The sequence below is a fragment of the Coregonus lavaretus genome, assembly GCF_964263955.1.
Source record: "Coregonus lavaretus genome assembly, contig: HAP1_SCAFFOLD_55, whole genome shotgun sequence".
NCBI lineage: Eukaryota > Metazoa > Chordata > Actinopteri > Salmoniformes > Salmonidae > Coregonus > Coregonus lavaretus.
In genome coordinates this window covers 2,212,848-2,284,936 of record NW_028161934.1, presented here as the reverse complement: position 1 = coordinate 2,284,936, position 72,089 = coordinate 2,212,848, and the positions used below count along the sequence as shown (strand labels likewise).

At 43.5% G+C, this 72,089-nt stretch overlaps 1 protein-coding gene and 1 long non-coding RNA gene across 2 annotated transcripts; both read right to left on the bottom strand.

Moving 5' to 3' along the window:
* Positions 1-12,965: 12,965 nt before the first annotated feature.
* LOC311119882 (B-cell receptor CD22-like) lies at positions 12,966-39,130 on the bottom strand (the record flags this gene model as incomplete). Its single annotated transcript, XM_084194533.1, has 17 exons — positions 12,966-13,201; positions 14,266-14,501; positions 14,585-14,639; positions 14,744-14,834; positions 15,014-15,277; positions 15,411-15,671; positions 15,901-16,014; positions 17,302-17,318; positions 19,395-19,513; positions 22,124-22,226; positions 24,641-24,775; positions 36,049-36,070; positions 36,346-36,594; positions 37,562-37,885; positions 38,045-38,266; positions 38,451-38,795; positions 39,076-39,130. 17 exons carry the CDS (start codon positions 39,128-39,130, stop codon positions 13,120-13,122), a joined length of 2,694 nt encoding a protein of 897 aa, XP_084050659.1. The 3' UTR covers positions 12,966-13,119.
* LOC311119911 lies at positions 34,616-35,286 on the bottom strand. The gene is made up of 3 exons (XR_014612046.1): positions 35,235-35,286; positions 34,811-34,891; positions 34,616-34,745 (listed from the first exon to the last, which is right to left on the bottom strand). It is a non-coding gene; the product is annotated as an uncharacterized lncRNA (long non-coding RNA).
* Positions 39,131-72,089: the final 32,959 nt, after the last annotated feature.

Genomic DNA, 72,089 nt, shown 5'->3' with positions numbered 1-72,089 from the left:
CCTCTACGGATGCCACCCGGCGGCCGACAGGGTTTATCAGGATGTAATGTATGAAAATCACGGACCAGAGCAGGATCCACAATGAAGCTCCTGGGAACCCAGGAACGTTCCTCAGGACCATAACCCTCTCAATCCACCATGTACTGGAAACCACGACCCCGGCGGCGAACATCCAGAAGTCGCCGGACAGTGTAGACAGGACCCCCACCCACGATCCTGGGCGGAGGAGGGGGACGAGAGGGCGGGCACAGAGGGCTAACCGACACAGGCTTAATCTGGGAAACATGAAAAGTGGAATGAACCCGTAGGGAGGCAGGAAGCTGTAGTTTAACCGCGCAGGGGTTAACAATAGACAGTATCTTGAACGGTCCTATAAAACGCGGCGCCATCTTCTTAGACTCCACTTTCAATGGAAGATCACGTGACTTAAGCCATACCTCTTGACCAGGAGAGTAACCGGGAGCCTGGGACCGGTGACAGTTGGCTTGCCTCTGCATGTACGACGAAGCTCGGGACAGAGCTACCCTGGCCTTCCTCCAGACCTTGAAGCAGCGGCGCATGTGGGACTGCACCGAGGGTACCGCCAGTTCCCTCTCTTGAGAAGGGAACAGGGGAGGTTGATAACCCAGAGCACACAGAAAGGGAGACAAACCAGAGGAAGCGTTAGTCAAGGTGTTATGAGCATATTCCACCCAGGGGAGCATGGAGCTCCAAGACCCAGGGTTAGACCCTGTGACACAGCGGAGAGCGGTCTCCATCTCCTGGTTCGCTCTCTCGGCTTGCCCGTTGGTCTGGGGGTGATATCCAGAGGACAGGCTGGATGTGATGCCCAAAGCTTTACAGAAAGCTTTTCATACCTGGGAGACAAACTGGGGACCCCTGTCAGAGACAATATCAGTGGGTAGACCATGAGAGCGGAACACATGTTCAACCAAAATATCAGCCGTCTCTCTGGCAGTGGGCAGTTTAGGTAGGGCCAAAAAATGAGCAAACTTAGAAAAACGATCAATCACAGTAAGAATGACAGTCTTTCCAGACGAGGGGGGAAGTCCCGTGACAAAATCCAATGCAATGTGGGACCAGGGCCGGCTGGGTATTGGCAGAGGTCGTAGATGACCAGCGCTGGCCTGGGTGGAGTTCTTACTTCGTGCACATACCGTTCAAGCAGCAATGAAGGCTCGAGTGTCCGCCTCCATCCTGGGCCACCAGAACTTCCGTCGCACAAAGTCAAGGGTCCGAGTAACTCCAGGGTGACAGGTAAGGGGAGACGAGTGAGCCCACTGCAGTACCTGGGAGTGAACAGACTCAGGGACAAACAACCGGTTAGGAGGACCCCTCCCAGGGTCAGCTTGATGATGTTGAGCCTGTCTAACAATCCCTTCGATGTCACATGTGATGGCCGCAATACTGCAGGTAGGAGGCAAGATGGGTTCAGGGTTACTACCAGTATCAACAGCAGAATGAACACGAGACAGGGCATCAGGCTTGACTTTGCGTGACCCAGGACGGTAAGACAGAGAAAAATTGAATCTACCAAAAAATAGTGCCCACCTGGCTTGACGGGGATTGAGCTGCTTCGCTGACTGGATGTATGCCAGATTTTTATGATCCGTCCAAACGATGAAGGGTTGTTCCGCCCCCTCCAACCAATGCCGCCACTCCTCGAGAGCCAGCTTAACGGCGAGCAGTTCACGATTGCCAACATCATAATTCCTCTCTGCCTGAGAAAGTTTCCGTGAAAGAAAAGCACAGGGATGCAGTTTGTTATCTTCAGGAGAACGTTGTGACAACACCGCACCTACCCCCGTGTCGGATGCATCCACCTCAACGACAAACTGGCGGTCGGGGTCCGGCTGCATCAGAATGGGAGGCGAAGCGATGTTTCAGTTCTTCGAACGCTGATTCGGCCCCTTCATTCCAAGCGAACGGTAGTGAGATGGAGGTGAGAGCGGTGAGTGGCGCCGCAATGTGGCTGTAGTCCTTGATGAACCTCCTGTAGAAGTTCGCAAACCCCAGGAATCGTTGAAGTTGTTTGCGGGTGGAGGGGGCTGGCCAGTCCGTGACAGCAGAGATCTTAGCTGGGTCCATCTGCAGCTCCCCCTGAGCTATTATGTAACCCAAAAAAGAGGTCTCAGACACATGAAATTCACATTTCTCCATCTTCACAAATAGTTTGTTCTCCAACAACCTTTGCAACACCTGGCGCACATGCAGTTCATGTTCCTGGGAGGACTCTGAGAAAATCAGGATATCATCCAGATAGACAAAAACTAAATGATTCAACATGTCCCGAAGGACATCATTCACTAGTGCCTGAAAAACAGCAGGGGCATTGGACAACCCAAAAGACATAACCAGATACTCAAAATGTCCCAAGGGTGTGTTGAAGGCAGTCTTCCATTCATCACCTTTACGAATGCGCACCAGGTGATATGCATTTCGTATATCCAGTTTGGTAAAGATAGTTGCACCATGAAGGAGGGGAAAAGCAGAATTAATTAAAGGCAGAGAATATTTGTTCTTAATGGTGATGTTGTTAAGTCCACGGAAATCAATACAGGGTCTGAGGGTCTTATCCTTCTTTCCAACAAAAAAGAATCCCGCTCCTACAGGTGACGAGGAAGGACGAATAATACCTGCCGCCAAGGAGTCCCGAATGTAGTTCTCCATAGCCTCCGTCTCCGGGCGGGAGAGATTGTACAGGCGACTGTTAGGGAGAGGGGCTCCTGGCTGGAGGTCAATGGCGCAGTCGTAAGGCCGGTGAGGAGGAAGAGAAGTAGCTCTGTGTTTGCAGAAAATGGATGCCAGGTCATGATACACGTCAGGGACAGCAGAGAGATCCATGGACTCCAGTGGAGGTTGAGGCACAGTGCTGGCAGGGGTCTGAGCAGAACACAAACAATTCACATGACAAAATGTGCTCCATTAAACAATTCTACCTGTCACCCAATCAATGTGTGGATTGTGTCTTATGAGCCAGGGGATACCAAGGACCAGGGGGGTCTGTGGGCAGTCAATTATGTGAAACTGAATGTTCTCCTGATGATTACCCGACACTCTGAAACAAACAGGCACAGTCTGATGAGTAATACGGGTCAACAATTGTCCATTTAGACCCTTCGCCTGCAGCGGACGGTCCATAGGTACAGTCTCTAAATCCATTTGTTGAGCCAAATCGAGATCCAAAAAGCTTTCATCGGCACCAGAGTCAACCAGCGCACTAACAGGGAAATTATGGGACTGCCACTGGAGGGATGCCTGGAGCAGAATGCGGGGAGAAGAGGAAGAATCCGCTGCTCGGCTCACCAAAACTTCTCCCATTAATGATGAGCCGGCCCTTTTCCCGGACGAACTGGGCAGGAAGGAACGAAATGACCAGCTTCTCCACAATACAGGCAGACCCGAGCCTGAATACGACGTGCACGCTCCTCTGAGGACAACCGTGCACGACCCACCTCCATGGCTTCGGGTTCAGTGCTCCTAGTATCGACTCGGGAAGACTCTGCCTTCTCCGTAGGGAAGAGGCGGGGAGGAGTTGGTTGATGACAGACAGGTTGCTTGGAACTACCACTCCTCTCCCGGCTGTGCTCCCGAATCCGATTATCCAACCTGATGGTGAGTGAAATAAGATTATCCAGCGTAGGCGATTCATCATATGACACCAATTCATCTTTCAAGGTCTCAGCCAAAGCATTAATGAACACTCCTTGTAATGCCTCGTCATTCCAACCACTCACTGCCGCTAAAGTCCGAAACTCCACTGCCATCTCCGCCACACTGCGAGACCCCTGCCGAAGAGAAAACAAACGTTTAGCAGCCTCCTTGCCCCGTACGGGGTGGTCGAAAACCTTCCTCATCTCAGTGGTGAAGGCAACGTAAGCGTTGCAAATGTCCGACTGACTCTCCCAGACCGCGGATCCCCAGGAACGAGCGGAACCGCTAGTAGAGTTGATAAGGTAGGCAATACGGGCTCTTTCTGAGGCGTAGGTGAGGGGCTGTTGTTCAAACACCAACGAGCATTGCGTCAAAAAATCACCACAGGTTCCCATGTTCCCGTCATAGCGCTCTGGAGCAGGGACAAAAGGCTCTCTGATCTGGGCTGGAGGAGCCGGAAAAACAGGCGGAGCAGGAGAAGGAGCAGTTTGTATGCCATGAACGAGGGGTGCATTATTAACTTGGGTAGTAAGGGCAGACACTTGATTGGTGAGTAATTGAACCTGATTAAGCAGCACCTGACTGTTCTCAGAAATAGTCTTAAACAAAGTATCATGTTGGCCAAGTAAAATGCCCTGATTGGCTATGGCAGTCCGAATTTGAGTGCACTCTGGGGTGGTATCCGAGCTACTGTCTGCTGGGTTCATGTTGGTCAGATCATACTGTCACGATTTAACTGGATATGAACCCAAATGCAGACAACTACACCGAGCCAGAGAAGGTTTAACAGGTTTATTTACAAAGTTCAATTTGTCCAGGTTTCCAAAAATAGGGGAAGAGCAAGTCCAGGTTTACAGGGAGGGTAACAGATCCAGGTTCTGAGCAGGAGTGGTACCGTAACGTCCTAGTGTCCGTGGTGAGTCCAAAAGGGAGGTCCGGTAGTGGAAAGCAGGATGGTGGTGGCAGGAGTGAAGCGGAGGCAGGTTCCAATAATATGGTCTTGTACAGTTAGTCAACTTACTGGTGTAGCAGTGCATAGAAACAAGAAGTGTGAGTTCTGTGGTTGATTGGCACATTTTGAAAGTAACCTAGTCAAGGATTTAAGACAACAACATGAATCAACAACATGTCAAAAAAAGGATGTAGTGTATCTAAATATAAAATGTGACTACCTAGCCAGTTGCATTTCTTCATTTGGGCCCAAAAACATTTAAAGAGACAAAATGCAGCCCATTTTCAATGTAGTCTTTTCTTTAAATACAGATCCAAAACAACGTGTTGACTGGGCTGTACATGATTTCTTAACCGTCATTCTACCGACTGGGGTCATTCTGTCCCCAGAGGCATATTTTTGATCATAGCCCAAAGGTGGTTTATTCAATTTTTCCAATTTGTCATGTCTTTGTCAATAAACTTGTTCTTAATAAATCTAAATCATTGTTTTGTGTCTGTATCAATATGGATCATCTGCAGAGATATAGCTCCCCATGTAGTCACCTAAGACTTTAATTGCCTATATACCTCATATCATGTGTAAAAAAGGCCAGCCCTTTCAATCTGATTGGCATTCAGGCCTGTCAATCACCCGCCCATGCTAACCAATCACCTCAAGTTAGTGCATGTTTACATGCCGTGCATAGAGAAGGATAGAGGGTTCTTGTCACACCCTGATCTGTTTCACCTGTCTTGTGCTTGTCTCCACCCCCCTCCAGGTGTCGCCTATTTTCCCCATTATCCCCTGTGCATATATACTTGTGTTTTCTGTTTGTCTGTTGCCAGTTCGTCTTGTCTCGTCAAGCCTACCAGAGTTTTTCCCATACTCCAGTTTTCGCTCTAGTCCCGGTTTTCTAGTTTTCCCAGTTTTGACCATTCTGCCTGCCCTGACCCTGAGCCTGGCTGCCGTTCTGTACCTTGTGACACTGCCCTGGATTACGGACCTCTGCCTGACCCTGAGCCTGAGCCTGCTTGCCGTTCTGTACCTTTCGGACTCTGCTCTGGATTACTGACCTCTGCCTGCCCTTGACCTGTTGCTTGCCTGCCCCTGTTATTGTAATAAACGTTTGTTACTTTGAACTGTCTGCATCTGGGTCTTATCCTGAGGTCTGATACTTCTAGTGGCCAAAAGGCCCAATTAGCATGGGCAGCGCCATTTTAATGTAGTCAACTGGGTGGGACTTCCAGCTTTATTGGCCCATGTCCAACCGGGTCATCAGAAGGGATCAGCCAATCTTGAAAAATAAAATGGACTACTTCAAAATGGAGATTGCCTCATTGGCGCTGCCCATGCTGTCACAGATTATATAATGGCACAGATACAAAGATGAGTCCTCTATCTATCTCTATGATGCCATTGCATTAAGAAGAAAGTGTTGTTCTGACGGACTGTTCAGAAATGGAGAAAAAGTTGGCGAAGCAACAGCTGTGCTGGAATGCGAACAATATGGGTGCTACTTCGAGAACATAAACTCTTGGATCTTTCACAGCAACGAGCGAGGGAGTCCGGGGGGTGATTGGAGGAGCAATGGCAGAAGCGGAAGTATCGTGTGATTCTCTTGTCGCGAGTGCAGTTGGTGAGAATGAGTGGACGATGGTGAAGAAGAGTGAAGTGATAAGGGCTAAAGTTGGAAATGAACAGCAGGTTATGGTTGGAGTACGATTCACCAGCAAATATGTTTTTTTTGCTGTCTGGAAGATGATAAAGGACAAATTGGGTGAAGTGGAATCTGTCAGAGTGACCAGGAGCGGTATGATGCTGATTTCATGTGTCAAAAGCACAAAATGAGAAAGCTCTGTGGCTCAAACAAGATGTCGACGTATGATGTGGAAAGCTATGATGTTCAGAATAGGGCACCGGTTAAAGATGTCATCTCTGGTGTCTCGTTGGACATAGAGGCAGTGTGGTTTAGGGATATCATTCCAGGAGTGGTAGACGCACGTCGCTTGAATCGAATGATAGACAGAAAGATGGAGCAAAGCCTATCAGGACAGGAAAAAAAGTGGAAAAAAATAAATAAAAAATGAATGTCTTATGGAAAACTTGGGTATATGAGATATGGAGTGAGACCATATGTACAGAAGTGTTACAATTGTAAAAAGTTTGGACACGTGGCAAGTATTTGTCTAAGGAATAAATATGTAGTAGTTGGAAAGTCTGATGAAGAATGTTGTTATCATTGTGATGGGAATCACATTCCCGAGTTCCCGGAGTGCCCTATACGGATGAAGGAGGTCACAGTAGCCATCCAGCAGGTCTCCTATGTGGAGGCAGTGCAAATAGCTGAAGGAGTGAGTAGAGAGGAGATGGTAGTGGATGTCTCACAGTCTGCAGTGAATGCCATGCAGGATCCTGACACACTAGTAGTGAAGAAGGTGGACTTTCTTGTGTTTAAAATGCAAGTGATAAATTGCACTAGTCAAACTAATAAAAAATCAAAGAAGCTAGACATCATTGTGAAGGCAACAATTAGATTTCTGGATCTCCAGGACTTTACAGTCGAAATGTTACAGGGAGTACTGAATGAAGAGGTTCCCCTCTCCCAGGTTCCTGAGCCTGTGTAGGGATCTGAATAGTACAGTTTTTGTTTGAAATTCAGGATAGTAACGTGAATTTGGTTTGTGTTTTTTTTGTTTTTGGTAATTAGTATGAATTTGTTCATCCAAACATATTTTGTTTTTGGGGTATTTTATAATACCGTACAGTAGGTGGCGGCAATACACTTTATGAGTGTAGTCTGCCAATAAACCTCAAAGAAAAAGAAGTCAGACTGTTCACATGCTGTTTCCTAACCCAAGTGTTGTGTGGGTCAATTGGCATGTATGTTTGGGCATATTCTCTGGGGGATATTTGGTGTGATAACTAATGTTGTTTATACAGTACCTGCCCTGCGCTAGGTGTTTGTAGATAAGTAAGATCAGTTGTAGTGTTGTTTGCTATCACCAGCTAATGCTATCATTATTTGTGCATGTACCCTGTTCATGCTGATAAGTGTTACGGTCATTATTGTTGCTGAAAGTGTGTTTGAGTTATTTTTCTTTTTCTCTGGTGATTTACATATAAGTATATAATCCTGCTGTGTGAATATCCAAGTGTTTACATGTTATACTATATCAGCCATTGTTGGAGCAGTATGCATACAGCACATTTGGGAAAGTATTCAGACACGTTGACTTTTTCCACATTTTCTTTAATTACAGCCTTATTCTAAAATTGATTAAGTAAAAAAATTTTCACATCAATCTACACATGATACCGCATAATGACAAAGCGAAAACAGGTTTTTAGAAATTTTGCAAATGTCTATATTTTTTAAAACAGAAATACCTTATTTACATTAGTATTCAGACCCTCCATCATTCTTGAATGGAAGAAGTTTGGAACCACCAAGAGTAATCGTGGGGCCAAACTGAGCAATCGGGTGAGAAGAGCCAGCAATCGGGGGAGAAGAGCCTTGGTCAGGGAGGTGACCAAGAACCCGATGGTCACTCTGACAGAGCTCAAGAGTTCCTCTGGGGAGATGGGAGAACCTTCCAGAAGGACAACCATCTCTGCAGCACTCCACCAATAAGACTTTTATGGTAGAGTGGCCAGACGGAAGCCACTCCTCAGTAAAAGGCACATGATAGCCTTATTATATTTAATCCATTTTAGAATAAGGCTGTAACGTAACAAAATGTGGAAAAAGTCAAGGGGTCTGAATACTTTCCGAAAGCACTGTAAGCATACAAATACTGTACATTTCCTGTTGCTGTAGGATCATTTCCCTGCTATAGCAAACTGGCTCAAATTAAGATCCTACATCTGTACTTGTCTGTAGGAGTACAACATGCCACTGTCACATGCATTTACACTGAATGTGTCCCAAATAGCACCCTAATCCCTATAAAGTGCACTACTTTTGACCAGAGCCCTATGGGCCTGGTATGACTTTGTGTGTGTGTGTTTGTGTTTGTGTTTGTTCATGCGTGTGTGTAAGGGCATGTGTGTGTGCATGTGTTTGTCTGTGTGTTTTCCTCATCAATCTACATACAATACCCCATAATTGTGTTCCAGGAGATGACTGATATCATGAACTCCATCTACAATAAGTATGTGGACACCTGCTCATTGAAAATCTAATTCCAAAATCATTGGCATTAATATGGAATTGGTACCACCTTTGCTGCTATAACAGCCTCCAATCTTCTGTGAAGGCTTTCCACTAGATGTTGGAAAATTGCTGCTTGGACTTGCTTCCATTCAGCCACAAGAGCATTAGTGGGGTCGGGCACTGATGTTGGGCGATTATGCCTGGCTCGCATTCGGCGTTCCAATTCATCCCAAAGGTGTTCGATGGGGTTGAGGTCAGGGCTCTGTGCAGGCTAGTCAAATTCTTCCACACCGATCTCGACAAACCATTTCTGTATGGACCTCGCTTTGTGCATGGGGGCATTGTCATGCTGAAACAGGAAAGGGCCTTCCATAAACTATTGCTACGAAGTTGGAAGCACAATATAATCTAGAATGTAATTTCATGCTGTAATCCTAGCCCGAACCATAAAAAACAGCCCCAGATCATTATTCCTCCTCCACCAAACTTTACAATTGGCACAATGCATTCGGGCAGGTAGCGTTTTCCTGGCATCCGCCAAGCCCAGATTCGTCTGTCAGACTGCCGGATGGTGAAGCGTGATTCATCACTCCAGAGAAGTCGTTTCCACTGCTCCAGAGTCCAATGGCGGCGAGCTTTACACCGCTCCAGCCCAAAATTGCCATTGCGCATAGTGATTTTAGGCTTGTGTGAGGCTGCTCGGCCATGGAAACCCATTTAATGAAGCTCCCGACTAACAGTTCTTGTTCTGACGTTGCTTCCAGAGGCAGTTTGGAACTCAGTAGTGAGTGTTGCAACCGAGGACAGATTATTTTTATGTGCTACGCGCTTCTGCACACGGCGGTCCCGTTCTGTGAACTTGTGTGGCCTACCACTTCACAGCTGAGCCATTGCTGCTCCTAGACGTTTACACTTCACAATAACAGGACTTACAGTTGACCAGGGCAGCTCTAGCAGTGCAGAAATTTGATGAACTGACTTGTTGGAAAGGTGGCATGCTGTGACAGTGCAACGTTGAAAGTCACTGAGCTCTTCAATACTGTCCATTCCACTTCCAATGTTTGTCCATGGAGGTTGCATGGCTGTGTGCTCAAACATATACAACTGTCAGCAAGGATGTGGCTGAAATAGCAGAATCCACTCATTTGAAGGAGTGTCCACATACTTTTGGCTATGTAGTGTATAAATTCAACCCATCATAAATCTAGCCTCATGCTATAGTGTTTGGTTAGTTAGACCTCCTTCCAAATGGCACCCTATTCCCTATAAAGTGCTCTACTTTTGACCAGAGCCCAGATCTCATATTACTGTATTGATTCATTGTTTAATATATATTTATAAAAATATTGATGTCACAAATGTAACATGTGTACGGTTCTTTTTACTAACATCTAACATTTAATTATTTAATTGTCACATTTGACTGTTTAAACCTTGCAGTGCTACTTTTTTTCTCTGAGAGTGAGGGGGATATACAGTATCTCGTTTTGCAACATGTGATTGTCTCTCTGAAATGAAATAATCTAGTGATAAGTTTCAAACAAATACATGTCTGTCATTGAACACACCCATGCCATGATTAGATTTGGGATAAAACCCACCAATCTCATTCATGTCATTTAAATAAAAAAAGCTGATTTACCAACATTTAAACCTTTTCTCCAGCTTCTTCTAACCCGTTGTGCTTTTTGTCCCTTCCTGCCTCCCGTCCAGGATGAGAACATCATGCTGTCCATGCATCTGTTTGACAACGTCATTTAGTGACACTTCCTGTGGATGTGGGCTAAGGGACTGTGTGCTCATATTTACCCCCACAGCCTCCACCCCTAGCTCCACTCTATCTCCAAACACAGACTCATTGGGGCTGTCATGGGGGGATAAGGTACCTCTCCATGGGATCTCCACCCTCCCATCCACCCCTAGGCCTAGCTCCTCTCTGTCCCCCAAAAGAGACATCCTTACCTGGGAAGGTCAGACAACAGTTAGGGGGTAAAGAGCCATGCCATGTTGGAGACCATAGCACTCATTCTATATTACATCACATTCTCACTAAACAATTATGTATTCTATTCACTAACTGCTAGTTGGACAAAATGGTGGACTGTTATTTTTCAAAGGACAAAAGGCTCAAATCAAGCAATAATCTCACTACTTGGTCTGAACTCTTTAACTGTGAGTATAACTATTAATCGTTGAACATTCCGGAATGATCCATCTCTGTGTTCCGGAATGAAATCCCCTGGCTGACGGAATTACCCTCAACACTCCAAACATCCATATTGTGTCCTATAGATAATATAATGAGGTAAATGGAACTCGACCAAGACAATCGAAATGCCATGGAAACACGTGGGGTAAAGATGGCGTGGGGGAAAGATCCCGAATCTCCTCATTGGCCCCAGCAAAATTCACTTACATTTAGGCTATTATTTATATGTGTATTTCACTATATGTTGAGGTAGAAATGGGAGTATAATGCTATGGTGTGTGTTTTAAAAATGACAATATATAACATTTAATGTAACTGGTTGTGTGTCTAGGTACTGGACATTGCTCCTTCTGAAAGTGTCTGTGTCTATTTTGTACAGACATGATGATGATGATGAAGGTGAATAAACCACTATTGCTCTAAAAACCAATGGAAATGTATTATTTGTAGTTACTGTGTGTACTGTACAGTACAAGAGGTGTGATTTTGAAAGCTTTCCATTTTCTCTCCACTAAATATACTGTTATAACAAGGTAAAAACTGTGACAATTAAGTTTAATCTTAAAAGTTGCTGAATTTTTTTTTTCACACTAAACACTTCAGTTTATTTTATTTAAATGTTTATAAAAGGGATAAGAAATGTTGCATCAAGTAGTTGCATCAGGACATTGAGGCAATTTTACCATAACTGTCATAAAACAAATAAAAAATGTAAATGAAAATATTTTATTTTAAATATATATTGTGTGTATCATCTTACAGTACTTTATATCACAATAGAATAGAACAGAAACAGTATAGAAGAAATGTAATGTTCTTAGCCTTCAAATAAAATCTCAGAAGTTTGATTATTAAAAATATATATATATAACATAAAATATATATATACAGTGCATTCGGAAAGTATTCAGACCCCTTGACTTTTTCCACATTTTGTTACGTTACAGCCTTATTCTAAAATTGATTAAATAAAACAATTTCCTCAGTAATCTACACACAATACCCCATAATGACAAAGCGAAAAGAGGTTTTAAGCAAATTTATTACAAATAAAAAACTGAAATACCGTATTTTACAACTTGATTGGAGTCCACCTGTGGTAAATTCAATTGATTGGACATGATTTGGAAAGGCATACACCTGTCTATATAAGGTCCCACAGTTGGCAGTGCATGTCAGAGCAAACCCCAAGCCATGAGGTCGAAGGAATTGTCCGTAGAGCTCTGAGACAGGATTGTGTCGAGGCACAGATCTGCGGAAGGGTACCAAAACAAGTGCTCAGCATAAATGGGAACTTCTTCAAGACTGTTGGAAAAGCATTCCTCATGAAGCTGGTTGAGAGAATGCCAAGAGTGTGCAAACCTGTCATCAAGGCAAAGGGTGGCTACTTTGAAGAATCTAAAAGATAAAATATATTTTGATTTGTTTAACACTTTTTTGGTTACTGCATTATTCCAAATATGTTATTTCATAGTTTTGATGTCTTCACTATTTATGTAAAAATCTACATCTACAATGTAAAAATAAAGAAAAACCCTTGAATGAGTAGGTGTGTCCAAACTTTCGACTGGTACTGTATATAGTTAGTAAAATATAACTGGACATCAAAGCTACTTAAGAAATACAAAGCAACATTATTGTCAAAGTTCTTGTGTTCAGATTCTGGGTTTGCTGTAACATATATTTTTTGATATTACTTAAAAGGTGTAACTTAGAAAATATTTACCTTAAAAATATTTACAAGGTACCCCCTCTTATTCAGCATTGTTTAAAAGACAAGACTGACCCTAGATCAACACTCCAACTAAGTTTGAATAGAGTAATCAGTTGGTAGAGCACGGTGCATGGGTTCGATTCCCAATGGGGCCACCGGCATGAAACATGTATTCCCTCATAATTGTATGTCGCTTTTGATAAAAGCGTTTTCTAAATTGCATATCTTATGATATATTATTATATCACTTAGTTGGACTACAGCTCCAGATATACAGGGTTTTTGTCAAACTTGTTGTGTTCAGGTCTTCTTGGTTCTGGGTTTGTTGTGTTCAGGTCTTCTTGGTTCTGGGTTTGTTGTGTTCAGGTCTTCTTGGTTCTGGGTTTGTTGTGTTCAGGTCTTCTTGGTTCTGGGTTTGTTGTGTTCAGGTCTTCTTGGTTCTGGGTTTGTTGTGTTCAGGTCTTCTTGGTTCTGGGTTTGTTGACTGTACTGTAGATCACAGAGGAGTCCTCCTCAGCCACTTGTGCTGCTGCTCGTCTGAAGAGAGAGAAACAGAAATGAAACAGAATCGACGTTCCAAAAAACCCCATCTTATCCTCTTTATAGTGCACTAGGGCCTAAATGGCTCTGGTCCATAGTAATGCACTAAATAGGGAACAGGGTTCCATTTGGAATGCAGTTTGAACAGTTCCTCTAAACCACCACTCTCTCATTATAGACATGTCATATTAATTGTGTTGAGATGTCCATTGTTGGGTTCGTAGTTTAAGGAAATCCCATGTAAACAATGAGTGGTCACTAGGGATCAACTGTTCTGCTTATTGATGACCTCATGATCTTCTCCAATAAGCAGCAGGATATGAATTACCTGAATTACTACCAAATCTTTTAAAAAATATATGTAATTGGCAATTTTGTTGCGATCTCCCTTATTTTTGAGAAACTATCCCCAACCAGCGATTCACTTCCTCATCCTTGTTGTGCAGTAAGTGGGCTCCAAAAACACCCCAAAACATCCTCTAAGAAACAAAACCTATAAGTAGTCTATAGTGATGCATGTCTTTAAATTTTGTACATATGAAAATGTGTCATTCCAAACTTTATCCTCACGTTATGTTCCATGTTGTTGCGACTCGAATGATGCCTCTGTTCCATTCTAGCAGCAGGCTACACGGAGAATGGAACAGTTGGACAGGGGAAACTGCACGAGTCACGCAAAATTGAATTTAATGTTGTGGATAAACTTTGGAATGACACAATTTCATGTGTACAACTGCAAAATCTAAAGACCTGCATCACTATACTGAGAGCATTTCAGTTTCTAAAAGGATGTATTTGGGTGTTTTTAGAGCATTTGTTCATGTTTATTCAGAGCCTCTGTACTGCACAACGAGGATGAGGAAGTTAATTGCTGGTTGAGGTAAGTTTCTCAAAAACAAGTGAAATCGACAAAAAAAAAGGTATCTATACCCTTCTATAATATGCCATTTACATCAGAAATAGACATTTGGTTATAAATAATATAACTTATCCTTTAATGCAGTGTTTTCACAATGTTCTAGTGTTGGTTCTATGTTATTTTAATGAAAGAATATGCTCACCGGGTGGCAGCACTGGGGCTGTTGAATTTCACAGCATCGTACTGGACATCCTCGTCCTGTTTCTGGGGTTGAGGCAGCTGGTCGGTGGAGTACAGAGGCACTTCCTGGTTTTTGGAGCGAGAGAAGTGGACGCTGGTGTAGTGAACGTCATCCTGATAGTCTGTGTCCGCTCTTTGTGCTGCAGTAGGGGTCATGACCATGCCTGAGACGTTGTCATACACTGGACTAGAGTCTCCCTGATGGGGTGAGAGGACAGACAACATTAGGAGTAGAAATGTTCCACAAAGCAACACAAATAATCTGATTCTAACAGACTCACCTCTACATTCTCTGATGTGTATCTTGTGTCAGAGGTGGATTTGGAGGCCTTCTTCCTGGTTTGCACATTAATGAATTAATTTATTCTTGAATGAATGAATTAACTAATTAAGTTAGTTAAAAAGAGTTAGAGTGAAATAATATTTAAAAGATCACTCACCTGAACCACATGAAGCCAGAGAGACAGAGGATGAGAACCAGAACAACAACTATGATTCCTACAGATGCAGTCATAACTGAGGTTTGTTTCCCTAAATGAAAATATGGATGATACGAGTACTGGCATGTTATAAACTGAAAATATTTGTTAAGTGATCTAATCTCAACGTATACATAATTTTTAAAAACTAAGTAGGATATGCCAACGTATAATTACTAAAATGAGCTTGAAATGTAATTTTGTATTGAAATATTGAAGGTGAAAATTCACCTGGTAAAGTTATCATCAGAACTGTAGAGTTCCTAGACCCTCTTCCATTCCAGGCCTCACAGTGGTAATGTCCATTGTCCTTAGACTTGAAGTTACTTATGTTGTAGATCTTTCCAAATGCATTTAGAAAAGTCTTATTTTGAAAGTACCAGGTGTATTTGTCCACAGGTGGGTTGGCATCACTGCTGCAGGTCAGAGTCACTGAACTGCCCTCCACTATTTCACCAGAGGGACTGACTGACACTGAGGTGTTCTTTGGGCCATCTGGTGAACAATATGTAACAACAGTATTTTAAATAGTGTTTTACATGAGGAGCATCGTGAAACTTAGACTTGTGATTGAAATATTAATTCAAATGTGATCCTCTGATCAAAAGATGAGGTTAGGTGTACTAACACTGAACGTCCACAGACACATAAGAAGAGTTGAGGCGTCCATATTTATTGTCAGCCTCACAGTAGTATTCTCCACTGTCCTCAGAGCTGATGGTTGTGAAATTGTATGTCTTTTCAGATCCTGTCATTGAAGCTCCATTCTTGTACCAGGTGTATTTGTCCACAGGTGGGTTGGCATCACTGCTGCAGGTCAGAGTCACTGAACTGCCCTCCACTATTTCACCAGAGTGACTGACTGACATTGAGGTGATTTTTGGGCCGTCTGGTAAAGGAGAATTTGTCAGAGGGTAGGACAGTAGTATATTTACAATAGTAGTATAATGACATTAATTAAATTAAGTATCTGTTAAGTCAGAGAACTATCTAAAACTCTAACTTACACAAAACGTTAACAAATACACATTTGGAGATGCTATGCTTTAGGACTACTTCATTTAATTACAATTGTTTTGCTACCTTAGCATTCAAACATTGAGCTGAACTTTACTCACACTTCACATCCATGTTGATGGTCGTAGACCAGCCTGTCCCCATCTCATTCTGGGCCGCACAGTAGTACTCTCCAGTGTCAGATGACTGGATTTGATTGAAGACATGATGTGGTCCTGTCCAGAGGTGGGTAGTAACGAGTTACATTTACTCCGTTACATTTACTTGAGTATGTTTTTGAAAAAATTATACTTCTAGGAGTAGTTTTAAATCACTATACTTTTTACTTTTACTTGAGTAGATTTGTGAAGAAGAAACTGTACTCTTACTCCGCTACATTAGGCTACAATGAGGTCGTTACTTTTTTTTTTACCTCTTTGGTATTCTACGCGTCATTGTCTTTATCCCCCCGCATATGCCTTATTTTAATGTTTTATTTTGACAGAGAGAGAGAGACTTCCGCTAAGGCTCTACCACGTGACTGTGTTTCACCAATCAAACGTAGTTGTGCAGTCTCGTCACTTTACCATACTCAATCTCAGTGGCGGGACGGGTTGGCTTTACAGTCATAGCAACACAAAAATGTCAGAATTAGCCGTCGGCAATGCAGACACAGACGAGGAGGAACACCCGCACCCCTGGCCTCATATTGAAAGCATGTTTACCTTAGTAAAAGTGCGAAAGAACAGCTACATTATGCGGTGTCTTCTGTGTCTACCAAAACAAACAGACATTTCAGCATTCAAGAACTCAATATCTAACTTGAGGAAACATGTAGCGGTAAGTTTCCTAAATTCGTTTTTTTTTGCTGTGGATAGGCGAATGTTTGTTTTTTAGGTTACATATGTTTTAAACATTTTCTATATATATATATATATATATATATATATATATATATATATATATATATATATATATATATATATATATATATATATATCCACATTTGATGTGATAATAAGTCTCTTTTAATGTCTTGATCTCCCTGTAGCCTCACAGATTTTTTTTTTGTCCACAGAGGATTCACCCCAACAAACTGGCAAAGTACACAGACTTACTAGAGAACCACAGAAAGCGTAAGTCCTCCTCTTCCAGTGATACTCTTGTGAAAAATGCAAAAATCACAGCCTTTGCTGCCCCAGGGCGGGTAACACAAGCAACGCTTGACAAGCTGATGCTACATTTTGTATGTGAGGCCAACCAACCATTTTCTGTGGTTGAGACGCCATCCTTCAATACTTTGATAGAAACCTTGCAACCTCATACAGTAATGACAAGGAAAACGTTATGCACAAGAATACAAGAAGCTGCAAAACACAAGAAGAGCATAATCATCAAAAAGCTGAGTGCTGTGAACTATGTTGCTAACGTAGCTACTTAGGTGTCACCTGTCACTGGATAGACAACACCTCACTGGAGAGGCACTCCACATTGGCTTGTAGACCTGTCAAAGGCTCGCACACGTTTGATGTCCTTGCTTCTGCATTAGAGAAAATACATTCTGAGTACCACATCAGGGAAAAAGTGACCAGGACGACAACAGACAGTGGCTCAAACTTCCTTTCGATTATATGGTGAGGAGAAAGAGGAGGAAGCCATCAATGTACAAGAGGAGAGTGACTCCACCCTTGATGATGCAACAGAAGATCAGAGTGAGTCAGAGGTGGAGTATCAAGATGTCTGCAATTCTGGATGACAACACAGGCCTTGAGTACCAACTTCCAAGGCACCAAAAGTGTGCATGCCATCTCCTCAATCTTATATCCACAGTTGATGCCACTGCTGCAGGAGGAGCTGCAAACGAAACCTACAAGAGGCTGTCTCGGTCTGCTTTTGCAAAATGTCATGCTCTTTGGAATAAAACCAGCAGGTCAACCATGGCTCATGAAACAGTGGAACGTGAATGCAAGCTGCAGTTTCTCCGACCCAATCAGACACGCTGGAGCTCCCTGTTCCTCGCTGTAGAAAGGATTGTGCACATTCACCGAGAGCAAGGAGAACAAGCAATTCGCAATGTCTGCACAGCATTAAAGATAAAGATGTAAGTTGACAAAATGTATATTTTTGTTTTTAAAGAATAATAAAAGTAAATAAGCCTTGCTGATTAATGGGTGAATCCACTTGTCTCAAGTAACTAAGTTTTCTTTGCATGGTGGTGTGACAATTGTGGATGACTTGAATGAAATATATATATTTTTTTTTTTTGTATTTAATATGTACAATGCATAATAAAGACATTGTACCAGAAATAGCTATAAGTAATTGTTTTATCGTTACATCTTTTATAGGTTCAATCCAGCTGAAAATGGGTTTTTGGTCGAGTATGCTGCTATGATGAATCCTGTTGCCATGGCCCTTAATATCCTCCAAGGGGAATCATCTGTGCATATGGGCCTCCTGCTGCCAACACTTTACCAGTTGCGGGACAAGCTGAAGAAGTTGGAGTCAACTTGCAAAATGTGTACACCTCTTGTTCACGCCCTGCAGCAAGGGATCCAGAAACGTTTTGGAGACGTCATGAAAGAGCCTGAGCTGATTGCAGCAGCAATACTCCTACCAAGATTCAGAATATCCTGGACCACAGAGGAGAACATCTTAAATGCTGGTAAATATACTTGTTTATCAATTCAAATGTGAACCAGTAGACATTGACCTATATAACTCTGTATAATGTTACTGTCATTTAGGATTATAGTGTGTCAGTGACAAACCACAGGGTGGCAATATAGTTAGTGTAACTTTTTTTTGCTGACTTTTCTTGTTAGATATTGGAACTGGAAGTAAACATAATGCCCGATCTACAACTACATCACTCTCCTCTAATGCCTTTTAGAGAACATGCATTCAGCCTAATTTGTGTTCTGGGATACTAGGCCTGCAATATTGTTTTATTTGGCCATCTAATCAACACCTATTGATTATTTTACGTTGACCGCTTCCTTCTGGTGTGCAGTTTTCTGTTCAGCATGCCTGGTATGAAATGTTTGTGTGTTTCCTTCTGTTGTTCTGTCACTGTGGAGACACACACACAGTTTATGAGAGTTTATGGGCTGCCTCGTTCTAGTTCTACCTGGTAAAAAAAGTATAAAGGTTTGGAAATTTGTGTTACTTGTGCTTATTTATTTTTTATTTTTTATTTTTTTATTTTTTAATACTTTAATTTACCTGAATTATTTTAATTTAAGCTATTTTGTAATTCATTAAAGATGATTATTTTGTATTTTTGTCTGTCTGATTGTTGTCTTGTGTTAAAAAATAAATCAGACGTTACTCAACAGTTACTCAGTACTTGAGTAGTTTTTTCACCAAGTACTTTTTTACTCTTACTCAAGTAATTATTTGGATGACTACTTTTTACTTTTACTTGAGTCATATTATTCTGAAGTAACAGTACTTTTACTTGAGTACAATTTTTGGCTACTCTACCCACCTCTGGTTGATTGGTAACACTTTAGAATAACTCATAATTATCCCATTATAAATGCTTATATATGTTTATAAATTATAATTGATGTTTTGACAGACAGACGGATGTTCTTACCCTGAGGAGACCTACTGGGAGGCTGAGGAGGTGTTGAGGCCTATAGGGTTGGTCCTCTGAGGAGAGGGAGGGGTTCTCTGCATACAGCGGTCTGGGTACCTGATCATCAGCATGGTGCTCTTCAGCTCCACCCCCTGGACAGGAGGACAAACAGCCTGCACAGTCCAAATACATAAAATGGAACCAATAGCATAGTCCCAAAAGTACAATGTAACTAATAGCATTGTCCCAAAAGTACAATGGAACTAATAACAACGTTTTTTCCTTTGCCGCCAGAAAGGAGTTGAATCATTGTACTTTTCTCTCTGTGTTGGACAATGGTGATACTATTTATGAGCAAGCCTCAAGCTCTACACTGAAGGCTCTTGACTCTGTATCATGCAGAGACATCTAACTGTGATCTCTACAGTGCTGTCAGGTGAACATCATTAGCAACATGCAGGCTCAAACATTGGTACAGTGGGGAAAAAAAGTATTTAGTCAGCCACCAATTGTGCAAGTTCTCCCACTTAAAAAGATGAGAGAGGCCTGTAATTTTCATCATAGGTACACGTCAACTATGACAGACAAAATGAGAAAACAAATTCCAGAAAATCACATTGTAGGATTTTTAATGAATTTATTTGCAAATTATGGTGGAAAATAAGTATTTGGTCAATAACAAAAGTTTCTCAATACTTTGTTATATACCCTTTGTTGGCAATGACACAGGTCAAATGTTTTCTGTAAGTCTTCACAAGGTTTTCACACACTGTTGCTGGTATTTTGGCCCATTCCTCCATGCAGATCTCCTCTAGAGCAGTGATGTTTTGGGGCTGTAGCTGGGCAACACGGACTTTCAACTCCCTCCAAAGATTTTCAATGGGGTTGAGATCTGGAGACTGGCTAGGCCACTCCAGGACCTTGAAATGTTTCTTACGAAGCCACTCCTTCGTTGCCCGGGCGGTGTGTTTGGGATCATTGTCATGCTGAAAGACCCAGCCACGTTTCATCTTCAATGCCCTTGCTGATGGAAGGAGGTTTTCACTCAAAATCTCACGATACATGGCCCCATTCATTCTTTGCTTTACACGGATCAGTCGTCCTGGTCCCTTTGCAGAAAAACAGCCCCAAAGCATGATGTTCCACCCCCGTGCTTCACAGTAGGTATGGTGTTCTTTGGATGCATCTCAGCATTCTTTGTCCTCCAAACACGACGAGTTGAGTTTTTACCAAAAAGTTCTATTTTGGTTTCATCTGACCATATGACCTTCTCCCAATCCTCTTCTGAATCATCCAAATGCACTCTAGCAAACTTCAGACGGGCCTGGACATGTACTGGCTTAAGCAGGGGGACACGTCTGGCACTGCAGGATTTGAGTCCCCGGCGGCGTAGTGTGTTACTGATGGTAGGCTTTGTTACTTTGGTCCCAGCTCTCTGCAGGTCATTCACTAGGTCCCCCCGTGTGGTTCTGGGATTTTTGCTCACCATTCTTGTGATCATTTTGACCCCACGGGGTGAGATCTTGCGTGGAGCCCCAGATCGAGGGAGATTATCAGTGGTCTTGTATGTCTTCCATTTCCTAATAATTGCTCCCACAGTTGATTTCTTCAAACCAAGCTGCTTACCTATTGCAGATTCTTCCCAGCCTGGTGCAGGTCTACAATTTTGTTTCTGGTGTCCTTTGACAGCTCTTTGGTCTTGGCCATAGTGGAGTTTGGAGTGTGACTGTTTGAGGTTGTGGACAGGTGTCTTTTATACTGATAACAAGTTCAAACAGGTGCCATTAATACAGGTAACGAGTGGAGGACAGAGGAGCCTCTTAAAGAAGAAGTTACAGGTCTCTGAGAGCCAGAAATCTTGCTTGTTTGTAGGTGACCAAATACTTATTTTCCACCATAATTTGCAAATAAATTCATTAAAAATCCTACAATGTGATTTTCTGGAGAAAAAAAATCTCAATTTGTCTGTCATAGTTGACGTGTACCTATGATGAAAATTACAGGCCTCTCTCATCTTTTTAAGTGGGAGAACTTGCACAATTGGGGGCTGACTAAATACTTTTTTTCCCCACTATACATTCTTATTCAGAAGGCCATTTAAGAAAAACTGCCATTTTATCTATCCTCTATTCTAGCACGAAATGAGAACACATACAAGATCAGACCTCAATCTTGTTTTATGCTAACAGTCCCGAAAATTAGAACCAAGCATGGAAAAAGGTCCTTACATTACTCAGCCCCCTGATCTTGGAATTCCCTCCAAGCCAACCTAAAACTCCACGACCTGGTGTCCCTGGAGGAGTTCAAAGGACAAATAGATGAAGAAGTTGTTGAAACATGTAGCTCTGTCTAGTTGTCACCACATGTCACTAGTTTGCATTGCCTTATGTAAGGAAGCCTGTTGTTTTACACCACACATATACCTGCGCACACACACACACACTGTTTGTTTGCTGTTGTATTTGTGCTGTTAAAAAAAAAAAAAAAGATTGACGCACCGGTGCGAGTAAAATAAATGTGTTCCTAAAAGTACAATGGAACCAACAGCATAGTCCCAAAAGTAAAATGGACCAATAGCATAGTCACAAAAGTAAAATGGAAACAGAATTATAGTCCCAAAAGTACAATGGAACCAATAGAAAGGTCCCAAATGTACAATGGAACCAATAGCATAGTCACAAAAGTACAAACAAAATAATTGAAAGCACATCTCACATAGTTGAAGGCATTTGGACAGCATTATGTTTCATCCCATCACTCACCTGGAGCCTCTCCAAGGCGAGAGCGGCCATGTTGGCATTCTTGAAGTTGATGAAGGCACAGAATCTCTCATGTAGAACACTGATACTCTCTATCTCCCTACACCTGCAGTACAGAACATAGAATTAGAATGTAGAACTCTGATACTCTCTGTGTTGGACAATGGTGATACTATTTATGAGCAAGCCTCAAGCTCTACACTGAAGGCTCTTGACACTTTGTATCATGCAGAGACGTCTAACTCACCATTGTGATCTCTACAGTGCTGTCAGGTGGACATCAGTAGCAACACGCAGGCTCAAACACTGTTACATTCTTATTCAGACCATTTAAGGATTCCCTGGAGGAGTTCAAAGGACAAATAGATTAACAGGTTGTTGAAACATGTATCTGTTTCTAGTTGTCACCCCATGTCACTAGTTTTCATTGCCTTGTGTAAGGAAGCCTGTTGTTTTACACCACACACACACGCCTACACACACACACACACACACACACACACACACACACACACACACACACACACACACACACACACACACACACACACACACACACTGTTTGTCTGCTGTTGTATTTGTGCTGTTGCCAGTGTCTTCTGTCTGTCTACCTTTAGTCATACTTATTTTTTTTAATACTTATTTTAAAACACAGGCCCTGATGTAACAGCTAAAACACAGGCCCTGATGTAACAGCTAAAACACAGGCCCTGATGTAACAGCTAAAACACAGGCCCTAATGTAACAGCTAAAACACAGGCCCTAATGGACATTCAAAGTCTTGTCCCGAAGCCACTCCTGTGTTGTGTTGGCTTTGTGCTTAGGGTCGTTGTCCTGTTGGAAGGTGAACCTTCGCCCCAGTCTGAGGTCCTGAGCGCTCTGGAGCGAGTTTTCATCAAGAATCTCTCTGTACTTTGCTCCCTTCATCTTTCACTCAATCCTGCCTAGTCTCCCTGTCCCTGCCGCTGAAAAACATCCCCACAGCATGATGCTGCCACCACCATGCTTCACCGTAGTGCCAGGTGCCAGGTTTACTCCAGACGTGACGCTTGGCATTCAGGCCAAAGAGTTCAATCTTGGTTTCATCAGACCAGAGAATCTTATTTCTCATGATCTGAGAGTCTTTCGGTGCCTTTTGGCAAACTCCAAGCGGGCTGTCATGTGCCTTTTACTGAGGAGTGGCTTCCGTCTGGCCACTCTACCATGAAGGCCTGATTGGTTGAGTGCTGCAGAGATGGTTGTCCTTCTGGAAGGTTCTCCCATCTCCACAGAGGAACTCTGGAGGTCTGTCAGAATGACCATCCGGTTCTTGGTAATCCATTTTAGAATAAGGCTATAACGTAACAAAATGTGGAAAAAGTCAAGGGGTCTGAATATTTTCAGAATGCACTGTAACAGCTACATCACAGGCCCTGATATAAGAGCTAAAACACAGCAAAAAAAAAAAACTAAATGTTAAAGGATACATTAAGACATACCCTCAAGTACATGATTAATGGGATTTTTTATTTATTTTTAATAACTATATTTCAAGATATCATCAAGAATACTTACAGATTGAAGGGGAGAGGTCTTGTACAGCAAACATGTATTCAAGTGCACACTTCGGGAAGGTTGAAGAATCAGGACGCAGTCAGAAAGGGCTGGGGCCAGGGGCCAGGGGCAGAGAGGAAGAGGTGAAGCTGAAATCTTTGCCAGGGGCCAGAGAACCGGGCGAAGGATTTACATTTTCCACAAAACTCTTTCATCAATGGGGAGAGGGGGGGAAGGGGTCATTGCAGGTCAGACCCTACAATGATCCCCTTTAGTGTCTACAACATGGTTATAGTAAAGGTGGTTGCCTGGGAAACGACCCCCTCAAGGTTCTAATGATGACATCATCTCCATCATCTGACATCAACGATGACATGTTTCACAGCTTAGGCCGATGGAGAGAAGGGGGAAGGAAATCAGAGGAGCACTTCACACACTCATACTTTATGTCCAGTGTTCTGTCTGTGCTGTGTGTCAGAGGACTACAAAAGGGGTGACACCCCCAACACCCCCATTCTATCCAAGTCTCCTGTTCCCTTTTAAAGTAGGTACACGGTCCCTCCTCGTCTTCCTCAATCTTAATATTCATTATTCTGTTCTTCGTCCTCCTCTTCCTCCCTCTGTAAGGGTGGTCAGAGTTGTCAGGGTGGTCAGGGTGGTTGGAGAGAGAGAGAGAGAGAGAGAGAGAGAGAGAGAGAGAAACTTGAAAGTGAAAGTGTTCAATGGTGCTGCCCATGCTAAAACTGGCTTATGGGCACTAGAGTCCTCTATCTATCTCTATAGAGGACACATGAAAACACCTGCCACCGCATGCCTGTGCTCCCGCCTGCACAATCCGGCATTTGTCTGTCATTTTCTCTGTGTCAAAAGTGATGATATGAGTTCATTGGTAAAACTTCAGAATAACTCATTATTAACTCATTATAAATGCTTATATATGTTTATAAATGATAGTGGATGTTTTGACAGACAGACGGACGTCCTTACCCTGTGGAGGCGTATTGGGAGGCTGAGGAAGTGTTGAGGCCTATAGGGTTGGTCCTCTGAGGAGAGGGAGGGGTTCTCTGCATCCAGCGGTCTGGGTACCTGATCACCAGCCTGATGCTCTCCAGCTCCCCCCCCCTTGGACAAGAGGACAAACAGCAGGCAGAGTCCAAATACATACATTTCCATTTCCATTTTAGTCATTTAGCAGACGTTCTTATCCAGAGTGACTTACAGTTAGTGAGTGCATACATTTTCATACAATGGAACCAATAGTTTTGTCCTAAAAGTACAATGGAAATCAATAGCATTGTCCCAAAAGTACAATGGAACCAATAGCATAGTCCCAAAAGTACAAGATCCACAGAACAGCGCCGGAAGAAGATGGCTGCCGTTTTACAGCCCTCTAACCAATTGTACTACTATGTGTGTTTTTCCGCGTTATTTGTAATTTATTTTGTACATAATGTTTCTGCCATCGTCTCTTATAACCAAAGAGAGCTTCTGGATATCAGGACAGCGATTACTCACCTCGCGTTGGACGAAGACTTTTTCTTCAACGAGGCGTTCGCGAAGGATATTCTACAGACTCCCGACAAGGCCCAAATCCCCGTCATTCGCGTGAGGAAGAGACGGAGATATCGTGGACGCAGATCCGGGTGCCTTGTAAGGATCCGACGGCGAACGAGTAAACTGCCTCTCCCATCAATCCTATTAGCCAATGTTCAATCTTTTGAGAATAAAATGGACGATTTAAGATTACGGTTATCCTACCAACGGGACATTAAAAACTGTAATATCTTATGTTTCACGGAGTCGTGGCTGAACGACAACAATGACAACATTCAGCTAGCGGGCTATACGCTACATCGGCAGGACAGAACTGCAGACTCTGGTAAGGCAAAGGGTGGCGGTCTGTGTATATTTGTAAACAACAGCTGGTGCACAAAATCAAATACTAAGGAAGTCTCTAGGTTTTGCTCGCCTGAGGTAGAGTATCTTATGATAAGCTGTAGACCACACTATTTACCAAAAGAGTGTTCATCTATATTTTTCATAGCTGTCTATTTACCACCACAAACCAATGCTGGCATTAAGATTGCACTGAATGAGTTGTACAAGGCCATTAATCAACAGGAGAACGCTCATCCAGATGCAGCGCTCCTAGTGGCCGGGGACTTTAATGCAGGGAAACTTAAATCCGTTCTACCTCATTTCTACCAGCATGTTAAATGTGCAACCAGAGGGGAAAAAACTCTAGACCACCTTTACTCCACACACAAAGACGCATACAAAGCTCTCCCTCGCCCTCCATTTGGCAAATCTGACCATAACTCTATCCTCCTGATTCCTGCTTATAAGCAAAAACTGAAGCAGGAAGCACCAGTGATTCGGCTAATAAAAAAGTGGTCAGATGACGCAGATGCTAAGCTACAGGACTGTTTTGCTAGCACAGACTGGAACATGTTCCGGGATTCTTCAGACAGCATTGAGGAGTACACCACATCAGTTACTGGCTTCATCAATAAGTGCATCGATGATGTCGTCCCCACAGTGACCGTACGTACATACCCCAACCAGAAGCCATAGATTACAGGAAACATCCGCACTGAGCTAAAGGGTAGAGCTGCCGCTTTCAAGGAACGGGACTCTAACCCGGACGCTTATAAAAAATCCCGCTATGACCTCCGACGAACCATCAAACAGGCAAAGAGTCAATACAGGTCTAAGATTGAATCATACTACACTGGATCTGACGCTCGTCGGATGTGGCAGGGCTTGAAAACTATTACAGACTACAAAGGGAAGCACAGCCGCGAGCTGCCCAGTGACACAAGCCTACCAGACGAGCTAAACCACTTCTATGCTCGCTTCGAGGCAAGCAACACTGAAGCATGCACGAGAGCACCAGCTGTTCCGGACGACTATGTGATCACGCTCTCCGTAGCCGATGTGAGTAAGACTTTTAAGCAGGTCAACATTCACAAGGCCGCAGGGCCAGACGGATTACCAGGACGTGTACTCCGAGCATGTGCTGACCAACTGGCAAGTGTCTTCACTGACATTTTCAACATGTCCCTGACTGAGTCTGTAATACCAACATGTTTCAAGCAGACCACCATAGTCCCCGTGCCCAAGAACTCTAAGATAACCTGCCTAAATGACTACCGACCCGTAGCACTGACGTCTGTAGCCATGAAGTGCTTTGAAAGACTGGTCATGGCTCACATCAACAGCATAATCCCAGAAACCCTAGACCCACTCCAATTTGCATACCGCACCAACAGATCCACAGATGATGCAATCTCTATCGCAGTCCACACTGCCCTTTCCCACCTGGACAAGAGGAACACCTACGTGAGAATGCTATTCATTGACTACAGCTCAGCATTCAACACCATAGTGCCCTCTAAGCTCATCACTAAGCTAAGGATCCTGGGACTAAACACCTCCCTCTGCAACTGGATCCTGGACTTCCTGACGGGCCGCCCCCAGGTGGTAAGGGTAGGTAACAACACATCTGCCACACTGATCCTCAACACGGGGGCCCCTCAGGGGTGCGTGCTCAGTCCCCTCCTGTACTCTCTGTTCACCCATGACTGCATGGCCAGGCACGACTCCAACACCATCATTAAGTTTGCCGACGACACAACAGTGGTAGGCCTGATCACCGACAACGATGAGACAGCCTATAGGGAGGAGGTCAGAGATCTGGCCGTGTGGTGCCAGGACAACAACCTCTCCCTCAACGTGACCAAGACAAAGGAGATGATTGTGGACTACAGGAAAAAAAAGAGGACTGAGCACGCCCCCATTCTCATCGACGGGGCTGTAGTGGAACAGGTTGAGAGCTTCAAGTTCCTTGGTGTCCACATCACCAACGAACTATCATGGTCCAAACACACCAAGACAGTCGTGAAGAGGGCACGACAAAGCCTATTCCCCCTCAGGAGACTAAAAAGATTTGGCATGGGTCCTCAGATCCTCAAAAAATTCTACAGCTGCACCATCGAGAGCATCCTGACTGGTTGCATCACCGCCTGGTATGGCAACTGCTTGGCCTCTGACCGCAAGGCACTACAGAGGGTAGTGCGTACGGCCCAGTACATCACTGGGGCAAAGCTCCCTGCCATCCAGGACCTCTATACCAGGCGGTGTCAGAGGAAGGCCCTCAAAATTGTCAAAGACTCCAGCCACCCTAGTCATAGACTGTTCTCTCTGCTACCGCACGGCAAGCGGTACCGGAGTGCCAAGTCTAGGTCCAAAAGACTTCTCAACAGCTTCTACCCCCAAGCCATAAGACTCCTGAACAGCTAATCATGGCTACCCGGACTATTTGCACTGCCCCCCCACCCCATCCTTTTTACGCTGCTGCTACTCTGTTAAGTATTTATGCATAGTCACTTTAACTCTACCCACATGTACATATTACCTCAACTACCTCAACTAGCCGGTGCCCCCGCACATTGACTCTGCAACGGTACCCCCCTGTATATATAGCCTCCCTACTGTCACTTTATTTTACTGTATATATAGCCTCCCTACTGTCACTTTATTTTACTTCTGCTCTTTTTTTCTCAACACTTTTTTGTTGTTGTTTTATTCTTACTTTTTTTGTTTAAAATAAATGCACTGTTGGTTAAGGGCTGTAAGTAAGCATTTCACTGTAATGTCTGCACCTGTTGTATTCGGCGCATGTGACCAATAAAATTTGATTTGATTTGATTTGATTACAATGGAAACAATAGCGTTGTCCTAAAAGTACAATGGAACCAATAGCATTGTCCTAAAAGTACAATGTAACCAATAGAATAGTCCCAAAAGTACAATGGAACCAATAGCATTGTCCTAAAAGTACAATGTAACCAATAGAATAGTCCCAAAAGTACAATGGAACCAATAGCATAGTTCTAAAAGGTAGTGCAGCCTGTCTATACTATGCCCCCCGTGGTGGGGTCTGGTAGTGCAGCCTGTTTATACCAACCACCCTGTGGTGGGGTCTGGTAGTGCAGCCTGTCTATACTATGTCCCCTGTGGTGGGGTCTGGTAGTGCAGCCTGTCTATACTATGCCCAGATCCTACAGGGGAGGGAGGGAGAGAGCAGAGTTGTCAAACGTGATGGAGAGCTCTTTGAGCAGGCAGGCCTTCCCTGGGAAGAAGAGCAGCTCCGTCTTGTCGAGGTTGAGCTTGAGGTGGTGGGCCGACATCCAAGCTGAGATATCTGCCAGGCACGCAGAGATGTGTGTCGACACCTGGGTGTCAGATGGGGTAGAAGGAGAAAAGTAGTTGAGTGTCATCTGAATAGTAATGATAGAAGAGACTATGAGAAGATATGATGGAGCTGAGGGACTTGGTGTATAGAGAGAAGAGGAGAGGGCCTTGAACCGAGCCCTCAGGGACATGTAGTGTAGTGATGGCCGAGTTGACTCATAACCCGCAGTCCCCACGGTTATATCCGGTTATATCCACGGGGCGGACGGGTTTAGGGTCATAAAATATTGTGTGGCTGAAGGGCAGGTTGGTGGTGGGCGGGTTGAATAAAGAGAAACAACACCTTAAAAAATCCATAAATGTATAATTGTTGTGCATTTTATACAGGCTACATTGAGGTTTTTCTTTCATTATTTGAGGCTGGTATTAGTGCGTAAGCCTGAACTTTAGGGCTGAACTGTACACGCCCCAAATCTCCTACACATCCAATCACCTAATAATGCTTTTGGGAACGGGAAGAAAAAGTTACCTCAATCCACGCAGGCAAAAAGGACATTGTGGAAGTTTAATTCCATAAGACAAAAGCTGTGAAAGGAGAGTTGAAAATAAAGAGAAGGGAGGGCCAGAAAAGTACCCGGGGCTGCAGTTGCGCCTTAGCACTCATTGTTGAATTTGCGATTTACAACTTGTTGTGTAATGTTTATGTCCAATGGCCGATGAGCACTGATACGTTTTATGTATAATTTCTCTTCAAATGACATGGATTGAAAAGGATTTGCCAGTAGATTGATGCATGATGATGACTGCTTGTCTAGCTTGCTAGTTAATATTTTTGAAGTATGATGTTGACATGATCAGTCCAATCAAAGCTACGGTAGATATAACGTGATTTGACGTCATTTTGTCTGTGGCCAATGACCTTGGGCCTTCTTGGATGGTCACTTGTAATGTAACTCTATGTCAGCACTCAAAGGGCTTGAATTTTCAAGCTCTACCCGTGGATTTTGCGGTGACGTAGTGTCCCCATGAGTGACAGAACACTGAGCCAATCACGGCGCAACTAGAGAACATTACCAACCCCTACGCTCCGTATTTTCCGCTGGCTGCCCCACCACCACAGAAAGCACTGAGCTAGGCTGAAACACCTGCATTTTGGAGCTGCCTTACTCAAGAAAGCAAAGAAGAGACCATGTTTGTATGCAGCTTTAATAACTCAATGCTTTCTCTTTTTTACATTGTTTGCAAACTGATATGTGACACGTGTTAGTGCCAAAATAACATGCAAAACAAGCAACAACAAAAAAAGCTAAACAGGTGGGGCACAAAACAGGTGGCGCTCTGCCCCAGATGCCCTGAATGACGTGTCGCCACTGCATGTATTTAGAAATTATAGACAAGTTGACTAACAAATAGCCTACCAAAATGTCGGAAATTATAAGCAGAAACATGTCTAAATCCTGCACCCCCTGTCAACAAATCATTCTGCCGGCTTTGACTGTAGCCTATAGTACATTTTCTATATTTGCGGGTTAGGGTTGGGTGAGGACCTCAGATTTTCACTTTATCACATATAGTCGGGCGGTTGTTGATGGGTTATTAGCAATTGCGGGCAGGTGCGGTTAACAAACAGCTGACCAGCACATGTAAGTGTTGATCTGTTCAATGGTGCCATCATGGGTCCAATAGGCAGAAATACAAGAAACAACAGCAGAGTGGAAATAGTTATGAATCAATGTATTAATAGTTCAGCAAATAATCAATCTATTTATTATCTTAAACTTTGAGCTTATTTACAACATGATGCTTATACTGTATTAAGACTAAACCAAACTGTAAAAACTGCAAAGGTAAACATGTACTTAATGTATCTAAAATAGGTAATAATGAAAAATGTGATGATAAAACAAGTGATATCCTGACACTGAACAATATGGTATTACATAATAATAAAATAAGAATTAATATAAAATATGCAATAACGTCTGACAACAATACAAAGTAAATCATTATTAAACACATCAGGAGAAACCTGGTCCAAGAGCTAGACATATTAAAAAGCTGTTATCAATATTATCCATTAGTCGCTGAGAAATGTAGGCCTATTTATGTCACACTATATATACAAAAGTATGTGGACACTCTCTATTGTCAAACATTGGCAGTAGAATGGCCTTACTGAAGAGCTCAGTGACTATCAACGTAGCAGCTTCATAGGATGCCACCTTTCCAAAAAGTCTGTTTATCAAATTTCAGCTAGAGCTGCCCCGGTCAATTGTAAGTGCTGTTATTGTGAAGTGGAAATGTCTAGAAGTAACAACTGCTCAGCCACGAAGTGGTAGGCCACACAAGCTCACAGAACGGGACCGAGTGAAAATAACCAACACTCACTATCGAGTTCAGCCGCACACAAACCTAAGATCACCATGCGCATTGCCAAGCCTCCGATGGAGTGGTGTAAAGATCACCGCCATTGGACTCTGGAGCAGCGGAGATGCGTTCTCTGGAGTGATGAATCACGCGTCACTATCTGGTAGTCCGACGGACGAATCTGGGTTTGGCGGATGCCAGGAGAATGCTACCTTCCCCAATGCATAGTGCCAACTGTAACGTTTGGTGGAGGAAGAATATTGGTCTGGGGCTGTTTTTCATGATTCGGGTTAGGCCCCTTAGTTCCAGTGAAGGGAAATCTTAACGCTACAGCATACAATGACATTCTAGAAGATTCTGTGCTTCCAACTTTGTGGCAACAGTTTGGGGAAGGCCCTTTCCTGTTTCAGCATGACAATGCCCCCGTGCACAAAGCGAGGTCCATACAGAAATGGTTTGTCAAGATAGGTGTGGAAGAACTTGACTAGCCTGCACAGAGCCCTGACCTCAATATGGAGTTGGTCCCCCCCTTTGATTTTTTAATGAGATTTTCGAAGAGCAGGTGTCCACATACCTTTGGTCATTCTTCTTATCTCTATGGTACGTCACATGACCTTTGTAGTATGGGTCATCTATCAGACTCACAGGATTCCCCTCAGCATAATTTTTAGTGAACCAGAAGGTTGTTGTGACTGTACCACGTGATATGTACATTTAGGGGTGAACAATTGCTTATTGTATAGATATGTTGTACCATAAAACACATTTCCCCTGATTGTTTTAAACGTGTTTCATACCATCTAGGGACCATAACTATAACATTGAGACCTGGAGGTTTGTATCTGGAATTGTTTGTTGATTACAAAGTGTGTACTGAAAATTGGTTCTCATGACGTGTGTACTGAAACTATACTATGTAAGACTATATGACCTCATTGTGTTATTATAGACTTTATTTGCCTTTTTCATTCATGATTATGGCGAAGACGAAGCTGGGGGCAATTCATAATCGTCTGATTCTAACTTGAATACCTACGTTGTGTACTTTATAGCCAGACAGTAAACGGGGCACTTGCCTGAACAGATGATCCTGTGTGTGTATCAGTCCTGCAAAGGAGAGACAGTCAATAATAGAGGAGTTACATCTGGTCCACACTTTGATTGACACTTCACACACACAAATAGTTCCCGCAAAACACCAGTCTCAATGTCAACAGTGAAGAGGCGACTCCGGGATGCTGACCTAGGCAGAGTTGCAAAGAAAAAGTTCAGTGTCTGTGTTCTTTTGCCCATCTTAATCTTTTAGTTTTATTGGCCAGTCTGAGATATGTATAGTTCTTTGTTTCTGGCCATTTTGAGCCTGTAATCGAACCCACAATTGCTGATGCACCACATACTCCACTAGTCTCAAGAAGGCCAGTTTTATTGCTTCTTTAATCAGCAAAACAGTATTCAGCTGTGCTAATATAATTGCAAAAGGGTTTTCTAATGATCAATTAGCCATTTAAAATGATAAACTTGGATTAACAAACACAACGTGCCATTGCAACACAGGACTGATGGTAGCTGATAATGGGCCTCTGTACGCCTATGTAGATCTTCCATTAAAAATCAGCCATTTCCAGCTACAATAGCCATTTAAAACATTAACAATGTCTACACTGTATTTCTGATCAATTTGATGTTATTTTAATGGACAAAAAAATTGCTTTTCTTTTGAAACCAAGTAAATGTATAAGTGACCCCAAACTTTTGAGCGGTAGTGTACATTCAGTAAGCTTGCTCTGATTTGTCATCCTGAGGGTCCCAGAGATCAAATGTAGCATAGTTTTGTTTGATAAAATGAATTTTTATATTCAAATGTAGGAACTGGGTTCAACAGTTTGACCCCCTGCTGTCTCTGGCTAGATGTGTGAAGGTTAGTGTATTTTCTGTAAGGAAGCTAATGATCAATCATGTATGACATTCCTGGGAGTGTGTAAACATATATTTTTTATTACCATAGCATTTTTGTATGTTCTCTATAGTTATGTACTTGACAATGTACAAATTGACCAATTCGGAACATTTGGGAAAACTCTTAGCGAAATATTGTGTTGTAATGTAATTCTTCACTGGATCAATCTGAAACTTTGCACCTAGATTCCTACATCACTGTCTGGCCTTTCTCTTGCATTTCAAAGATGATGCAAAAAAGAATACATTTCTAATGTGTTATATTCTCCTCCATTCATTTCAAATTTCCACAAATGTCAAAGTGTTTATTTTCAAATGGTATCAAGAATATGCATGTCCTTGCTTCAGGTCCTGAGCTACAGGCAGTTAGATTTGGGTATGTCATTTTCTGCGAAAATTGAAACAAAGTGTCCGATCCTTTTAAACTAGGGTCATTTCAGTGAATAGAAATAATAATTCTGAGGTTAATGAGACAACTCAGTTAACACTGCCTCTGTGTGTGTGTAATCAACTCTTCATCAATATTTGATTATCTGAATCAGCTGTGTAGTGCTAGGGCAAAAACCTAAATTTGCACCCTTTGGGGACCCCAGGATCGAGTTTAGGAAATGCTAGCCTAGCCACTCATGGTTATGTGGTATAATGGCGCCATCATGTGTCCAATATGCAGAAATACAAGACACTTTGATCTTATTTACAACATGATGCTTATACTGTATTGACACTGAACCACAATGTAAAAAACTGCAAATGGTTAAATGTATGTAATGTACTGATGATTTTATAAAAAAACAAGCAATATCATGACACTGAACAATATAGTATTAGGTAATATAACATATAAAATGCTGAATGATGTCTGACAGCAATAAAATATAATAATAATATGCCATTTAGCAGACGCTTCTATCCAAAGCGACTTACAGTCATGCGTGCATACATTTTTTGTGTATGGGTGGTCCCGGGGATCGAACACAATACCTTGGCGTTACAAGCGCCGTGCTCTACCAGCTGAGCTAAAGAGGACCAATACAAAGTATATCATCATTAACCACATCAGGAGCAACTTGGCCCAAGAGCTAAAAAGATATTATCCATATTAGTGGCTAAGGAAAGTAGGACTATTGATGTCATAAAAAATCTGTAAAAGGCAAAATCCCATAGAAAAAGATCAGAAATATAATCTTAAACTATAGATTGGTTCACAAGAAAAGTAGGCTATTTATATCATCAAAAATATGGAAATGGTAAAATCCGAAAAAAATCAGAAACATAACCCATCCCATTTATCCACAATATACATAATTATCATTATAAGAAAAACACAAATCTATTCCAGCATTTACTCAAAAGTTAAAGTTCATGGTCTGGAAAACGTTCTAGATATGATAGCAAGAGAATAGAGGTGTAAGGCCTAGCTTTGGCTTGGAACCGTAGCTCTTCAGTCCAGGATATGTGGTGGTTCTCTTCAGTCCAGATTCTGTGGTGGTTCTCTTCAGTCCAGGTTGTGTGGTGGTTCTCTTCAGTCCAGGTTGTGTGGTGGTTGTCTTCAGTGGGAGAGTCCCCTCACATTCTGAAAGAAGACATACTGAATTAGCATTCCCTCTAACATTTTTATGGACACACACACACACTTACTGCCAGGGTGTCGTACTCTGGTGACCTGGTCTTCATGTTCAGAGCTGTGTACGTGTCACTGTTAGAGTCAGGATGGACACTCTGAGAGAGAGAGAGAGAGAGAGAGAGAGAGAGAGAGAGAGAGAGAGAGAGAGAGAGAGAGAGAGAGAGAGAGAGAGAGAGAGAGAGAGAGAGAGAGAGAGAGAGAGAGAGGTAACAGTGAAAATGGTATGAAAGAGACTGTCGTGACACAGTAAATTAATGTTGGCAGGTGTGAAGGTGGAGGTGTAACTCAGGTTTTTCCAAACTTGGGGCTGGGCCACCCCCTTGGTGCACGTTTAGTTTTTTGCCCTAGCACTACACAGCTGATTCAAATAATAAAAGCTTGACGATGAGGGGGGGCATGACTGCTTTTGGGAAATCCTGGTGTAACTGATGGAATCACCTGTGTGTCTCCTGTGTCTCCTGTGGCTTCACTTCCTCCTCTGAATCTCCTGTAAAAGAGATCAAGAGGAACAGAGTGAGTTATGCTCTCTACTGACCTCTACTGGAAGTTAATATAATAATATGCCATTTAGCATGGGTGGTCCAACCCACTACCCTGGCGTTACAAGCGCCATGCTCTACCATGAATGAATTAATTAATTAATGAATTAAGTTAATAACAAATCAGAGTGCTAAGGTATAATAATCATAAAAATATGAATTGTTACTTACCTGAGCCACATGAAGCCAGAGAGACAGATGATGAGAACCAGAACAACAACTACGATTCCTACAGCTGCAGTCATAACTGAGGTTTGTTTCCCTATAATATAATATGGATGATGTGAGTACATGGCATGATATAATAAACTAAAAATGAATGTAAATCCAGGACATTAATGCAATACTTGTTAAGGGATCTTATAACCCAATGTATAGTTATAAACTAAGGAGTAATAACACAAAGTATAATGATTCAGATTAACTTGAAACATGTAGTTTTGTATTGAAGTATTGAAGATGAATCTTTACCTGCTACAATGATCATCAGAGCTGTAGAGTTCTTAGATGCTATTTTATTCCGGACCTCACAGTAGTATTCTCCACTGTCCTCAGAGCTGATGTTAGTGATATTGTAACTCTGTCCTGATGCTTTTGGCGAGGTTACGTTCTTCTTGTACCAGGTGTATTTGTCCACAGGTGGGTTGGCATCACTGCTGCAGGTCAGAGTCACCGAACTGCCCTCCACTATTTTGCCAGAGGGACTGACTGACACTGAGCTGTCCTTTGGGCCATCTGGTGGACAATATGTAACAACACATTGTTCATACATATTGCTTTACATGAGGAGCATCATGGAACTTATACTTATGATTGAAATAAATGAAATATTATTATAAATATGTGTAACTTAGACAATAATGTAACAATACAGTGTTTGTGTAGTACGAGAGTAGTGAGATGAGTACAATCATGGAACTTGGACATAGATTGAAATAATAGATAGATAGAATAGAGAAGAGAAGATGTTACTAAAAGAATACAACTGGAGATGGATCACACATATTCACATCTGACAGTGAGAGTCTCTTCAGGAGAGTGGAGAACCTCATGGCCTTCTACAGCACAGGAGTATCTGCCTGCATCCTCACTGCTGACTGGGTTTAGGAACAGACTGTTAGATTGGTTGGTTACATGTCCGTTCTTGTACCAGATGTAGGTGGGGTTGGGGTTGTCCCTCGGAGTACAGGTGGTGCTACAGGTCAGTGTCACCTTCTGTCCCTCTGTCACAGTGGCAGGAGTCACCTTCACCTGCAGGTCTGGAGTAGATAACAACATTAAACCCCTCAATTACCTGTTGTCTAGTTCAAATGAGGCAGGAGTGGACATTCTCAAATCATCAATTCAGACATTCCTATTTTACGCATACTTTCATATTGTAAGTATAGTATTACCAGTATATCATAATGTTCTATAAGTGTAGTATTACCAGTATATCATAATGTTATGTAAGTATAGTATTACCAGTATATCATAACGTTCTGTAAGTATAGTATTACCAGTATATCATAATGTTATGTAAGTATAGTATTACCAGTATATCATAATGTTCTGTAGGTGTAGTATTACCAGTATATCATAATGTTCTGTAAGTATAGTATTACCAGTATATCATAATGTTCTGTAAGTATAGTATTACCAGTATATAATAATGTTCTGTAAGTGTAGTATTACCAGTATATCATAATGTTCTGTAAGTATAGTATTACCAGTATATCATAATGTTCTGTAAGTGTAGTATTACCTGTATATAATAATGTTCTGTAAGTGTAGTATTACCAGTATATCATAATGTTCTGTAAGTATAGTATTACCTGTATATCATAATGTTCTGTAAGTGTAGTATTACCAGTATATCATAATGTTCTGTAAGTGTAGTATTATCAGTATATCATAATGTTCTGTAAGTGTAGTATTACCTGTATATAATAATGTTCTGTAAGTGTAGTATTACCAGTATATGATAATGTTCTGTAAGTATAGTATTACCAGTATATCATAATGTTCTGTAAGTATAGTATTACCAGTATATCATAATGTTCTGTAAGTGTAGTATTACCAGTATATCATAATGTTCTGTAAGTGTAGTATTACCAGTATATCATAATGTTCTGTAAGTGTAGTATTACCAGTATATCATAATGTTCTGTAAGTGTAGTATTACCTGTATATCATAATGTTTTGTAAGTGTAGTATTACTAGTATATCATAATACTGTAGTATTACCTGTGACAGTCAGAGTTGTTCCAGGGAAACTATGACCCCATTCAAAGTTGTTCCATTTTTTTAAAGTGAAGCGATACTCAGCTGAGTCCTCTTTTCTCAGATCTGTGATTCTCAGGGTGGAGTGACCTCTCTCTAAGGCTCGACCGAAATACTCTGGGTCTTTGGTTAGGTCCTTAGGGATCAACCTATCACTTCTAAACCAGAATGTTGATGTGGTGGAATAATAACCAACATAAGTACAGGATATGTCCACTGTTGACCCCTTCAATGCACAGATTCTCCTCTTGGTGTAAGTCACTCTGTTGCAGCTCTGACCCTTAACACCTGAAACACAATGACAAGAGGGCATGATTTACACAATACAGTTATGAGCTGCAGTAATCCTGTGTTGCAGTTTGGTTAGATAACGGTGAGGGCTGTTTAGCAGACAGAATAGTTATACTTGAAAAGTTATACTAAATACTGAGGTAAGTCCACACTCACACACTGCAGGAGAGTGGAGATCCTCATGGCCTTTTACAGCACAGGAGTAACTGTGTGTATCACTAGAGTAGACTGAGTACGAGCTGAAAGAGTCCTCCTTTACATTGTGTCCATTCTTGTACCAGATGTAGATGGGTTTGGGGTTGTCAGTCAGAGGACAGGTGTTGCTACAGGTCAGTGTCACCCAATTTTGCCAACTTGAAGGAGTCACCACCTGCAGAGCTGGAGTAGATTACGACATTAAAACCCTGGATCACCTGTTCTCTAGTTTAATCACATGATTCAAGACATTCTCAAACACATTTAATTCTTAAATATATGTAATATATACAAATCTAATTTCTAGACCTAAATGTACAGTAGATATTAATTAAACAGACTAGCAGTATAAAGCATGTAACTGTACCTGTGACAGACAGAGTGACTCCAGGATCACCAGTATATTTCCCTCCGGTCTGATCTGTTATAAATCTGAACTTGTACGTAGCTGAGTCACTCTCTCTCAGGTCTGTGATTGTCAGGGTGTGGACATTCTTCTTATCACTATGGTACGTCACACGACCTTCATAGACTGGGTCATCACTCAGACTCACAGGATTTCCAGCAGCATTATTTTTAGTGAACCAGAAGGTTGTTGTGACTGTACCACTGGGATATGTGTTAGAGCAGGACAGCTCCACTGATGACCCCTTCAAGTCACAGATACTCTGATTGGTGTATGTCACACTCCAGCCATTCTGCCCCAGTACCACTATAACACAGTCACACAATACAATGGTATCAGAATTAGGACATGGTCTATTGGCTCACACTAACAGTGGGGGTTTTCCATACTTTGTTGCCGTAGTTGCTGAGTTGAGTGTGAATGGAAACCACAGATAAGCATCACTCAGTGAGGTGTGAAAGATAACTATTTAAGTGAAGTGGAGACGCCTAACAGAACATACCAGAATAACATTATGATTCTTATCCTTTTAGAAATGTCTGTAGATTGTTAACAGAGCAACTAAAAGATAAGAATGAGACCATACCTGCTACAGACCAGAGAAAGACCACCAACACACTTCCTGCTGTTCTCGAGGCCATTGTTGCATCTCCCACCTTGCAGTCTTAGAAACATAAACAACAACTCACTCTATAGCTGGAGAATAACTACACCTGATACATTGAAGTATAAACTGGAAATGGGGTACAGGGCCTCATTTCTGAAAATGAACCAGGCTCACACACACATGCACACACACACACACACACACACACACACACACACACACACACACACACACACACACACACACACACATGCACACACACACACGAGTGTGTGTGTGTGTGTGTGTGTGTGTGTGTTCGTGTTCGTGTGTGTGTTTGTGTGTGTGTGTGTGTGAGTGTGTGTGTGCATGTGTGTGTGTGAGCCTGGTTCATTTTCATTTTCAGTAATGAGGCCCTATACCCCATTTACAGTTTATACCTCAATGTACAGTATAGATGTCAACCCTACTCCCTATCAGTCTGCTCTTAAATGGTCCTCAGCTACACTGAACAAAAATATAAACGCAACATGTAAAGTGTTTGTTCTATACGCACAAAAAGCTTATTTCGCTCAAATTTTGGGCACAAATTTGTTTACATCCCTGTTAGTGAGCATTTCTCCTTTGCCAAGATAATCCATCCACCTGACAGGTGTGGCATATCAAAAAGCTGATTAAACAGCATGATCATTACACAGGTGCACCTTGTGCTGGGGACAATAAAAGTCCACTCTATAATGCACAGTTTTGTGACAACACAATGCCACAGATGTCTCAAGTTTTGAGGGAGCATGCAATTGGCATGCTGACTGCAGGACTGTCCGCCAGAGCTGTTGCCAGATAATTGAGTGTTCATTTATCTACCTTAAACCGCCTCCAACCTCGTTTTAGAGAATTTGGCAGATCGTCCAACTGGCCTCACAAACGCAGACCATGTGTATGGCGTCGTGTGGGCGAGCGGTTTGCTGATGTCAATGTTGTGAACAGAGTGCCCCATGGTGGCAGTGGGGTTATGGTATGGGCAGGCATAAGCTACGGACAGCATACATAATTGCATTGGCAATTTGAATGCACAGAGATACCGTGACGAGATCCTGAGGCCCATTGTAGTGCATTTCATCACAAGGATCTGTACACAATTCCTGGAAAGTGAAAATGTCCCAGTTCTTCCGTGGTCTGCATACTCACCAGACATGTCACCCATTGAGTATGTTTGGGATGCTCTGGATCGACGTGTACGACAGCGTGTTCCTGTTCTCACCAATATCCACACAGCCATTGAATCACAGAATCCAAGATGGCGAAGTAGTGCAGTCCTGTTTCTGTCGTGTGTCTGTAAATAGCCTGTAAATACCCTGTTTTTTGTATTTTTCGTACATATTTCCCTATCAGACTTTTCATCCTTCTACAAAATATACTTTCCTGCAACCCGCCTCACTCAATGTGGAACGGATTCTATTATTGACTTACCTTTTATCTAGAATCTAGAATATCCAGTTGAAACTAGCTAGCCAGCTAACTAGCTACTTGCTATTAGCCACAGCTAGCGGTGTTTCACCTAGAACATTGGATTTTTTCCGCGGGATTAATTTTAATCACTGGACATTGATCACCGGATATTCGGCCAGTCTGCACAGCGCGTTATCGACCCAGAACATATCAGTTTTTCCGCCGGAATCACTGAATCACTGGACCTTTAACTCCGGATTCATCGCTACCAGCTGGCTACAACAAAAACGGACGCTGTGTTCTGGCTAATCATCCTGAGCTAGGCCCATCTCCCGGCTATCTACCTCTCTGTCAACCGGACGGGACCACCTAGTGTTGACACGGAGCCCCGCCGATCCTACACGACTGGTCTGCCGACGAAATCGTCTGATGTGGTTACGACGTTAACCACGAAGATTCCATCCATCTGCTAGCCCTGGCCCATTAGCACACGCTATCCGTGGCCTCTTACTCACTAAACTGAACTAGCTACTGAACTAGCTACTTGCTATTAGCCACAGCTAGCGGTGTTTCACCCAGAACATTGGATTTTTTTCCGCGGGATTAATTTTAATCACTGGACATTGATCACCGGATATTCGGCCAGTCTGCACAGCGCGTTATCGACCCAGAACATATCAGTTTTTCCGCCGGAATCACTGAATCACTGGACCTTTAACTCCGGATTCATCGCTACCAGCTGGCTACAACAAAACGGACGCTGTGGTCTGGCTAATCATCCTGAGCTAGGCCCATCTCCCGGCTATCTACCTCTCTGTCAACCGGACGGGACCACCTAGTGTTGACACGGAGCCCCGCCGATCCTACACGACTGGTCTGCCGACGAAATCGTCTGATGTGGTTACGACGTTAACCACGAAGATTCCATCCATCTGCTAGCCCTGGCCCTAGCACACGCTAGCCGTGGCCTCCTACTCACTAGCGCTTCACCACCGGACCTTATGATAACTCAGCTATACAGCTGATATCTGCTGGACTGTTCCTTTTTACGGTACTACATCCTGTTTATGTTTAGCCTCAGCCCAAACATGGTTAGTTTATTGTTGTTTCGGTTATTTCTAATTGTACTATATCACTGTAGACCCCCCAGCCTAGCTAAACCTGCCTTAGATAGCTCCTTTGTCCCTCCCCCCATACACTCAGAGACCGACTCAATTGATGCCTCTAGAGATACTATCTCTTTCATTGTTACCCAACGCTTAGGTTTACCTCCACTTTACTCATATCCTTCCATATCCTTGTCTGTACATAATGCCCTGAATCTTTTCTATAACACCCGGAAATCTGCCCCCTTTATTCTATGTACCCAACGCACTAGAAGACCAGTTCTTAAAGCCTTTAGCCGTATCCTTATTCTAGTCCTCCTCTGTTCCTCTGGTGATGTAGAGGCTAACCCAGGCCCTGCAGCCCTCAGTATCACTCCTACTCCCCAGGCGATATCATTTGATGACTTCTGTAATCGCAAAAGTCTTGGTTTCTTGCACATAAATATCAGAAGTCTACTTCCTAAGTTTGAGTTATTCACTGCGTTAGCACACTCTGCCAACCCTGATGTTCTAGCAGTGTCTGAATCCTGGCTCAGGAAGGCCACCAAAAATTCTGAAATTTCCATCCCCAACTATAACATTTTCCGTCTAGATAGAACTGCCAAAGGGGGTGGAGTTGCAATCTACTGTAGAGATAGCCTGCAGAGCTCTATCATACTATCCAGGTCTGTGCCCAAACAGTTTGAGCTTCTACTTCTAAAAATCCACCTTTCCAGAAATAAGTCTCTCACTGTTGCCGCTTGCTACAGACCCCCCTCAGCCCCCAGCTGTGCCCTGGACACCATATGTGAATTGATTGCCCCCCATTTATCCTCAGAGTTTGTACTGCTTGGTGACCTAAATTGGGATATGCTTAATACCCCAGCCATCCTACAATCCAAGCTAGATGCCCTCAACCTCACGCAAATTATCAACGAACCTACCAGGTACAACCCTAAATCCGTAAACATGGGTACCCTCATAGATATCATCCTGACTAACATACCCTCTAAATACACCTCAGCTGTCTTCAACCAGGATCTCAGCGATCACTGCCTTATTGCCTGCGTCCGTAACGGGTCCGCGGTCAAACGACCACCCCTCATCACTGTCAAACGCTCCCTAAAACACTTTAGCGAGGTGTCATGAGCCTCTCACTCCACCGGGTTACCACCTTAATTTTCTTCCACTCTGCTCACCACTCTCTCTACTCAGCCTAACTAGCTCCACCTGTCCCTGCTCTGCTCTGCTCTAATTACTCTGCCAGCTGCGCTGCATTACCCACTACCTCTCCCAGTATTTAAGGCCCTGTCTTTCAGCTCTCCGGTGTCAGATCGTCTGCAAAGCTCACACCCGGAACCTGTTTGCTCGCGCTTCTGGCTCACCCTGGTTTTGTGACCCCGGACCTGCCTGATTTTTGGATACTCTTCTGCCCCAGGAGATCCAGACCTGCTTCTGCCATAACGACTCCTGACTACTCTTCAATCCCGGTAACTCTGACCAGCCTTCTGCCTTGCTACTACGTATTTTGGATTTCCCTTGAACTGTACTGCTGCCTTGTTTCATTCCGCCCTGTTGTGTCTGTGTCTCCCCCCCCCAGGACTTCTGGACCACCCACCACCGGCTTCATAGGACGCATCGCTGCCACTGGGGGGGGCACAGACCCAGCACATTGGACGGGATCCCTGTTACCCCTGGAGCCTTCATTCACTCCCTACTTCCCTTTTCCCTTAAGTTTTAATAAACTTTCTGGTGTGACGCAATTGTGGTCCTCTGGTCGTCTGTCTGAACCGTGACAGTACGATCTGACCATTATGGACTCAGCGCACACTTTCCCCGACATGGAAACCGATGAGCATGAGCAGCAGTTCCAGCAGCAGCAACAACAACTCGCCATGATCATTCAACTCCTCACCAACCTTACCCCAGCCAGTCTGCCCACCAGCCCGGCCCCCGAGTTACCTGCCCCGGTCATTGCAGCCGCTGCCCCGGAACCCAAGATTGGAAACCCCGAGCGGTTCAACGGCGATTCAACCCAGGTCCGGCCATTCCTGACTAGCTGCCGACTTCAGTTCTCCTTGCAGCCAAGGACCTTCGTCACGGAGGGGGCTAAAGTTGGGTATGCCATCACTCACCTGACGGGCCGAGCTCGACTCTGGGGAACAGCAGAGTTCGAACGTCAAACCCCCGCATGTGCAACCTTCGACCTGTTTGCTGAGGAGATGCTGAAGGTGTTTGACCTGGATTCACCAACCGCAGAGGCGTCTCGTGAACTGTTCAGTATTCGACAAGGCAGACGTACAGTCGCAGACCATTCCATCGACTTCCGAACCCTGGCTAGACAAAGTTCTTGGAACACACCATCGTTGGTGGACGCGTTCTTCCATAGTTTGGCTGACTATATCAAGGACGAGTTGGTCTCCCATGAACTGCCTTCCACTCTTGATGAAGCCATCGCACTGACTGTCAGGATCGACAGAAGGATACAGACTCGTCGTCGTGAGAGGGGGCGCCAAGGTCCACCTACTACCGGCATTCGGAGAGATCCGACTGGGCTCCTGTCATCTACTGCCACTCACCCAGGTCAGCTTGATCAGTCTGAGCCTATGGAGATTGGGCGAGCCTCTCTCACTCCTGCAGAGCGCCAGCGCCGCTTCACCTCAAACCTCTGCCTCTATTGTGGAGGTGATGGACATCGTGTGGTAACCTGCCCTTTAAATGGCCGAAGCTCACCGGGCATAGGGGGAGTCCGGTTGAGTTCAATGACCATCCAGTCCTCCGACCGCAAACCCCTGCTGCAAGTTCACCTCCGCCTCTCTGACTCAACTCACACCCTGGCTGCTCTGGTGGATTCTGGCGCCGAAGCCAACATAAGGGACATCAAGCTGGCACGCCAACTGGGACTGGAAAACCTCCGTTTGACACCTCCTATTCCTGCCCGGGCACTGGACGGACACTTACTCGGATCGGTCACTCATGTCACGGCCCCGGTCTCGATGGGTCTGTCCGGAAACCATCAAGAAACTATCCAGTTTCACCTGCTCCCCTCTCCAGGCCAACCCCTCATCCTGGGTTACCCATGGCTCCGCCGGCACAACCCTCAGCTCGACTGGGTGACCGGGGTGATCAGGGAGTGGGGAGAGGACTGCCACCGAACCTGCCTGCTTGCTGCCGCACTACCCCCTCGGCCAGTACCTACTAACTCCGCTCCTGACCTCTCCAATGTCCCAGAATGCTACCATGGTCTCAGAGAGGTGTTTAACAAAGCTAGAGCCACATCTCTGCCCCCTCACCGACCGTACGACTGTGCCATCGACCTCCTCCCTGGAACAGCCCCTCCAAAGGGTCGTCTTTATTCGTTGTCTGCTCCTGAAAGAAAGTCCATGGAGGACTACATCAATGGCTCTCTGTCCGCAGGATTAATCCGTTCATCTTCATCTCCTGCTGGTGCTGGCTTCTTCTTTGTGGGGAAGAAGGACGGATCTCTTCGCCCCTGCATCGACTACAGGGGACTCAACGACATCACAGTGAAAAACCGTTACCCTCTGCCTCTGCTCACCTCTGCTTTTGAGTTGCTCCAGGGAGCCACTGTTTTTACCAAGTTGGATCTCAGAAACGCTTACCACCTAGTGCGGATCCGGGAGGGAGATGAATGGAAAACCGCATTCAATACACCAACAGGCCACTACGAGTATCTGGTTATGCCTTTTGGCCTCACCAATGCTCCTGCTGTGTTCCAGGCTCTAGTGAATGATGTACTGCGGGACATGTTAAACAAGTTTGTCTTCGTTTACCTGGATGACATCTTAATCTACTCCAGAAACCTGTCTGAACACACCCGCCATGTCCAGCAAGTCCTTCATCGTCTTCTGGAGAATTCCCTCTACGCCAAGGCAGAGAAATGTGAGTTTCACGTCAAGACAGTGGCCTTCCTGGGGTACATAGTGGCAGAGGGAAGTATCCAAATGGATCCTGCCAAAGTATCAGCAGTCACTTCATGGCCAGTTCCGGAGAACAGAAAGAAGCTGCAACAGTTTCTGGGGTTTGCTAACTTCTATAGAAAGTTTATCCGGAACTACAGTACCGTTGCTGCCCCTCTCACTGCTCTAACCAGCACCAAGCAACCCTTCACCTGGACCCCAGCAGCCGACAAAGCCTTCAGTACCCTCAAGGTGAGGTTCACCTCCGCTCCCATCCTCCAGATGCCTGATGTGGACCGGCAATTTATTGTGGAGGTGGACGCCTCGGATGTGGGAGTTGGTGCTGTGATTTCTCAGTGGGCTGCGGAGGATAGGAAGCTCCATCCCTGTGCTTTTTTCTCACGTCGGTTGTCCCCCTCTGAGTGCAATTACGACATAGGGAACCGTGAGCTGCTGGCTGTGAAGCTTGCCTTGGAGGAGTGGCGTCACTGGCTGGAGGGGTCCACCATTCCATTTCTCGTTTGGACCGATCATAAGAACTTGGAGTACATCCGCACGGCCAAACGGTTGAACTCCAGGCAGTCCCGCTGGGCCCTGTTCTTCACCAGGTTTAATTTCACTCTGTCATACCGGCCTGGATCACGCAACACCAAGCCAGACGCCCTCTCCCGTCAATTCCAGAAGGATGACACCCCCTCCAAGGACCCTGTGTCGATTCTGCCAAGTCCCTGCATCGTTGCAGCTCTGACCTGGGCTGTTGAGGAACAGGTGCTGGAGGCTCTCCGTAACCAGCCAGGTCCCAGCACTTGCCCAGCTGACCGCCTTTTTGTCCCCGAAGACCTGAGGTCCCAGGTCGTTCAGTGGGGACATGACTCCCGCCTAGCTTGTCACCCTGGCTCCACCCGCACTTACAACCTGCTCGCCCAGAGGTTCTGGTGGCCCTCTCTGAGAAAGGATGTACGGGAATTCGTCCAAGCCTGCCCCATCTGCAACCAACACAAGTCGTCCTGCCAGCCCCCAGCCGGATTGCTGCAGCCCCTGCCTGTGCCCAGACGTCCCTGGTCTCACATCGCCCTTGACTTTGTCACGGGGCTGCCCCCTTCAAGTGGCATGACCGTCATTCTCACCATAGTTGACCGTTTCAGCAAGATGGCACACTTCATTCCCCTCCCCAAGCTCCCAACCGCCAAGGAGACCGCCCAGGTGGTCCTGGAACACGTCTTCCGGATCCACGGACTGCCAAAGGATGTAGTTTCTGACCGTGGTCCACAATTCTCCTCCGCTTTTTGGAAGGAGTTCTGTCACCTGCTGGGAGCCACAGTCAGTCTGACTTCCGGATTCCATCCCCAATCCAATGGGCAGTCAGAGCGGGCTAATCAGGAGCTCGAGAAGGCACTGCGATGCATGACTTCACGCAACCCCCACTCCTGGTCGCAGCAATTGACATGGGTGGAGTACGCACACAATTCTCTGACCTGCTCTGCCATCGGTATGTCCCCTTTCCAATGTGTTTATGGATACCAGCCTCCTCTATTTGCCAGCCAGGAAGAGGAGGTTACTTGCCCATCTGCACTTGCTTTTGCCCGTCGATGTCGCCGCACCTGGTCACAAGCCCGAGCCACACTCCTCAGATCCGTTGCCAGCTACACTACCGGGGCCAACCGTCGGAGAATTCCTGCTCCCACCTACCATGTTGGTCAAAGGGTGTGGTTGTCATCGAAGAACCTGCCACTCAGGGTGGAGTCGCAGAAGCTGGCACCTCGGTTCATTGGCCCATTCCCTATCATAAGAGTGATTAGCCCAACTGCTGTCCGGCTCCAACTGCCTAATTCCCTGAGGGTGCACCCCACTTTCCATGTGTCTAAGATTAAGCCCATCCATGAGAGTCCGCTGGTCCCTGCTGCGCCTTGTCCTCCTCCTCCACGGCTCGTCGATGGTGGTCTGGTTTACACCGTCCGCCGCCTGCTTCGGTCCAGACGGAGGGGTAGGGGTCTCCAGTACCTCATTGACTGGGAGGGCTATGGACCTGAGGAAAGGACCTGGGTGCCAGCTAGTCGGATTGTGGATAGGACTCTCATCACCGCTTTCCACCAACGGCATCCTGATCAACCTGCAATCCGTAGGGGCCGCCCCAGAGGGGTCCCTAACCGTCCTGCCCGCTCGGCTTCCTGTCCTGTGCCTGATCCTGTCTCGGGACCTGTCCCATCTCCCGACCACGGCCCTCCGGCTTCCTCCGAGGATGAGGACGTTCACTCGGACCGTTCGGAGGAGTTCTAGCCCTCCTCCGGCTCCCCTCCTCCCGCCCGGCGTGGTGTTGCTCTTGGGACTTCTGGGGCCGTCCCTTGGGGGGGGGGTTCTGTCATGAGCCTCTCACTCCACCGGGTTACCACCTTAATTTTCTTCCACTCTGCTCACCACTCTCTCTACTCAGCCTAACTAGCTCCACCTGTCCCTGCTCTGCTCTGCTCTAATTACTCTGCCAGCTGCGCTGCATTACCCACTACCTCTCCCAGTATTTAAGGCCCTGTCTTTCAGCTCTCCGGTGTCAGATCGTCTGCAAAGCTCACACCCGGAACCTGTTTGCTCGCGCTTCTGGCTCACCCTGGTTTTGTGACCCCGGACCTGCCTGATTTTTGGATACTCTTCTGCCCCAGGAGATCCAGACCTGCTTCTGCCATAACGACTCCTGACTACTCTTCAATCCCGGTAACTCTGACCAGCCTTCTGCCTTGCTACTACGTATTTTGGATTTCCCTTGAACTGTACTGCTGCCTTGTTTCATTCCGCCCTGTTGTGTCTGTGTCTCCCCCCCCCAGGACTTCTGGACCACCCACCACCGGCTTCATAGGACGCATCGCTGCCACTGGGGGGGGCACAGACCCAGCACATTGGACGGGATCCCTGTTACCCCTGGAGCCTTCATTCACTCCCTACTTCCCTTTTCCCTTAAGTTTTAATAAACTTTCTGGTGTGACGCAATTGTGGTCCTCTGGTCGTCTGTCTGAACCGTGACAGCGAGGAGGCCTTCCTAATTGACCTGGCCCAGGTATCCTGGATGGATATAGATCTCATTCCGTCAGTAGAGGATGCCTGGTTGTTCCTTAAAAGTAATTTCCTCTCAATCTTAAATAAACATGCCCCATTCAAAAAAATACAGAACTAAGAACCGATATAGCCCCTGGTTCTCCTCAGACTTGACTGCCCTTGACCAGCACAAAAACATCCTGTGGCATACAGCATTAGCATCAAATAGCCCCCGCGATATGCAACTTTTCAGGGAAGTTAGGAACCAATATACACAAGCAGTCAGGAAAGCAAAGGCTAACTTTTTCAAACAGAAATTTGCATCCTGTAGCACTAACTCCAAAAAGTTTTGGGACACTGTAAAGTCCATGGAGAATAAGAGCACTTCCTCCCAGCTGCCCACTGCACTGAGGCTAGGAAACACTATCACCACCGATAAATCTACAATAATCGAGAATTTCAACAAGCATTTTGCTACAGCTGGCCATGCTTTCCATCTGGCTACCACTAACCCGGCCACCAACTCTGCACCCTCTGCTGCAACTTGCCCATGCCCCCCCCGCTTCTCCTTCACACAAATTCAGACAGCTGATGTTTTGAAAGCGCTGCAAAATCTGGACCCCTACAAATCAGCTGGGCTAGACAATCTGGACCCTTTCTTTCTAAAACTAGCCGCCGAAATTGTCGCAACCCCTATTACTAGTCTGTTCAACCTCTCTTTCATAACGTCTGAGATCCCCAGAGATTGGAAAGCTGCCGCGGTCATCCCCCTCTTCAAAGGGGGTGACACTCTAGATCCAAACTGCTACAGACCTATATCCATCCTGCCCTGCCTTTCGAAAGTATTCGAAAGCCAAGTTAACAAACAGATCATCGACCATTTCGAATACCACCGTACCTTCTCCGCTATGCAATCCGGTTTCCGAGCTGGTCACGGGTGCACTTCAGCCACGCTCAAGGTCCTAAACGATATTATAACCGCGATTGATAATAGACAGTACTGTGCAGCCGTCTTCATCGACCTGGCCAAGGCTTTCGACTCTGTCAACCACCGCATTCTTATTGGCAGACTAAATAGCCTTGGTTTCTCAAATGACTGCCTCGCCTGGTTCACCAACTACTTCTCAGATAGAGTTCAGTGTGTCAAATCGGAGGGCCTGTTGTCTGGACCTATGGCAGTCTCTATGGGGGTGCCACAGGGTTCAATTCTTGGGCCGACACTTTTCTCCGTGTATATCAATGATGTTGCTCTTGCTGCTGGTGACTCTCAGATCCACCTCTACGCAGACGACACCATTTTGTATACATCTGGCCCTTCATTGGACACTGTGTTAACAAACCTCCAAACGAGCTTCAATGCCATACAACAATCCTTCAGTAGCCTTCAACTGCTCTTAAACACTAGTAAAACTAAATGCATGCTTTTCAATCGAACGCTGCTAGCACCCGCCCACCCGACTAGAATCACCACTCTCGACGGGTCTGACCTAGAGTATGTGGACAACTACAAATATCTAGGTGTCTGGTTAGACTGTAAACTCAACTTCCAGACTCACATAAAGAATCTCCAATCCAAAGTTAAATCTAGAATCGGCTTCCTATTTCGCAACAAAGCCTCCTTCACTCATGCTGCCAAACATGCCCTCGTAAAACTGACTATCCTACCGATCCTTGACTTCGGCGATGTCATTTACAAAATAGCCTCCAACACTCTACTCAGCAAATTGGATGTAGTCTATCACAGTGCCATCCGTTTTGTCTCCAAAGCCCCATACACTACCCACCACTGTGACCTGTACGCTCTTGTTGGCTGGTCCTCACTACATGTTCGTTGTCAAACCCACTGGCTCCAGGCCATCTATAAATCACTGCTAGGCAAATCCCCGCCTTATCTTAGCTCATTGGTCACCATAGCAGCACCCACCCGTAGTCTGCGCTCCAGCAGGTATATCTCACTGGTCATTCCCAAAGCCAACACCTCCTTTGGCCGCCATTCCTTCCAGTTCTCTGCTGCCAATGACTGGAACGAATTGCAAAAATCTCTGAAGCTGGAGACTCTTATCTCCCTCAATAACTTTAAGCATCAGTTGTCAGAGCACCTTACCGATCACTGCACCTGCACACAGCCCATCTGAAATTAGCCCACCCATCTACCTCATCCCTATATTGTTATTTATTTTGCTCTTTTGCACCCCAGTATCTCTATTTGCACATAATCTCTTGCACATCTAGCATTCCAGTGTTAATACTATTGTAATTATTCTGCACTATAGCCTATTTATTGCCTTACCTCCATAACTTGCTACATTTTCACACACTGTATATATATTTTCTGTTGTATTTCTGACTTTATGTTTTTTTTTACCCCATATGTAACTCTGTGTTGTTTTTATTGCACTACTTTGCTTTATCTTGGCCAGGTCGCAGTTGTAAATGAGAACCTGTTCTCAACTGGCTTACCTGGTTAAATAAAGGTGAAATAAATAAAATAAAAAAAAATTGAAGAGGAGTGTGACAACATTCCACAGGCAACAATCAACAGCCTGACCAACTCTATGCGAAGGAGATGTGTCGCGCTGCATTAGGCAAATGGTGGTCACACCAGATAGATACTTACTGGTTTTCTGATCCACACCCCTACCTTTAAAAAAAAGGTATCTGTGACTAACAGATGCGTGTCTGTATTCCCAGTCATGTGAAATCCATAGATTATGGCCTAATGAATTAATTTCAGTTGACTGATTTCCTTATATGAACTGTAACTCAGTAACATCTTTGAAATTATTGAATGCTGTGTTTATATTATTGTTGAGTATAAATCCACTGTGACACACACACACACACACACACACACACACACACTAAGCAGGGATTCAAATGTTTGTTTGCATGTCTTTTTTACCCTGGTTAATCATCTCATCCCTATGTAGATCCACACTCCTACACTGAGACACTTTATGAATACTGTCCCTGATGTAACAACCAAAACACACCTCAAAACATAACAAGAAGTAAAATGATACATTACCCTCAAGTATATGACTAATGACTAAAAACAAATAACTAAAAACTATATTTCAAGGTATTGTCAATACTTACAGAGTGAAGTGGAGGAGAGAGGTCTTGTACAGAGAGTCAATTTACTGGTAGTGTGGAGACTGCTAGTAAGTTTAAGTTCTGTGGTTGATACATATTAAAAGTAGTCAGAACACAAGTAGCTGATACAGAACTGTCCTTTCCTTCCTCTTTAAGACATTAACATGCATGAAGACCAGAACAGCATGTCAGAGAAGGGAGGTTACTGTATTAGAGTGGGCCCTACATTTCTAAAATGTACAAAATGTCCCCCATTTCCACTTTTCTTTAATACAGAACCATGTTAACAATATGTTGACTATTCTATATGGAATGTTTATAATATCTTATAATGTGTTGCGTTGCCCAACTGAGTTCTATATGGAACAGGTCAAAGTTCAATTTACATTTGGTCAGTTCCATGATGTCATTCATTCTATTCTACAAACCCATTCAAATTACACTCCTCATTAGCTTCATCAAAGTGCTACTGATGGTTCTAGTGTTGTAGACTAGAGCTCCCCCTACTGGCATCTCAACATTACTGCAGCCTCCTAATAATAATGTCCTCTATAATGTTGGGCTAATAACAACATAACAAACTGGAAATTAATCAGATAGAATGGTGAAACACAACACTGGCTACTTGACAAATCACATTTAAGCACACACACTGAGTTCTGTAGTAGTACAACATGCCACTATCATATTATGTTACCCTGTTGACCCTTGTGTACAGTCCTGGTAGTAGCATTAGCTAGCAGAGGCATCAGTATCATCATCACCATAGTCTGCTGTATTGACTTGTTAGTCTATTGTAGTCTGCTGTCCATAAATAATGCCATTTAGGAGACTAAACTATCCAAAGCAATTAACTGTCATGTGTGCATATATTTTACGTATGGGTGGTCCTGGGAACGTAACCCATTACGTTGCAGGTGCCATGTTCTACCAACTGAGCTACAGAGGACCACAATCTGCATAGTCTAATGTGCATATACAGATTTCTGATATGATTCAGGAAGCCTGTGAGAGGACAGACAGGAGAGTAGAACAAAACCACAACCCACCGTCACTGTGTCTCATGTTAATACTACTCCTAAATACAACCCACCGTCACTGTGTTTCATGTTAATACTACTCCTAACCACAACCCACCGTCACTGTGTCTCATGTTAATACTACTCCTAAACACAACCCACCATCACTGTGTCTCATGTTAATACTACTCCTAAACACAACCCACCATCACTGTGTCTCATGTTAATACTACTCCTAAACACAACCCACCATCACTGTGTCTCATGTTAATACTGCTCCTAAACACAACCCACCATCACTGTTTCTCATGTTAATACTACTCCTAAACACAACCCACCATCACTGTGTCTCATGTTAATACTACTCCTAAACATAACCCACCATCACTGTGTCTCATGTTAATACTACTCCTAAACACAACCCACCATCACTGTGTCTCATGTTAATACTACTCCTAAACACAACCCACCATCACTGTTTCTCATGTTAATACTACTCCTAAACATAACCCACCATCACTGTGTCAAATGTTAATACTACTCCTAAACAAATAAAATGAAATAAAATCAACATTTTTGGGCCACATGCGCCGAATAAAACAGGTGCAGACATTACAGTGAAATGCTTACTTACAGAGCTTAACCAACAGTGCATTTATTTTTAACAAAAAAGTAAAAATAAAACAACAACAAAAAAAGTGTTGAGAAAAAAAGAGCAGAAGTAAAATAAAATAACAGTAGGGAGGCTATATATACAGGGGGGTACCGGTGCAGAGTCAATGTGCGGGGGCACCGGCTAGTAAACACAACCCACCATAACTGTGTCTCATATTAATACTACTCCTAAACAAAACCCACCATCACTGTGTCTCATGTTAATACTACTCTTAAACACAACCCACCGTCACTGTGTCTCATGTTAATACTACTCCTAAACACAACCCACCGTCACCGTGCCTCATGTTAATACTATTCCTAAACACAACCCACCATCACTGTGTCTCATGTTAATACTACTCCTAAACAAAACCCACCATCACTGTGTCTCATGTTAATACTACTCCTAAAAACAACCCACCATCATTGTGTCTCATGTTAATACTACTCCTAAACACAACCCACCGTCACTGTGTCTCATGTTAATACTACTCCTAAAAACAACCCACCATCATTGTGTCTCATGTTAATACTACTCCTAAACACAACCCACCGTCACTGTGTCTCATGTTAATACTACTCCTAAACACAACCCACCGTCACCGTGCCTCATGTTAATACTATTCCTAAACACAACCCACCATCACTGTGTCTCATGTTAATACTACTCCTAAACACAACCCACCATCACTTATTCTCATGTTAATACTACTCCTAAACACAACCCACCATCACTGTGTCTAAGATTAATTCTACTCCTAACCACAACCAACCATCACTGTGTCTCAGATTAATACTACTCCTAAACACAACCCACCATCACTGTGTCTCATGTTAATACTACTCCTAAACACAACCCACCATCACTGTGTCTCATGTTAATAATGCTCCTAAACACAACCCACCATCACTGTGTATCATGTTAATACTACTCCTAAACACAACCCACTGTCACTGTGTCTCATGTTAATACTACTCCTAAACACTACCCACCGTCACCGTGCCTCATGTTAATACTATTCCTAAACACAACCCACCATCACTGTGTCTCATGTTAATACTACTCCTAAACAAAACCCACCATCACTGTGTCTCATGTTAATACTACTCCTAAACACAACCCACCATCACCGTGCCTCATGTTAATACTATTCCTAAACACAACCCACCATCACTGTGTCTCATGTTAATACTACTCCTAAATACAACCCACCATCACTTATTCTCATGTTAATACTACTCCTAAACACAACCCACCATCACTGTGTCTCAGATTAATTATACTCCTAACCACAACCAACCATCACTGTGTCTCAGATTAATACCACTCCTAACCACAACCAACCATCACTGTGCCTCATGTTAATGCTACTCCTAAACACAACCCACCATCACTTTGTCTCATGTTAATACTACTCCTAAACACAACCCACCATCACTGTGTCTCATGTTAATACTACTCCTAAACACAACCCACCGTCACTGTGTCTCATGTTAATACTACTCCTAAACACAACCCACCGTCACCGTGCCTCATGTTAATACTATTCCTAAACACAACCCACCATCACTGTGCCTCATGTTAATACTACTCCTAAACACAACCCACCATCACTTATTCTCATGTTAATACTACTCCTAAACACAACCCACCATCACTGTGTCTCAGATTAATTCTACTCCTAACCACAACCAACCATCACTGTGTCTCAGATTAATACTACTCCTAACCACAACCAACCATCACTGTGCCTCATGTTAATGCTACTCCTAAACACAACCCACCATCACTGTGTCTCATGTTAATACTACTCCTAAACACAACCCAACATCACTGTGTCTCATGTTAATACTGCTCCTAAACACAACCCACCATCACTGTGTATCATGTTAATACTACTCCTAAACACAACCCACCATCACTGTGTCTCATGTTAATACAATTCCTAAACACAAACCACCATCACTGTGTCTCATGTTAATACTACTCCTAAACACAACCCACCATCACTGTGCCTCATGTTAATACTACTCCTAAACACAACCCACCGTCACTGTGTCTCATGTTAATACTACTCCTAAACACAACCCACCGTCACTGTGTCTCATGTTAATACTACTCCTAAACACATCCCACCGTCACTCTGTCTCAGGGTTAATACTACTCCTAAACACAACCCACCATCACTGTGTCTCATGTTAATACTACTCCTAAACACAACCCACCATCACTGTGTCTCATGTTAATACTACACCTAAACACAACCCACCATCACTGTGTCTCATGTTAATACTACTCCTAAACACAACCCACCATCACTGTGTCTCTTGTTAATACTACTCCTAAACACAACCTACCATCACTGTGTCTCATGTTAATACTACTCCTAAACACAACCCACCATCACTTATTCTCATGTTAATACTACTCCTAAACACAACCCACCATCACTGTGTCTAAGATTAATTTTACTCCTAACCACAACCAACCATCACTGTGTCTCAGATTAATACTACTCCTAAACACAACCCACCATCACTGTGTCTCATGTTAATACTACTCCTAAACACAACCCACCATCACTGTGTCTCATGTTAATAATGCTCCTAAACACAACCCACCATCACTGTGTATCATGTTAATACTACTCCTAAACACAACCCACCGTCACTGTGTCTCATGTTAATACTACTCCTAAACACAACCTACCGTCACCGTGCCTCATGTTAATACTATTCCTAAACACAACCCACCATCACTGTGTCTCATGTTAATACTACTCCTAAACAAAACCCACCATCACTGTGTCTCATGTTAATACTACTCCTAAACACAACCCACCATCACTGTGTCTCATGTTAATACTACTCCTAAACACAACCCACCGTCACTGTGTCTCATGTTAATACTACTCCTAAACACAACCCACCGTCACCGTGCCTCATGTTAATACTATTCCTAAACACAACCCACCATCACTGTGTCTCATGTTAATACTACTCCTAAATACAACCCACCATCACTTATTCTCATGTTAATACTACTCCTAAACACAACCCACCATCACTGTGTCTCAGATTAATTCTACTCCTAACCACAACCAACCATCACTGTGTCTCAGATTAATACTACTCCTAACCACAACCAACCATCACTGTGCCTCATGTTAATGCTACTCCTAAACACAACCCACCATCACTTTGTCTCATGTTAATACTACTCCTAAACACAACCCACCATCACTGTGTCTCATGTTAATACTACTCCTAAACACAACCCACCGTCACTGTGTCTCATGTTAATACTACTCCTAAACACAACCCACCGTCACCGTGCCTCATGTTAATACTATTCCTAAACACAACCCACCATCACTGTGTCTCATGTTAATACTACTCCTAAACACAACCCACCATCACTTATTCTCATGTTAATACTACTCCTAAACACAACCCACCATCACTGTGTCTCAGATTAATTCTACTCCTAACCACAACCAACCATCACTGTGTCTCAGATTAATACTACTCCTAACCACAACCAACCATCACTGTGCCTCATGTTAATGCTACTCCTAAACACAACCCACCATCACTGTGTCTCATGTTAATACTACTCCTAAACACAACCCAACATCACTGTGTCTCATGTTAATACTGCTCCTAAACACAACCCACCATCACTGTGTATCATGTTAATACTACTCCTAAACACAACCCACCATCACTGTGTCTCATGTTATTACAATTCCTAAACACAACCCACCATCACTGTGTATCATGTTAATACTACTCATAAACACAACCCACCATCACTGTGTCTCATGTTAAAACTACTCCTAAACACAACCCACCATCACTGTGTCTCATGTTAATAATACTCATAAAAACATCCCACCATCACTGTGTCTCATGTTAATAATACTCCTAAACACAAACCACCATCACTGTGTCTCATGTTAATACTACTCCTAAACACAACCCACCATCACTGTGCCTCATGTTAATACTACTCCTAAACACAACCCACCGTCACTGTGTCTCATGTTAATACTACTCCTAAACACAACCCACCGTCACTGTGTCTCATGTTAATACTACTCCTAAACACATCCCACCGTCACTCTGTCTCAGGGTTAATACTACTCCTAAACACAACCCACCATCACTGTGTCTCATGTTAATACTACTCCTAAACACAACCCACCATCACTGTGTCTCATGTTAATACTACACCTAAACACAACCCACCATCACTGTGTCTCATGTTAATACTACTCCTAAACACAACCCACCATCACTGTGTCTAAGATTAATTCTACTCCTAACCACAACCAACCATCACTGTGTCTCAGATTAATACTACTCCTAAACACAACCCACCATCACTGTGTCTCATGTTAATACTACTCCTAAACACAACCCACCATCACTGTGTCTCATGTTAATAATGCTCCTAAACACAACCCACCATCACTGTGTATCATGTTAATACTACTCCTAAACACAACCCACCGTCACTGTGTCTCATGTTAATACTACTCCTAAACACAACCTACCGTCACCGTGTCTCATGTTAATACTACTCCTAAACACAACCCACCATCACTTATTCTCATGTTAATACTACTCCTAAACACAACCCACCATCACTGTGTCTAAGATTAATTCTACTCCTAACCACAACCAACCATCACTGTGTCTCAGATTAATACTACTCCTAAACACAACCCACCATCACTGTGTCTCATGTTAATACTACTCCTAAACACAACCCACCATCACTGTGTCTCATGTTAATAATGCTCCTAAACACAACCCACCATCACTGTGTATCATGTTAATACTACTCCTAAACACAACCCACCGTCACTGTGTCTCATGTTAATACTACTCCTAAACACAACCTACCGTCACCGTGCCTCATGTTAATACTATTCCTAAACACAACCCACCATCACTGTGTCTCATGTTAATACTACTCCTAAACAAAACCCACCATCACTGTGTCTCATGTTAATACTACTCCTAAACACAACCCACCATCACTGTGTCTCATGTTAATACTACTCCTAAACACAACCCACCGTCACTGTGTCTCATGTTAATACTACTCCTAAACACAACCCACCGTCACCGTGCCTCATGTTAATACTATTCCTAAACACAACCCACCATCACTGTGTCTCATGTTAATACTACTCCTAAATACAACCCACCATCACTTATTCTCATGTTAATACTACTCCTAAACACAACCCACCATCACTGTGTCTCAGATTAATTCTACTCCTAACCACAACCAACCATCACTGTGTCTCAGATTAATACTACTCCTAACCACAACCAACCATCACTGTGCCTCATGTTAATGCTACTCCTAAACACAACCCACCATCACTTTGTCTCATGTTAATACTACTCCTAAACACAACCCACCATCACTGTGTCTCATGTTAATACTACTCCTAAACACAACCCACCGTCACTGTGTCTCATGTTAATACTACTCCTAAACACAACCCACCGTCACCGTGCCTCATGTTAATACTATTCCTAAACACAACCCACCATCACTGTGTCTCATGTTAATACTACTCCTAAACACAACCCACCATCACTTATTCTCATGTTAATACTACTCCTAAACACAACCCACCATCACTGTGTCTCAGATTAATTCTACTCCTAACCACAACCAACCATCACTGTGTCTCAGATTAATACTACTCCTAACCACAACCAACCATCACTGTGCCTCATGTTAATGCTACTCCTAAACACAACCCACCATCACTGTGTCTCATGTTAATACTACTCCTAAACACAACCCAACATCACTGTGTCTCATGTTAATACTGCTCCTAAACACAACCCACCATCACTGTGTATCATGTTAATACTACTCCTAAACACAACCCACCATCACTGTGTCTCATGTTAATACAATTCCTAAACACAACACACCATCACTGTGTATCATGTTAATACTACTCATAAACACAACCCACCATCACTGTGTCTCATGTTAAAACTACTCCTAAACACAACCCACCATCACTGTGTCTCATGTTAATAATACTCATAAAAACATCCCACCATCACTGTGTCTCATGTTAATAATACTCCTAAACACAAACCACCATCACTTAGAATTTCTAAGCAAACAGCGGGAGGCAGGGCTTTCTCCTATAGATCTCCATTTTTATGGAACAGTCTGCCTACCCATGTGAGAGACGCAGACTCGGTCTCAACCTTTAAGTCTTTACTGAAGACTTATCTCTTCAGTAGGTCATATGATTGAGTGTAGTCTGGCCCAGGAGTGTGAAGGTGAACGGAAAGGCTGGAGCAACGAACAGCCCTTGCTGTCTCTGCCAGGCCGGTTCCCCTCTCCACTGGGGTTCTCTGCCTCTAACCCTGTTGCAGGGGCTGAGTCACTGGCCTGCTGGTGCTCTTTCATGCCGTCCCTGGGAGGGGTGCGTCACTTGAGTGGGTTGAGTTACTGACGTGATCTTCCTGTCTGGGTTGGCGCCCCCCCCCCCCCTTGGTTTGTGCTGTGGTGGAGACCTCTGTGGGCTATACTCGGCCTTGTCTCAGGATTGTAAGTTGGTGGTTGGGGATATCCCTCTAGTGGTGCGGGGGCTGTGCTTTGGCGGAGTGGGTGGGGTTATATCCTTCCTGTTTGGCCCTGTCCGGGGGTTTCTTCGGATGGGGCCACAGTGTCTCCGGACCGCTCCTGTCTCAGCCTCCAGTATTTATGCTGCAGTAGTTTATGTGTCGGGGGGCTGGGGTTAGTTGGTTATACCTGGAGTACTTCTCCTGTCTTATCCAGTGTCCTGTGTGAATTTAAGTATGCTCTCTCTAATTCTCTCGTTCTCTCTTTCTCTCTGAGAACCTGAGCCCTAGGACCATACGTCAGGACTACCGGGCATGATGACACCCTGCTGCCCCCAGTCCGCCTGGCCTTGCTGCTATTCCAGTTTCAACTGTTCTGCCTGCGGCTACGAAACCCCTACCTGTCCCAGACCTGCTGTTTTCAACTCTAAATGATCGGCTATGAAAAGCCAACTGAGAGACCTGAGCCCTAGGACCATACGTCGGGACTACCGGCCGTGGTGACTCCTTGCTATCCCCAGTCCGCCTGGCCTTGCTGCTATTCCAGTTTAAACTGTTCTGCCTGCGGTTATGGAACCCCTACCTGTCCCAGACCTGCTGTTTTAAACTCTAATGATCGGCTATGAAAAGCCAACTGAGATTTATTCCTGATTATTATTTGACCATGCTTGTCACTTATGAACATTTTTGAACATCTTGGCATGGTTCTGTTATAATCTCCACCCGGCACAGCCAGAAGAGGACTGGCCACCCCTCATAGCCTGGTTCCTCTCTAGGTTTCTTCCTAGGTTTTGCCTTTCTAGGGAGTTTTTCCTAGCCACCGTGCTTCTACACCTGCATTACTAGCTGTTTGGGGTTTTAGGCTGGGTTTCTGTACAGCACTTCGAGATATTAGCTGATGTAAGAAGGGCTATATAAAATAAAATTGATTGATTGACCATCACTGTGTCTCATGTTAATACTACTCCTAAACACAACCCACCATCACTGTGCCTCATGTTAATACTACTCCTAAACACAACCCACCGTCACTGTGTCTCATGTTAATACTACTCCTAAACACAACCCACCGTCACTGTGTCTCATGTTAATACTACTCCTAAACACATCCCACCGTCACTCTGTCTCAGGGTTAATACTACTCCTAAACACAACCCACCATCACTGTGTCTCATGTTAATACTACTCCTAAACACAACCCACCATCACTGTGTCTCATGTTAATACTACACCTAACCACAACCCACCATCACTGTTTCTCATGTTAATACTACTCCTAAACACAACCCACCATCACTGTGTCTCTTGTTAATACTACTCCTAAACACAACCTACCATCACTGTGTCTCATGTTAATACTACTCCTAAACACAACCTACCATCACTGTGTCTCATGTTAATACTACTCCTAAACACAACCCACCATCACTGTGTCTCATGTTAATACTACTCCTAACCACAACCCACCATCACTGTGTCTCATGTTAATACTACTCCTAAACACAACCCACCATCACTGTGTCTCATGTTAATACTACTCCTAAACACAACCCACCATCACTGTGTCTCATGTTAATACTACTCCTAACCACAACCCACCATCACTGTGTCTCATGTTAATACTACTCCTAAACACAACCCACCATCACTGTGTCTCATGTTAATACTACTCCTAACCACAACCCACCATCACTGTGTCTCATGTTAATACTACTCCTAAACACAACCCACCATCACTGTGTCTCATGTTAATACTACTCCTAACCACAACCCACCATCACTGTGTCTCATGTTAATACTACTCCTAAACACAACCCACCATCACTGTGTCTCATGTTAATACTACTCCTAAACACAACCTACCATCACTGTGTCTCATGTTAATACTACTCCTAAACACAACCCACCATCACTGTGTCTCATGTTAATACTACTCCTAACCACAACCCACCATCACTGTGTCTCATGTTAATACTACTCCTAACCACAACCCACCATCACTGTGTCTCATGTTAATACTACTCCTAACCACAACCCACCATCACTGTGTCTCATGCTAATACTACTCCTAAACACAACCCACCATCACTGTGTCTCATGTTAATACTACTCCTAAACCCAACTCTGTCTCAGGGTTAATATTACTCCCAAAGCTCTCACGAAGCATCCACCCAATCACTATTACTCTTACTCTCACTCTTACTTTAGTCCATGTTCTAAATGTTTCCACAACAATCTATTGCTCTCAGAGCTCTTAAAATAGAATGCACAAGTCTTTATGTGAAACCAAATGTACAATACTGTATCAGATTAATATGCAAAAGTACATCTACAGAGTATACTGGACATAACAGAAAAACTAAACATACATTCCAATTTTTTTATTTTATTTCACCTTTATTTAACCAGGTAAACCAGTTGAGAACAAGTTCTCATTTACAACTGCGACCCCAATAGCATCGCCATGCCCATAACAGGATACAGGAGTTCATGGTTACAAACAAATTATAAAAGATAAGTATTTTAAGATATTGTCAAGCGTACTTACAGTATTGAAGGGGAGACGTGTTGTAAGTTAACTTACTCTCAGTCTGAGTAAATAGACACTGAGTGGGAAGTTTGAGGTCTGTGGTTGACACAATTTAGAAGCAGTCAGTGACCATAGAGTTTAATAGAGTGCACACTTGCTTCCAAACCTGTTTTAGCATGGCTAAAGCCATTAAAGACACCCTTTCAGTTGGTTTACCGACTGTCATTAAACTCATGGAAGTAGAAGAAGAAGATATTAACTACTTTAAAATAGAGATAGCCCTCAATGCCGCTTCCCATTCTGTAACAGAAGCCATCATGACAAAGATGCAAAGATGTGCCCTCTATCCGATTCTATGTCAGGGACCAAGAAGCTGATGCAGAGAGGGCTTCCTTCCTCAGTCACACAGACAGTGTTCAAGAGCATCAAAACTGTGATGTATCATGGGTAAATTGTGACTGACTGATTCATAAATAATATTGAGTAGTTATTTATCATGCAAGGTGATTTGTAGATCTTGACTCGCCTATAAAGTCAGTTGCAATGTTGAACACTCACACATTTCATGGGACCGATATTCATAGTTCACATTTTACATTCGCACATCATGTTCAAATCATCTATAAGTGACTTTTGAGCTTCACAATGCATTTTATACTTTTGGATGATTTCGACATGATTTGCGAAAAAGGCAAATATCGGTCGCATGACTTGTATGGGATTTGTGCCACAAATGCTAAAACGTTAGCAAGTGGAAACATTGCCAGGGGAAACTAAACCAAAGTATGGATTGCTGACATACAATGTCCATAGACTGCTAACAGGGTAAGGAAACCAATGTGTCATTTTGTAATTTGGGGGAACCTTCTAGATATGATAGCAATATGTTAGCAAGAGAAAAGAGGTAAGGCCTAGCTTTGGTTTGGTGACATAACTCTTCAGTCCAGGTTATGTGGTGGTTCTCTTCAGTCCATGTTCTGTGATGGTTCTCTTCAGTCCATGTTCTGTGATGGTTCTCTTCAGTCCATGTTCTGTGATGGTTCTCTTCAGTCCATGTTCTGTGATGGTTCTCTTCAGTCCATGTTCTGTGATGGTTCTCTTCAGTTCAGGTTCTGTGATGATTCTCTTCAGTCCAGTTTCTGGGGTGGTTCTCTTCAGTCCAGGTTCTGTGGTGGTTTTCTCCCCTGGATGGTCTGATACACAGAGGGCTGATTGTCTCTCTGAAGAGCTGTGAACGTGTCACTGTGCGAGTCCTTCACACTCTGAGAGAGACAGCGACACAGGAAACACAGTATGAGCTCTTTACACACTGCTCTGTAAAATTCTCTTTCACTCATAATTTCTGTGTCCATCTCTCTCTCTCTCTCTCTCTCTCTCTCTCTCTCTCTCTCTCTCTCTCTCTCTCTCTCTCTCTCTCTCTCTCTCTCTCTCTCTCTCTCTCTCTCTCACTCACTCACTCACTCACTCACTCACTCACTCACTCACTCACTCACTCACTCACTCACTCACACAAACACAATACTATCTACAAAATAAACACATAAATGAATACATTATAACATACTTACTGCCATAGTGTCATACTCAGGAGACCTGGTCCTCATTTTCAGTGGTGTGTATGTGTCACTGTTAGGGTCAGGATGGACACTCTGTGGAGAGAGAGCTGTGTCAAGGTAACAGTGAAAATAGTAGAAAAGAGACTATTGTGGCACAGTAAATTAATGTCACCAGGTGTGGAGGTGGAGTTTTAACTGATATAATCACCTCTGTCTGCTGTGGCATCACTTCCAACTGTGGATCTCCTGTAAAGAGGGACAGAGTGAGTTATGCCCTCTACTGATCTCTAGTGGACGTTGATATATTTCACATCTGTCTAGGAAATGCTCACGTCTCAGTATGCAGTAGATGGTGACTAGAAGAGCTCCATCAGTCAGGACAGCCCCCACCCCCACCACAGGAACCCTGGGAAACACTGGAGTGTGGAGAGCTGGACACAGGCGAGTGTGTGTTGAATACAGAGATGGAGATATGACATAGTGGAAACCAGGGAAGAAGAAAATGAAACAATATTTGTTTAAATATAGGCCTACTATTCTATGTCATATGGTATGATACATGTGTAACATTGCTAATGTTTCTTTATTGTTGTTGACCTGTGTGATAATCAATGAATAGAATGAAGATTAGGTGAACTTACACTGAACGTCCACAAACACAGAAGAAGAGTTGAGACGTCCATATTTATTCTCAGCCTGACATAAATATTCTCCACTGTCCTCAGAGCTGATGTTAGTGATGCTGTAACTCTGTCCTGATGCTTTTGGTGAGGTTACATTCTTCTTGTACCAGGTGTATTTGTCCACAGGTGGGTTGGCATCACTTCTGCAGGTCAGAGTCACTGAACTGCCCTCCACAATTTCACCAGAGGGACTGACTGACACTGTGGTCTTTGACTTATCTGATGTAAAAGAGTGGATTTAGTCAACATAAAGTTAACAATGAGGGATTTTTTTTATATATTTATAGTTCATATTTTATTTGGATAGTCCATCTGTAGATGCTCTACCGACTATCTACAGACTATCAGTAACATTTTAACTATCTACTAGACCTAACCTTAATCCTTATCCTAACCCTAAACTTAATCTTACCCTAATCCTAATCCTAACCCTTTTCCTAACCCTAAACTTAATCTTACCCTAATCCTAATCCTAACCCTTTTCCTAACCCTAAACTTAATTCTTACCATAACCCTTAACATTAAACCTTATCCTAACCCTTTTTCTAAACATAAGCCTAACCCTTACCCTTAGCAATCAGTTGCTTATCAACAGATAGTTTGTTGGTAGCATGACCATCTGTAGAGCATCTACAGATGGACTATCCAGACTTTCCAAATAAAGTGTGACCAAAAAACAATATCACTGTAAATCCCTTTATCACTGACTTATCACTCTAATACAAAGATGGAAGAGATCCTATGTTATACAGACATAAATACAAACCAAGACAATTCTCCTGAACTAAATGGAATTCAACAGTTTAGCTATATTGAATGTAACTGTACCTGTGACAGACAGAGTGACTCCAGGATCACCAGTATATTTCCCTACGGTCTGATAAATCGAACTTGTACGTAGCTGAGTCACTCTCTCTCAGGTCTGTGATTGTCAGGGTGTGGCCATTCTTCTTATCTCTAGGGTACATCACACAACCTTTGTAGTCTGGGTCATCACTCATACTCAAAGGATTCCCAGCAGCATCATTTTTAGTGAACCAGAGGGTTGTTGTGACTGTACCACTGGGATATGTGTAAGAGCAGGACAGCTCTACTGTTGACCCCTTCAAGGCACAGATACTCTGAGTGGTGTAAGTCACACTCCTGTCATTCTCACCCAGTACCACTGAAACAGTCACAGAAGTCAAGGGTATTACATTAAGACAAGGCATATTGTCTCACAATGACAGTAGGGTTTGTCCACACTTTGTTGCCGTAGTTGCTGATTTGAGTGTGAATGAAAACAACAGAAAAGCATCACTCTATGAGGTGACGCCTAACAGAACACACTAGAATAACATTATGATTCTTAACCTCTTAGACATGTTTGTAGATTGTTAAACAAAGCAACTAAAAGTTAAAGAATGAGACCATACCTGTCACAGACCAGAGAAAGACCACCAACACACTTCCTGATGTTCTCAAGGCCATTGTTGCATCTCCCACCCTGCATAACTGGAAGTTCCGTCATTCAGATGAAATGTTAAACAGGTGTCCTGACTCTCTGTGATCACTAAAGATCCAATTGCACTTATAGTAAGATTTTGGGTGTTGACCCTGGTGTCCTGGCTAAAAACCCAATCTGGCCCTCATACCACCTAATCATCTCCAGCTTCCAATTGGCTCATTCATCCCCTCTCCTCCCCCCTATAACTATTAGCTGTTGCTGTAAATGTGAATGTGTTCTCAGTCAACTTACCATGTAAAATAACCATAGAGAAAGCCGGGGGTCCTCCAGAAGAAACCCTTGTTGCCATTGATGGGAACCATCCTCCTGGGCCTGGGGAGACACACACAAACAGTATGAAAACACACTCTGGTGCTCCTGCCCCCACCTTCTGTCTTTTGTCTGCACTTTGGTACATTTCAAAAGTTGATATGAGTTGATTGGTAACACTTTAGAATAACTCATAATTAACACATTATAAATGTTTATATATGTTAAAAAAGTATAGTTTATGTACATAGGGTTGGTCCTCTGAGGAGAGGGAGGGATTCTCTGCATCTAGCGGTCTGCGTACCTGATCACCAGCCTAGTGCTCTCCAGCTCCACCCCCTGGACAGGAGGACAAACAACAGGCACAGTCCAAATTCATACAATGGAACCAATAGCAAAGTCCCAAAAGTACAATGGAACTAATAGCATTGTCCCAAAAGTACAATGGAACCAATAACATTGTATTGGGTTTCATTACCGGCACAAAGCTTGTTTTCCCCTTTGCCGCCAGAAAGGAGTTGAATTGTTGTACTTTTCTCTCTGTGTTGGACAATGGTGATACTATTTATGACCAAGCCTCAAGCTCTACACTGAAGGCTCTTGACTCTGTATATCATGCAGAGACGTCTAACTCACCATTGTGATCTCTACAGTGCAGTCAGGTGGACATCATTAGCAACACGCAGGATCAAACACTGGTACATTCTTATTCAGACCATTTAAGGAAAACTGCCATTTTATCTATCCTCTATTGTAGCACGAAATGAGAACACATAGAAGATCAGATCTCAATCTTGTTTTATGATAACAGTCCCGAAAATGTAAACCAAGCATGGAAAAAAGTAATTTCATTATTCAGCCCCTTGATCTTGGAATGTCCTCCAAACAGACCTAAAACTCCAGGACCTGGTATCCCTGGAGGAGTTCAAAGGACACATATATGAACAGGTTGTTGAGACATGTAGCTGTTTCACCCACATGCTGTTGCCAGTGTCTTCTGTCTGTGTTGTTCGTTTTGTCTTCCTTATTTTTTTACCCCAGCCCCCGTCCCCACAGGAAGCCTTTTGCCTCTTGCCAGGACGCCATTGTAAATAAGAATGTGTTCTTAATTGACTTGCCTGGTTAAATAAAGGTTAAATAAAGATTGTCCTTAAAGTAAAATGGAACCAATAGAATAGTCCCAAAAGTACAATAGAACCAATAGCATAGTCCCAAAAGTACAACGGAACAAATAGCATTGTCCCAAAAGTACGAACTCGTAAAGTTCAAGCTAAATAATTGAAAGCACAACTCACATAGTTGAAAGCCTTTGACAGCATTATGCTTCATCCCACCTCTCCAAGGCACGAGTGTCCGTGTTGGCATTCTTGAAGTTGACAAAGGCACATAATCCCTCCTCTCTATCTCCCCTCACCTAGAGTACAGAAGACAGAATTAGAATGTAGGACTCTGATGCTCTCCTCACCTACAGAACAGAACATAGAATTCGAATGTAGAACTCTGATACTCTCTCCTCACATACAGTACAGAACACAGAATGTAGAACTCTGATACTATCTATCTCCCCTCACTTACATTACATTTTAGTCATTTAGCAGACGCTCTTATCCAGAGCGACTGACAGTTAGTGAGTGCATACATTATTTTTGTATTTTACATACTGGCCCCCCGTGGGAAACGAACCCACAACCCTGGCGTTGCAAACGCCATGCTCTACCAACTGAGCTACATCCCTGCCGGCCATTCCCTCCCCTACCCTGGACGAATTGTGCGCCGCCCCATGGGTCTCCCGGTCGCGGCCGGCTACGACAGTGCCTGGATTCGAACCAGGATCTCTAGTTGCACAGCTAGCACTGCGATGCAGTGCCTTAGACCACTGCGCCACTCGGGAGGTCGTGTACAGAACATAGAATTATGAGGCTCGCTGCATACGCACGCACTCGCACACACACGCTCTACTAGGGCTGACCCCATTTAGTCAACTGGTCGATTGTTTGGTCGACAGATTTCTTTGGTCGAGCAGTAGCAAAAAAAAAAAACATTCATGTACAGGACCTGTCTGAGTGGACTGATCCATTGTGGAGGCCGTGGGGGTGGCACAGTCATCACTCTAAGACAGTGGTTCCCAAACTGGGAGGGGCACGCTTTTTTATCAAACATTTTTTTTTAAAGGAACTCAGTCGGCTTTAAAGGTACTCTTGAAAGTTGTAATAGAATGCACAAGGTAGCGCATCATCAGTTCCTGTCACGCCCTGGCCTTGAGAGGCCGGTCGTCTTTAGTTGGTTTGGTCAGGGCGTGAGAATCTATGCTAGAAATAGCGCTAACCGCTACACACAGCCTACACCAGTCACCATATTAGCTAGCTTCATAGTCAACATAGCTACTAGAACTAACACATTAGTAAACCTGCTACAATCATGCGGTACAGTGTACAGTCAGCAAGCAGTTTAGCAGTTACACAAGCGGACCCCGGTGGCAATACATTAATAAAACCAAAAGCTCACCTCACCTAGTGGATAACCTCAGAGAACATGTCCACAGTACTGGCCCTGCTTATACAGCTGAATACCCTTCTCTGGAGGAGCACACACACAAAGGGCTAACCTCTACTGGATCGGTGTCCCTATACCAGGACAATTGCTGCTCAATATGCGATATGTGACTAGAATGGCGTTGTAAACAACTCCAACTTTCCGGGACATAGACATGTCTTATGTGGGCAGAAAGCTTCAATGATTGTTAATCTAACTGCAGTGTCCAATTTACAGTAGCTATTACAGTAAAAAAAATACCATGCTATTGTTTTAGGATAGTGCACAACAACAAAACACTTTGTCACGGAAACTGGTTTGATACATTCACATCTGAAGGTAAATAATGTACTTACGTTCAGTAAGCTTGCTCTGATTTGTCATCCTGAGGGTCCCAGAGATAAAATGTAGCATAGTTTTGTTTGATAAAATCCAATTTTTTTATTCAAATGTAGGAACTGGGTTCAACAGTTTGACCCCCTGCTGTCTCTGGCTAGATGTGTGAAGGTTAGTGTATTTTCTGTAGGGAAGCTAGTGATCCATCATGTATGACATTCCTGGGAGTGTGTAAACATATATTTTTTATTACCATAGCATTTTTGTATGTTCTCTATAGTTATGTACTTGAAAATGTACAAATTGACCAATGCGGAACATTTGGGAAAACTCCTAGGGCAAAAACCAAAACGTGCATCCTTTGGGGTCCCCAGGATCGAGTTTAGGAAACGCTAGCCTAGTCACTCATGGTTATGTGGTATAATGGCGCCATCAAGTTTCCAATATGCAGAAATACAAGAAACGTTGCTCTTATTTACAACATAATGCTTATTCTGTATTGACACTGAACCGCAATGTAAAAAAACTGCAAATTGTTAAATGTATATAATGTACTGATAATTTAATAAAAAACAAGCAATATCATGACACTGAACAATATAGTATTAGGTAATATAACATATAAAATGCTGAATGATGTCTGACAGCAATACAAAGCAAATCAACATTAACCACATCAGGAGCAACTTGCCCCAAGAGCTAAAAATATTAAAAAGCTGTTATCAATATTATCCATATTAGTTGCTGAGGAAAGTAGGACTATTGATAAATCTGTAAAAAGGCAAAATCCCATAGAAAAAGATCAGAAATATAATCTTAAACTATAGATTGGTCCACAAGAAAAGTAGGCTATTTATATCATCAAAAATATGGAAATGGTAAAATCCCATTGAAAAAAGTGTGGTGGTTCTCTTCAGTCCAGGTTGTGTGGTGGTTCTCTTCAGTCCAGATTGTGTGGTGGTTCTCTTCAGTGGGAGAGTCCCCTCACATTCTGAAAGAAGACGTACTGAATTAGCATTCCCTCTAACATTGTTATGGACAAACACACACACACACACTTACTGCCAGGGAGTCGTACTCTGGTGACCTGGTCTTCATGTTCAGAGCTGTGTACATGTCACTGTTAGGGTCAGGATGGATACTCTGTGGAGAGAGAGAGAGAGCGAGAGCGAGAGAGAGAGAGAGAGAGAGAGAGAGAGAGAGAGAGAGAGAGAGAGAGAGAGAGAGAGAGAGAGAGAGAGAGCGTGAAAGAGAAAGATATAGAGAGTGGGAGAGAGGGAGAGGGAGAGGGAGGGAGAGAGGAAATGCATGAGTTCTTTGAGACACCAGTCTTTCCATCATTTTCTCTAAATGCATTCAAGTACTGTATAAAACACAAACACACTCACAAACAATCAAAATTAATTATAAGAGACTTACTGCCAGGATGTCATGGACAGGGGACATGGTCCTCATGTTCAGAGCTGTGTACGTGTCACTGTTAGAGTCAGGACGGACACTCTGAGAGAGAGAGAGAGAGAGAGAGAGAGAGAGAGAGAGAGAGAGAGAGAGAGAGAGAGAGAGAGAGAGAGAGAGAGAGAGAGAGAGAGAGAGAGAGAGAGAGAGAGAGAGAGAGAGAGAGAGAGAGAGAGAGAGAGAGAGAGAGAGAGAGAGAGAGAGAGAGAGAGAGAGAGAAAGGTACCAGTGAACATAGTATGAAAGAGACTGTCGTGACACAGTAAATGAATGCTGGCAGGTGTGAAGGTGGAGGTGTAACTCAGGGTTTCCCAAACTGTGGGCTGCCCCCTGTGTGCACGTTTTATTTTTTGCCCTAGCACTACACAGCTGATTCAAATAATCAAAGCTTGACTATGAGTTGGTTATTTGAATCAGCTGTGTAGTACTAAGGCAAAAACCAAAATGTGCCCCCAGGACAGATTTAGGGAAATCCTGGTGTAACTGATGGAATCACCTGTGTGTCTCCTGTGTCTCCTGTGGCATCACTTCCTTCTCTGAATCTCCTGTAAAAGAGATAAAGAGGGACAGAGTGAGTTATGCTCTCTACTGACCTCTAGTGGAAGTTAATATATTACAAAAACAGTTTTAAACATGAATTAATTAATTCATGAATTAATTAAGTTAATAAAAAATCAGAGTGCTAAGGTAAAATAATCATAAAAATATGCATTTTAACTCACCTGAACCACATGAGTCCAGAGAGACAGAAGATGAGAACCAGAACAACAACTATGATTCCTACAGCTGTAGTCATAACTGAGGTTTGTTTCCCTATAATATAATATGGATGATGTGAGTACATGGCATGATATTATAAACTAAAAATGAATGTAAATCCAGGACATTAATGCAATACTTGTTAAGGGATCTTATAACCCAATGTATAGTTAGAAACTAAGGGATCTTATAACGTATAATTATGTGGTCCTCTGTAGCTCAGCTGGTAGAGCACGGCGCTTGTAATGCCAAGGTAGTGGGTTCGATCCCCGGGACCACACATACACAAAAAAATAAAATAAAATAAATGCACGCATGACTGTAAGTCGCTTTGGATAAAAGCGTCTGCTAAATGGCATATTATTATTATGACCCAATGTATAGTTATAAACTAAGGTGTAATAATCCAAAGTATAATGATTCAGATTAACTTGAAATGTGTAGTTTTATATTGAAGTATTAAAGATGAAACTTTACCTGCTACAATGATCATCAGAGCTGTAGAGTTCTTAGATGCTATTTTGTTCCGGGCCTCACAGTAG